Below are 71,074 nucleotides of genomic sequence, written 5' to 3' on the forward strand. Positions count from 1 at the left end.
AATCCAACAGAAACATGAACTGGAATGGAAAGAAGCTGAAATAGCCACTGGGTCCTTCTGCAGAGGTCCTGCAGAGTCCCACCTCATGCTCCATGCAAGCTGGCCCTGCTTGATTTCTCCGTTTGCAAAGCATATTGGTTTTGGAAGATCCCACTTCCCAGGCACCGTGGCTTCTGTCCATCCCTGCACAGGGTTGTCATCCAAAATATGCAAGAGCATCAGAGCAATAGCTACGGCACCTTCCCACTGCGTGCCACACTGAGAGAACCAGGACTTGAGCCCCAAAACCTGGTCTTAGTGTTTGAAGATGTCCAAGGAGGTACCAGAGGTGTTTCAGACACCAGTTTTGCTTCTGTTTCACACCATCTATGATTAAAACATATATAAACTATAAAACATAGTTATAAATTACACATCACCACACATCTGGATTTTCCAAACAATTGTTAATGAAGGGATATGAACCAGGAGAAAACACATTGAGGTGTAACACACTGAAATGCATAAAGGACCTCTGACAGTGGTCTTGCAATAGCGAAGCCTTGGAGAAGCTGCACCCCTCGAGCTCGCTGCTGTTTGTGGGCAGAGCTCTGGGATTAATTTCCAGCCTGTTGATTCTCTCTTCGTGCAAACACTGAAACCCAAGCCTCTAATTGTATTTTTACTGGAGAAACCCGCCACGGGACACACATGGTTTGCCTTCCAAGCGCCGCAATCAAAGTACACGCTGGAAACGAAGCCATGTCTAACACAAAGGCATATTTTGGTGCAAATCCCCTGTTTACAAACGCCGAGAGGAGATGTTTTTTCAGCAGTGCCCTGAAACCGCAGCACGTTTGTCCAATTTCTCTGCAGCAGAATAGTCTCTTAGCAATGAGGCAGCAAGCTGGGAGGAGGAAGAAACAAACCATAACACGTATGCAATTCCAATTCTACATAGAGGGTAAGTACTAGAGAAAAAGTTATGGCCAGACCTAGGTGCAGAAAGCAGATTTCTTTGCTCAGCCCTATGGATTCCTCCTAGGAGTAAGTCCCTTCCTCCGAGCTGCTCCCCCAGGCACTTTGCAGGACCATATAATGCAGTAATTTACTTCCTATGAAGTGATTGCACAGGGATGCACACGGAATGGCACTACTTATTGACACCAGATGATTAAAGTGATATTCCTAGAGAATTTACTTCCATGCACCGGGAGACACGAGCTCACACAAGGCACCTCACTGGTTCCTGCATTTTGCCCTGCACGGTTCTATGACTCCATCCTCTATAGGAAAAAATGCCTTAAAACAACCAGGCTTTTGTTCTCACCCAATGAAAACCAAAGGAGCATCCCTCATTCTGTACCTGCATGGAGGGCAGACCAGCAGAAATCTATTAGAAGCATTAAAAGCAAATTAAAAGCCATAGTCTTTACCCAGAAAAGGCCTCCAGGCTCGCTACAGCACTCATCGAAGGCTGCTGGCACCGCTGCTCATTTAGCTTATAGCTACTGAGTTTGAACGCTGCCATTTGTAAGGGGTTAGTGAAGGGGTTGTCAGCATTTCCACTGTAAACCTTTCATTTGGGGGATTTATTGCTTGGCTGTAAGGATTTGATCTAGCTGCAGCTTGGCAGGAAGGACCACATGCAGCAGCATACTTCCCTCACCCCAAACACAAACAGATCCCTAATGGAGCGGTACAGCCTCCTCCAGACTTCAGTCCTTGCGGATAAAAGGGGCAAAATCCTGACCAACGCCAGCCTAGAGTGAGTTCAGCCCATGGGGCTGGCAAGGAGGGCTTTCACATACAGAGGAGTGTGAAAATCAGCCACACCACATGTTTCTTAGTGCTCATGTTTTGGGTTTTAATTCTTCCAGTGTTAATTCTTCCAATGTACCTGTAACAGAACACACATTTAATGTAAAGCACAGCTTTAGGAAGGCCTCCCTTTCCTTGGGGGCTTTTCCTGAGCTGGAGTTCCTACGTATAGAAGCGGGTACCCATCTACTACACCCCAGGGTATAGCTGCACTCCTGATCCAGGCAGCATCTCCATCCCTGGGGCATGGTACAGCATCAGCTCTTCCCATGGGAAACCTCCATGAGCCCACAGGGGCCACGGTGACCAACTTAGAAAACAGACCTGGGGGAAGCTCACTTCATCTCATCTGCCTGTGAGGGGAAAAGGAGAAAAAGGATTAAGAAATATCTAATGTTATACAAGGTGAGCGGGAGCTGTGGTTAAGCCCAGGTACCACTGTGCTGTGCAAAATGTGTGATGCCCTGGGCATCACACAAGCACAAAGATGTTTCTCTCCAACAGATCCTTAAAATCTAAAGCCAATGGGGACAAAACGGAGCTGTGATGGGCTTCCCATGTCCAGTGCGGGGCAGCCGGTGGAAGCTTGGTGTGCACCCACCATTGGCAGCACCAGTGGTACCCAAGTGCATGGTGGGAGTGATGGTGCAACTCTTCCTGCACAGCCCGGGATGCGCCATCCCACCACGTCCACTTCCAGCCCCAGCCCCAGCCCCAGAGCCTTTCACTGTTTCCCAAGGGATGTGTTTGCATTGGGTGGATGCCACTTTCCCCCAAACGTGAGGACAGGAGGAGGGCAGCCAGCAGCCACTGCAACCACTGCCTGCACGGAGCACCGAGTACTGCACAGTGTGCAGGCAGGGAGACAGGAAAGCAGGCAGGGAGGAAAGCAGATAGAGCAAACAGGCAGAGGCACAGGAAGGGGGTCATGGCTGCAGACAGGCAGAGAGGGAGGCAGAGAGGGCAGGCAGCAGGCAGGGCGGCAGAGAAGCAGGCAGGCAGGGAAGGATGATGGCAAGGAAGGAGGCAGGCAAGGAGAGAAGGAGGCTGGCAGCGAAGCAGGCAGAGCAGAAGGCATGCAGGGAAGCACGGAAGGAAGGACACAAGGAAGAAGGGAAGCGCCGGGAAGCTGCAGTGACCTCGCTCCCGCAGCCCGTACCGCGGACACTCCGCAGCACCTCCCGCCCTGCCAACCGCAGACCCTCCGCTCCCCCGCTCCGCTCCCTCCCTCCGCTCCCGCGCGACTTCGCGCCAGACCCCGCGCAGGCTCCGCGGGCGCGCAGCTCCGCGCCGCCCCCTGCAGGAAGCGCAGCGCAGCGCAGCGGCCGAGGCGGGGTTGAGGGGGGGCAGAGACTCCAATCCCCAGTCGGCAGCGCGGCGGCCGTGGGCATCGCGCTTGCGCTGTGCGCAAACCTTCCCCCCCCCCCCCCCCGCTCCAAGTTTGGAGGTTCGAGCCGCCAGCCCCGGCCCATCATGTAGGTGCCGCGGAGGCTGCCCCACACCGCGCCGGGGGGGGGGGAAGCGAGCCCCCCGCGGGCCTCTGCTGCACGGCGTGCAAGCGCAGCGCAGCCCCCCCGACGTGCACCCCCCCTTTGCGCACCCCCGCTGCAGGGAGAGCTGCAGCAGCGAGGCAGGAGAACTCCAGGTGCACGAAGAGCGAGCGCGGTGCAGTTTGCATCTTTGTTTGCAAAACTAGCTCCAGAGGAGGGGCGAGGCAAAGTCTTTTGTGCTTCCCATCTATCCCCCCCCGCCCCCTGCAAAGCACAAGGGGGGGAAAAACATGTCTCAGCCCAGAGGTAAGGCTCCTGCTTCTCTTCCTTGCAGCTCTGCAGACGGCCGTGCATGCATTCGCGAGGTGCACGCATGCATGGATGCGTTTTGTGCTCGGGATGCAATTGCAATTTGAAGTTTGAGGCTTCTCCGTGGCTCCCCCCGTTGCATTTCCTGTTGGGCGCGGGTGCGCACACGCACTCACACACACACACACACACACACACACACACACAGACACAGTTCCTGCAGGCTGGGTTCTCCGTTCAGCTGCGCTTTGGCGTTAGTGGAATTCTTCAGCCGGGATCACCGAATCTCTTCCCCCCTCCCCGTCTGCCTCCTGCACCGGTCAGCAAGGAGATAAAAGGGTGTCGAGGAGTAAAATGGGGTTCTGGCCGTGCGTGCGGATTGCGGGCTCGTTTCATTGAGATGAAACTTTGAAACAAGTCCTGGGAGGAGATGAAAGGTGAAACTTGAGTGCGAGTTAGCGAGGAATTAAATATATACCTATGTTTCCATGGGAAAGTATTGTTCTTGTGCCAGGACTGAGATCATTTTCCACCGATCTCCCCCCCCAGCCCCCCCCCTTCAATATTTGGTAACTTTTGGTCGGAGGTTTGTAACACCAGATCGCTGAGAGCTGCTTTATTTAGCGTTTGGGGAGGGGACGGCAGTGATTTATTGTTGTTATTATTGCATTGATTGTTTTCTTTTGCCAGCGTGGTGGGCAAGGTTTGAGCTTTGCTTTTGAACTGATCCGGAGTGGTTCTGCCTTGTGTCCTGCAAGGAAGGGGTGATGGTGGTGGGAGGGAGGAGGTGGAGAGTTTAATATTGCAAAAATGCAGTGGGAATGCAATAGTCCCTGCAAGAGCCGGCCGGAGATGTTTTAAGGAGGAGTTGCTCCGGCCATTCATTGTGGAAATAGATGCCCATATGTCAGCAGATGCAGCTTTTGGAGCTTCTTTTAAATGGGTGGATTTGCTGTTGCAGCTTGGCTCTTGCATTCTGCAGCTCTCACACATATTGGGGAGCAGGGGGGGTGCAAGTCGGTGCATGGCAGAGCAGATCCCAAACTGGGACCGGGGCTGCTTCTTGCTGTTTTGTTTTTAAATCCCAAGCCATCTGTGGAGTCCGTGGCCTTCCTCCACAAGCCTTGCAGGGAAGCCATGGGAAGGAGGTGCTTTCACAGCTCTTGCCACACAGTTTTCCTTTGTAAGAAAAATGTAAAGTTGTTGTATAATTTATTCCTAATTTGGGTTTGCTGCAGTCATCTTTTCCAGCCAAGCAGAGAATTGTTAAAAGTTTCCAATAGAAAGAGCCAAAGAAGTTTGATAATTCAGAATTGAACCGAATGATGCCCGCTGCTGCTTGCGGGAGGGTCCCTGCATGACCCATAGTGGGGCAGGGGAGCAGCCACTTCCTGTGGGTCCCCAAAAGCCTCAGGGTGGGATGGCTGCAGCACATGGAGCCAGTGGTGGCAGGGACCTGAGCTGGTGGCCCTTCAGCCCACCCTGCCTCGGTGCCACTTATCCCCTGCGCTCGCTTTGTCCATCCTTCTTCATACCAGGAAAATGGGGAAAATGCAAGTAGCCAACCCACAAAACATGATCTCAATGAATGGCATCATTCTTGAATCCGTTTCCCGTCCATCCCGCGCTGTGCAATACGGGTGTCTAAGTCTGAATTCCTTGCACGGATAACTTTTCCAAGTTCAGCTGTTCAGGCGGAGGTTTTGCTCGGGAAGGGGTTTGCAGCAGAGGTATCGTTCTTCAGGATGAATTAAGGGAGGCATAATCTGCATTTCAGGATCAGCTTTCATGTGTTGCACAGGAGGTTCCTCGTCAGCTTTCTAAAATACTGCGTGGAGCTCCAGCCAGCTGCTGGGCTGCGGAGCCCTCTCCCTGCTTTGAATCCTTTCCAAAGTTGTGCTCAGAATTTGCCAGAGATTAATTCTTTTTTTCCTAATGCTGCTTGTCAGGGGAACCTGCAATCAGGAGGGTTATTGTCTGATAACACTTGCTCCCTGCAAGGAATCTCACCTAGGTTAGAGGGCAGAACTGCTCCTTGGACCCTACCTGTGCCATGCAGGAAGCGGAGGTGATGTGCTTTGCACACAACTGTAGCACGGGCTGCAGGAGATAAAACATTCCCTGGGGTTCGGAAGCAACAGCTTCATCCTGGCCCTTTCCATAGCAGATGCCTCCAGCATTGTGCTTGCAGGATGCAGTCATATTCCCTGCACCCTGATGGATTCCCCAAGACTTTGCAGTCAATAAAGTAGAAATTAAGTCACCAACCAGGTCCAAATCCTTGCATATCACTCATTTCTACCTTCCATCTCCTCTTTGAAGTTGCAAAATGGTATTTTTAGTTGGATGGAGCAATACACAGCAAATCAGATTTCCACAGCAGGTCCCTGCAGTCTGTTCCATCAAGTCCCTACTCCGGACAAGTGGGACTTGATGTTGATAGGAGCTCAGAAGAAGTTGAATCATTGCCCAAATAGGGCACATTTGGCTGTCATGACTAATAGGATATTATTCTGGAAGAGGAAAAAGAAATGCGGAAGTTCATATTAATTACAAGTTAAACAGAGTTTGAGGCTATAAATCTGAACTCTCGTGACAGCAGATATATTCAAGAGTCCTCCAAATTCATTGTAATGGGGGAATTATTCACTCACATCAGAGGAGTAACCTGCAAATATGCAGATTTCTCCATTGAAATAAGGGAAGGGGGAGCAGTTCCCATTAGAGCACTAATTCATAAACAGTGCATTGAAATGAGCTACATTTAACTCAATATTGCTGTCCATTGATCTCATTCCTAATATCTTACACTTTGTTGTTTCAAACACAGTTTTTTGTGCTCTAGCTGAGAAAGGGACACTGAGATTATGAGAACCATGTCCCACGTGGTGCTGACTGAACGTGTACCCTATGGACTTTGACCAAAGGCCCTGTGCCTATTCTAAATACTGCATTTTATGTGAAATGCTCTTTTTTTTTCCCAGCTAGAAGTCCCAGTGGAATCAGTGTAAAGCCCAAATGGTAGTTGGGGTTATTTTTGTTTAAATCCTTGGTAGGTGGCAGGTCTTTGCTGGTATAAAATTAACCCATGAGCAGCGTGAGGCTCTGTTGGTTGTGCAATGAGCAGTTTGCCTCGTCAGCACCACCTCAGCTTCTCACTATTAACTCACTCCCATGACATAGGCACTTGGCACGGGCCAGGCTTTGCCAGAGCAGGGTGAGCAAAGCTGTGGCATGGCCAGTGAGGTGCAAGCCTAGCAAAGCCTGGTCTAGCAGCAAACAGCCAGTTTCAGTTTGAGTTGCTGATTTACTTTCAATGTTTTAAGGTTATCATGTTGAATTACCATTTCACCCTTCTCTGCTTTATCACTTCCATGGTGGAGGTGCCTGTGTACTTGCTTTGGGTTAAGAGGGAGCAAATGGTTATAGAGAGGTTTAAAAGTCGCATGCAGTGCCACGCTGGAGGAATTAACCTTGAGTTAATCAACCAGCTAGTTGGGGTAGAAAGTGTTAGAAATGATGTCTGATATAAACCAAATCACTGCTGTGCACAGTGGGGACCAAAACACCCCATTGAGCCACTCCGGCTGCTGGCTTTGCTCCCTCTGCATTGCACTAAGGAGGCATTTGCTTGTCCTTCTATCCCAGGCAGTGATTCTGGGGGTGCAAAAACCAGGGTGCATTTGCAGGGTTCCTTGTCCCTATGTCTTGACTTGGCGATGTGCTGGTCAGTGCAGCAGCTCCCCGCTGCTAAGCTATGTGCTTGGTGTGGACAGGAAGACACAGGCATTGAAAAGCTCCAACTTTTATAAGTAATTATAAAGTAATTATATGCAGAAGTAATTATAGCAATAAAAGCAATAAGTTGCAGGGGAAAAGGAGCAAAGAGCTGTTTTCTTCTCCCAGCTGAAGAAAAGTTTAGGTTTCTGTTCAGGTTTCTCATTGCCACACTAAGTGTTGCTTATTTGCTACTTTAGCCACCCAAAAAAATGGAACTTCCTTTGGGGTGAATTCCCTCCTCTGACACATGCACAAGCTGCTAAGGTGAAGCAAATGATACTCAATTAAAACCACAGAAGTAATTTAAAGATGAGACACTTCATTCCTCCAAGAGCATTGGTATTAATGGAACATAATTACCTTCAAAGTCACATGGTGGATTTGCAAATCCTGTGTTCTGTGGTTGCAAGTATACAACGTGCTAAAAAGTTGCCTTTTTCCCCCCAAATAATACATGCATTTGATGTCACTTGTCCATTTTCTCTTGCTGAAAAGAGCCATAGCACCACATATAGAAACCTCATGGAAAAGGATTTAAAGACGTATCTGAAAAGAGCTCAAATCCATTTTTAAGTTGGAAAAAGAAGGAAAAGAGGAGAGCTTTAATAGCAGGGAGTGGGAACACACTTGCAGCCTTCCCTTATGACTGCACTTGGAGGACCGCAGGGTCTGTTACCCTGATCTTTGGGCATGGTCATGGTTCCCAGCCCTTTCCCATGGGGTTCCTTGCATTCACCCCATGAACTTGCATTTCTAATGCTTAGCCTGCATGCCTTCTGCTCCAAAGGCAAAGCTCTGCATCTCCAGGTCACAGCTTCCCAATGGCAGCTGGTGGCACAAGTAGTTCTGAGTCAGGGCAAGGGGTGAAACGTGGGTATCCCTGACTATGGTCACTCATGTTCTGGGTGATGATGGGTGCATTGTATGAGTTGGCAGCGTGGCCAGCAGCAGCATCATTATATAGTGTTGAGTCAGTCTCCAGTGGCCGGGTAAATTGCAGGACTGTTCTGTTCATTTTAGACCTGGACAGAGCTATAATTAAAATAATAAATAAATGCTTCATTACCTGTGGAGTTACTTAGCTCCTTTCCTTGGGGCCTGCCTGGGCATAGTTGAAGAGATTAGCATTATCAGCTAGAGCAATGTTAGCAGGAAAGCAGATCTAGGACCCTGGAGTGGTGCCACATTAGGTATTACGGTTTGTGATAGCAAAGCAGTGAAGGCCATTCAGTGCAATTTCTGTATCTACTCATTGTGCAAAAAGTTTGCCTTTGTCTTCAAATCCATTATATTCTGCATGTTGACAAGTGTCAATGCAAAAGTGAAAAGCAGTTTGGAGAGGGGAAGCCTGAGACTCTCACTTGTAGGGCTTTCTTTTGCCTCAAAGGCAAAATTAAAGCTGTCCTTCCTTTTAAGCTAGGAATTCCAAACACCCAGTTGATGTTTCAGAGGGTTCATCCCACCATGAAAGTCTCTGGGGTGCTAAAGCACCTGTGAAACATCTTTACATTGGAGATGCTGCAGACAGATGCTGAACATCCTTTACGGAAGCTCCAAACAGCCACTTGTGCATCTTGGTCTGCTGGTGCTAGCAAAGCCCGGCTGACCATCACTCTGGATTTGCATCCTATTGTCAAGCAGGAACCTGGATTTGTATGGGCATGGTAAAAGCATCCAGCTGCATTAGGAGGGTGCTTTGGGGTTGGAGCTACTGAGGCTACTGTCCCCTGGAGTTGCTGTAGGAGCAATGGCTGTGGCTTGTTTGGATAGAATTTCAGATTTGTAAGAAAGATTGCAGAGAGAAAGCATGTTTTTTCCCTTGTTTGAGCAGGAAAACCTCAGTGAGCAAAGCTGATCCAGTTTCTTGCAGTTGCTGTTTTGTTAGCCTACTTAGCTTGCAATTTTATAATCGAGGCTAGATTCTCCTATCCTGCACCCAAGCAGATCACAAATCATTGCAAGAACTGAAGCCCAAACAGCATCCACTTCTATTGCACTCAGATGAAACCAGTGGAGAGAAAAATAAACCCAGCAGAAGTTGCAGATGAGATGCCAAAGATAAGGCAGCAATAGAAAATAAGTACAGGAGTCAACACTTCACTGTGTCTGCAGTAAGAGGCCTCTAATGAAGGCTGAATCAGCAGAGACTTGGGAGCTGCTTTTGAAGGAGAATCTTTTTTCTAAACAAAAATATGTAATTGCACTCAGTGAAACAATGCTTATCAGTGCCAAATGGCCTCAGAGCATCATCTGGCTGCTGGGCTCTGGAAGTCCCAGGCAGCATGCTGTTGTGCTTGTTTTCATCCTGCAGCAGGGTCTGCTCCGCAAGTTCCTCATTCGTGTTTTCAGCAGGGCTTATATCACACTCAAGCAGCAAGTTATAATGTAAAAATTACAGCTTCACTCTATGTTCTCATTGCTCTTAATGTTTATTGCTGCTCCAGTAATTCAAGGTCAGATATAGAAAATGACTCAAAGTAGTCTGTTGTTCTGACACAGCTCTAAAGTAGTGGAAGTCCCCATCTGGCAAAGACAAACCTTCAGAGAGTACCAGCATCACAAAGAGAGAGGGAACATTCTAAGGGCAAGCCCAGCATTGATTATTGACTTTCTTTCCCTGGACTTGCTCCATTCTATGAGCTCTCATCAACTCCCAGCATCTCCAGTATCCTACATGCAGGAGCCCCAGTAAGAGCCCGCCGGACTTGCATGCTCATGCAAGTGCCTGCATGCAGGAGGTGAAGTGTTCACTTAACCAAGGCACAGGAGAGGAGAAGGTCCTTCTGGCCCCAGCTCTGTGTGGAGGGTTTGTGCAGCACCAGGTCCTTCTCCTGGAGCACTTCTCCAGCGCTGGCAACTGGCACCCATTTAGAGGCACACTTTCCAGCTTGGATTTCAACACAGCCCTTCTTTTCCTAAGGCTGCTTTAATTGCCTGTAATTAGGGTCTCCCGTGCTGCAAAAGCATGAAGAAATAAAACCAAGTTTGGCTTTGTATGACTGAAGTTGATTTCTTCTTTCAAACAGCTGATGCTGTGGCCTTTTAAAAAGGAAGTGGCAGCCTGTGATTGTAGCATTTATGATGCCACTGCCCAGGGATTAAAGCCCAGATATGTGACATTTATTATAGCTTCATTCAAGGAGTGGAACACCTGTAGCAGCTAAGTACATCTGCCCTTCTTCCAGGTAGATGAAGGGGAAGACAGGGATTTTACATGCTATCATCAAAATGCCAAAACCCCTTTGGGCAAAGCTACATCTTAAGTAGCTTTGTTTAAGCACTGAGCCTCAGCACTTAGCAAGAAACGCCTCAGCAGGCGTACAAGCCACAGCACAAGGCTTTTGGCAGCCCTGATGGGTCCCTGAGGGTGCAGTGGGTCACCCCAGCCCCTGCACAAGGAGACCAGGATCTGGCCAGCTGGGAGTCCATGCTGTTAATGAGGTGCAGACAGAGATCCAACCGGGATTTCCAAATGCCATGCAGGTTTTGGAGCTAGCAACGGGACAGGGAATCTGAAAGAGTTTTCATCCTAAGCTGAAACACCACTGAAGGTTTGGACATGGAGATGGAGCCTTAACCTGCAGCCCCCTCTTGCAAGTTGGCTTCTGCAGACAGAAAGATGCTGATGCTTAATGGAGAAGCTCACTCCCAAGCAGACCTCAGTACTTAACTGTACTAATTAAATGCTTTCAAAAACCACAAGATTGACCTTCGCTGCATGCCCACAGATTTTTCTCTCATTTAACAAGCAGAGGGTTGACAGAGTAGCCTATTAAAGGAGAAGAAAGGCAATGCTCTAGATACTGTTGTTTTTCAACCTGTTCCAAAGGGTTTTCTGCTTTTCAACTATAAGAGATGGGAACCACAATCCCCTGATAACCTACCAGGGGAAACCAGGCTGGAGACAAGGAGTGCTTGGCTCAAATGGACCACAAAGTGTGATAAAACAGTGAACAGACTTAAAACTGAGGTTTACTCAGATCTATGCAATAAACCATGATAGCCATTATATATACAGGTACTTACGTAACCAGAGAGTCATTCTGTGTGTCAGAGTTGTCCTTTGGGAGATACCCTCTAGAAGAAACACATAGGCTCCGACTTCCTTACCTTTCCCAAGGACACCAGTGATTTGCTCATTGCCACTAAAACTTGGAGCATCTTGATGGAGAACTTGAATTCCTGCCAAGGAATCAGTTTTACAGATTAAGTAAAAGAACAGATCAGTGCAGTGCACTGTGTGAAAGGACATCAGGAAACAGCCCCTGATGGAGCAGCATCTGAACTGGAGGGAGAGCCCAAAATAGTCCCTGGCAGCTGGGGAGGGCGACACAGACACGGCATTCAGAGATGGTTCATAGTAAGCTGGTGTTTGGAGACAAGAAAGGCTGAATTGGCTGCAGGCACCTTTTGGGCAGAGAGAAGGACCTTTGGGCTTGTGCATCCCCACGTTTCTATGGGGTGACAGTATGGTAACACGCTCTTGCTTGTAGCCACCTAAGCTATGCGGCACGGCAAGCTCCCACATAGCACGACTTGGGTTTCATTCATGCCATTAGGCAGCTTCCCTTATAGCTAAGCATGCGATTTATTTTTTCCCTTCTTTTTTTTCTTCCCCTCAAAAACATTTGGTACTTCCCCCGCAAGAATTCAGAAGCTTTATGTCTGATAAGAGGCTGGAACAGCTTCCTGCAATAGGAGAGCATTCCTCCTCTCGCTCTTCCTGCACAGACCTCAGAACAATGCCAGTGCTTCCAGCGTCAACACGCATTTACTTTACCTTGTGGCACAAGCATTTAAGGCTCATCCTGTGCAAGCATCTCCTGGCCAGCACCTCCTGCAAAGGGGGGAGGCTCATTTTCCAGGAGCTTGCTTTAAAAAGGCATTGCTGCAGCTGAAACACAAGGAGCAATCTGGGAGACTGAATCAGAGCCGATGCAGAGCAGCTGTAGCCAAGCAGGGCCCTCATTTGGATGAGTGGGGTCTGAAGAATCTTCTTCTTTCCCCTTCAAAGAGAAGCTAAATAGGGTTTTTATTTTGCTCTGATCTTGAAGCTACTTGTGCACGTGCTAAACTTGGAGCATAGGAGTCCTTTTGCAGGAGTCAGTGGGACTGAATGTGCTTGGGGTTTGAGCACACACACAAGAATTTACAAGGTTTGGGATGTATTTTGTCCTGGTTGCTAAGTAGGATGGACATTATGCATCTGCGTAGATGATTTATACCACCCTGCTTTCTCTTAGGTTCTTTTTATCCCATTTCTGCTTATCTGTTCTTGCAACTCAGAAAGCAGCACTGGATTTGTGAGCGTGTGTGTGTATATAACTGACACTACAGTCCTGAACCTCGCACAGGGAGTTCTATGGAGGCTTTGACAGAAAGGCTTATAAAGGGGGTTTTGTATTTACAGCTCCCAATTTAGAAGGCTGGGTGGAGAGGTGTAAGCTGATGGGGTTTGATCCATGTGGACATGTGTGGATAGAGAAAATATGCATCCAGTTGTGTCAGGGACACTTTGTTGGGGGGAAAAAGGTAAAATTTGTCTTCTGCCCCAGCACTGCACCATAATGCATTTATTCAACGTGTTTTCCAAACTGTGATAAAATTGCATGATAAAAACTAGGGAAAGGCTTGTTTCCTTCACATCCTCATTGCTTTATTATATGGCGTACAAGCGAGTGTATGCTCCTAGCAGGTGTCTGGAAGGAGAGCTGGAATTCATGCTCTCTGACCTGTGGCTGAAACCTATTTGAACTTGAAAGAGCTTCCTTTGGACCCCCATGAGCTGCTCAGCATCCTGCATGCAGGGCTTTGAGCTTTCTCTTAATGCAAAGATAGAACCTGAAGTGGTTGCAGGACCAAGGCTTGATGTTGGTGGTCGGACAGACTCGCTGCTGCTGTAGTCGTGATGCAGCAGCTCCAGCTGTTGCTGCTGGGGGTATCTTGGAGCTGCTGCTGCTGTTGTTGCTGACAGTGCAAACGGGAGGGTGGTTGTTCTCCTGGAGCCTCCTGTCCTGTTCCAGTGCTGGGGACCTGGGTTTGGCTTCTTTGCGATTGCGTTTGGCTTCTGGCTGTGAATAGGGTCCCTGTGTGTTTTTAAAGTAGGACCTACACGTTTTAGGTGAGGCATTGCCAGCAGAGGGAGCAGTAGTTAGTTCCTCCCATCTACGCTGCCCAGAACTGTCAAGATCCCATCTTTAATAATGTAGGCACAAAAATAAGCTCTTATATCAAAACATGAATAGCACAAGAGAGCTGTCTGACGGGGTAGCACAAAGGCAAATTGGGCAAAGTCTTGTCTGTGTTGAAAACTTGATCACAATATTTGGCTGAACCTTTACAAAAATGCCCCATGACAACGTGTTAAGCAAGGAAGAGATCTTCCCCTTCCATGCCGGTGCTGCGGTGTTCTTCTAATGCAGGCAGGGAATTAGAAGGGTGAAGGACGGAGCGTGAGCAGCATATCGCTGGGAAGAGATTAGGCGTTGATTTGAAATTCTTCCGAGTGTTATTTGCACCTCAGAAGAGGAAAGTGGTCCTAAAATTATCCTCAGTTCGACACTTTCAGTTGAAACAAACAGTTGCCAGCTGCCAAAGAACAGCACAACTTGGGGACTGAAGGGAAGCAATTCAGTCTGGAGGTGTCTCGTACAACTTTGACACTGTTTATTAAATCTTTTCGGCCCAGAGGTGCTGTTTTCCCCATAGGAGCACAGTGGATGCCAGACCACTGGCATTAATGTAGCCCTCAGAGTCCACATCCCTTCTGCAGAGGGTGAGGATATTTGCTAAAGAAATGGCTTGTGGCACATTCCTCTGTTCCCATTTGACTGTAAAAGTTATTGATACTCTATAACTGTGAAATGACCAAATCAATGGGCAGTTTTCTCTCTATGGAGCATAAATTGCTCATTTTGTTCTAAGGTGGCTTTATTCATGAGCAGAAAATTATAAACCCAAGCTTTATATGCAGTGCATCAGCACTTGTAGATGGCTGATAACAATGGAGTTTAAATGTCCAACATTTACAATATGCTGAACAAATTAAATCTGTGCTGGGTAAAATGAGCCTCCTGCGGCTGCCTGGAGCACCCGGTAACAGAAATGAGACCTAAGATTGCCCTGTGGTATTGATTAGATTTTATTCTGTCCTGCTGCGAGGGTGATGACACCAAGACACGCACCCGATATCATCCTGCTCAGCGAGCAAAAGCTTCTCTGCAGAGAAATGGAGCTGCAGTAGTAGCACATGGAGAGGAGCAGATTTGGAGCTAAGGACATGTAACTGTGCATGCCTTCGTGGGGATGGGTTTGCTGAGCTCCCCAAGGGATTGGGGGCTCCCCAGGGGAGTCCTTCCTGCTCCATCGCACCCTCTGATTTGGGAAAGTCCTGCTTTTCCCATGTTTAAGCCTCCTGTCTCATTGTGAATGAGCCTCAGCACTGGAAGCATTCACAAATCATGTAGACAAGGCCCTCAGTGATATGGTTTAGTGGTGGACTTGGCAGTGCTGGGGTAATGTTGGCCTTGATGATCTTAAAGGTCTTTTCCAACCTGGTTGATTCTATGATTCTATGAAGCTTTGCTAGTGGATGCTATGGGGCAGCATCTTGGGAGGGTGATGATGAGGGAGCACCACCAATTACAGAGGGACATCCATCAGTGCCTGTGTGCAGGTTGTCCCTTTTGGTGGGTATAGCTGAAGCCTGCAGCTATCGCACAGGCTAAGACAGCAGTCTGGGCACAGCCTTTTTATGCACAGGTTCCTGCTCAGACTAGCACTTGATACAGCCTTAATAGGAACCTGTGCTTGCAGTAAGCACGTGCTTAAGTGTCAGCACCATCAAGACATAAGCACCTTCATAGCTGGAGCCGCAGGCCTGAATCAGGCTTTTGAGTCTGCAGCGCAGCAGGAATCAGCATGCGGGTGGGAATGTCACCTTCCTTTTCCAAAGCAATTTGCATTTCTCCAGGCTGGCAGCACATCTGACAGCTCCGAGAGGCCCTGGCTCGGGATGCACTGTGCTGGAGCTGCCTCTCACCCGCTTTGCTGGGTGCATGGACCCATCACCCCCCGGCATGGGAACAGATGCAGAAGCTGATCTGGTTTATAAGGGGAAATGAAGCTCTGTGATGCTTCTTTAAAAGCACCTTGCAGGAACCTGCTGGGGGAAGATCCCAGTGCACTGACCACGTTAAACAAACCTGGGAAGCGAAATAGAAACTGGAGGGAGACGTTGAGCAAAAAGGCATCCACAGGGTGTCTGATGGAGAGGGGTTCTTATTGCCCTAAGAAAGCTCGGGTTTGAGGCTCTGCAGAGCAATGGCAAGAGAGGTGGATGCTCCTTCATTGTGTCATGTTTTCCAGGGCGCAGCGGGTTTGGGAAGTGTAGAAGTGTTTGTAGCTAGGCTGGTGGATTTAAGGCAAATCCTGCACACAGGGCCACTGCTTTTATGCTGGATAGAGGAGATTTGCTGCTGCCTGCTAGGTATTTGTATGGGAAGTTGGTCAGAGCCCTGGAGTGTGGTTACATATTGTGGTGTTTTGAAGTGGAATCTTGGTGGATAAGGAGAAGTAAAATGAAGCAAGTGGAGTACTGGAATGATGCCCAACAGCATCCCTGCTCACACGGGAGCTTCAGCCCCTCATCTGCGGGATGCATCACCCCATACATCATCCATGGGAGCACCCATCAGCATGGCACCCTTGGGAGACCTTTTGGGTGCTGCTGCTGCACTGAGGAGCAGAGCCCACTCTGTGCAGGGGGCAAAGCCAGGGCAGGGAGCACAAAGCTTGTCTGAAAGGCTTGGGTAAGCCTTGCATGCCACGATGCATGAACGTTGGGAAAGCACTTCATTCACCCTTCTGCCTGTGTCCGTCCTCCTGCCTGTCCATCCCCCTGCACAGGCAGTATCCCACCTCCTCTAGCACTACTGCAGGTGCTTTTTGGCGGGGAGGAAATAGAGATGAAGGTAGCGGCAATGGAAGCAGCCGAGTCCTCCAAATCCTCCTGCACAAAAGCCCTTTTGTTCCCCGGGTGAATTCCAAGAGCTTTTCTCCAGTTTTGGTTCCAGCAAACTCCCACTGCAAGCAGACAGCTTGGAAACAAAGCAGCGACTAAACGCAGAGTCCCGCCATGAAAACAATCCCCACGAGGGTTGGATTCAAACAGCAATTCCTGTGGATTTCCTAATTTGAGATAAGCACCAACGAAAACAGGCTCCGGGATGAGGAGGCAGCGGAGCCAGTGGACCTTGGCAGAGGGAAACTACAGCTTTGATTTATGATGTACTGGTGACTGGAGTGGCTGCCCCTGTGCTCGCCTGCCTGGAGCTCCACTGATGTGATTTCTCCTGATAACAAGGACAAGGGGAGAGCCTACGAGGCTCCAAATGTCCTCTGTTGCTCCGTGGGATCTCTGCCACCATCGCATCTTTCCCAGAGCAACGAGAGGATGCAGCAGCCTGAATGCTGAAGGTGCAGGAGCCCTATGAAGGATGCAGCTCGCTCATTAGCAGAAAGCAAAGTCCTTTTTGGCATCAGTTGGACATTAATAAGATTTCCCTGAGCCATTAGCTGCCTTTGGCTTTCACAGCCTCATGTTGGGCAGTGTGAGTGATTTGCAGGATTTGAGGGCATTGGAGACGGTGTGATGGGAGAAGAGGAAGTGGTTTTTCTCTGTGCTTGATGAAGATGGCTGAGCACACCCATGAAATTAAGTTGATGGATAGAAAACTAATTAAGCAAAGCAAGGTGAGAAGAGGGGAGAGGCTTTGGTCCCTGTAGGATTTCTGTCAGACTGTTGGAGATGGGGGCATGTGTTGGCAAGCTGTTGAATTCTGCATTTTGTGGTTTTATGCACATGCTTCCATAGGAGTCTCTGGAGGATCCACCATGTCCGGAGCATCAAGGCACAGCCTCAGTGTCTCCTTGCAGCTGAAGGATGTCATGGATGTCTCACAAGCATGGTGGGGACTGGTGGTGCTCTCCCATCCTTAGCTTGAGCCACCTCCATGGATTCAGGCTAATACTCTCAGGGAAATGGAATGGTTGGTGTGAATCTGAGCTGCCTTGTGTCCCCTGTGCAATGTGACAGTATTGTGCTAGGCAGAGGGGACACACACACAAACAAGGCTTGTGCAGCTTTAGAGTTGGGCTCAATGAGATCCTTATGGGTCCCTTCCTACTTGAGATATCCTGTGATTCTGTGGCCATGGACAGGATTGTTAGAGCTGAAACCACAGCATGCGCATCCTGGTGCCTGGTCCCTTCCCTCCCCTCTTTATCCCATGGTGGCCGGTCCCTTCCCTCTTCTCTTCATCCCATGGATCACAGTGTCCCTGGTGTTGCGGTTGGGGTGAATCAGCAGAGAACTGAACATATCCACTCTCAGCACAGGGAGGTGATCCCTAGAGAGGTGGGGTCAGCTCAGGACAGCCGAGCCCCAGCCTGGGTGGAATTCCCTGGCAGCGGATGCTCCGGCTCTGGTGCAACCAGTGCCTTTCCTGCCACGTGATGTTGCCATCGCTTGCACTGAGATGCTGGTGCTTGGGAGGAGCTGTGCCCTTTCCCCCAGGCCATCCAAGCAGCTGGATGCACACACCAGATGAGTTCAGCCAAAGTGTTGTAACAGGGCTTTTAATATTAAAGTCTCTTGTGCCCTGTGCTGCAAGCCAGGCAGAACTCTGTTATCTGCCATCTCCCACTTACATTAGCACCTAAAGCATGACAGATTTAGGGCTGGTTTGCATTGCATCTGTTTTCTGGAGAAAAGCTGGCTAATGCAAAGGCTGCCTCAACAGTGCAGGATGGTCACATCCTGCCTTGCCTGGTCACATCTGCAGATACCAGTGTTGTCCTGGCGCCAGCGCAACAGGAACATGACAGTGCCCCGGTGCTGTGCCTGCATTTCCCTTGCTCAGGCTGGGAGTGATGCTGTGTCTGGGCTGGGAAGGGACGTTATCAGGAAAGGCTGTTTGTTGTCACCTCCCTGTTTTCTCTGGACTGTTAGCAATCAGAAGGGAGCATGTGTCTGTGAGTGTGAAAACGGGCGCTGAAGACACCGTTTCCTCTCCTATGGCATTCCTGCAAGCAAGCACTGGAGTGGGGAGCTGGAAACACATCAAGGCAGAGCCCAGTTGGGAAGGAGAGTCCAAGGTCCTGGCAATGGAAAGTCCAAGCCAGTGGTGGGAGCCCATGAAACAGATCAGCGAGGTGACAGAAGAAGCAAAAGATCATCTTAAACCCTCACACCCTCTCCTGTGCACCCGTGTGGTATCAGCCCTGCATCAGACAGCCAGTCTGCGTCTCCAAACTGATGTCCACAAAACCCACTAGAAGCTTGCTTCAGCACATCATCCGTGGCATGGGGGTTGAAACTAGATGAGCTTTAAGGTCCCTACCAAGCCAAACCAGTCCGATTCTGTGATTACCACAGTGCTCCTTGCAAGCTGCTATGGACTTGGGCTGCAGAGGGGCTCAGTTTTGTTTAGTGGGGGGTTACAGGAGGATAAGGAATTGCTCCAAAGCTGTATCAGCTCCCTGCCCCTTTCCCAGCGTCCCTGTGTTCAGTGCCTGTCTTAGCACAGGATCTTGTGTCTAATCTCTATCAAAGTGTCTCTTCCGCTTCACTCTCAGAAGGTCTTAACTTTTCTAAAATGCAGAGATGCTCTCTTATCAGGGCGACAAACACACTCACATAACCAAAATGTGCACACAGATAAGAAGAAATTGCATCCCCCTGGTTTCTATGTTGACACGAATAAACACAGCAGCCTGCAGCCCTTCTGCAGGATGTGTTAAGAAGAAAATGGGCAGAGTAAGAGAGATTAGCCTGAACCAGGAAATTACCTTCAAAATTGAATTACTGAAATACAGAGCTTATTGAAAGGCAGATAAATAGGTTCTGATATTTGCACAGTTTGGTGACATTTCTGTATGCTTCTGCACTGCAGGATCCAGATATTACTCTGCTGGAGTCCCTATTGCAAAGCTTTTCTGCTTCACCTTCTTCTGTTCTTGTGCTGTTCAGAGCTTCCACCACCAAACTGTCTCCTGCTGGAGGCCGCTATTGAGGCAGGCACCAAGAACTGACCTTGTGATTTTACCTTGCAGTAAAGCTGAAGATCTTTGTCTGCATTGTGTTTGTGTCCCGGCAGAGCTGACCTACGTCAGGAAACACAACTGGATCTTGCAGCGCAGACAGCCCCTGGGACACAAATAACCCTGGTGTGATCCAAGCAGATGTTGCACAACCTCTGCCACACGGTTCATTGGGTGCACCTCTGTTGCTCCTTGCAAAAGCATTGCTCCTTTGGTTTGGGGCCTCTCCTGGGTTTATTACAGGTTGCAGGATTGAGTCAGAGGAGCAAGTTGGGCCCTGCGACAGAGAAACCCTGGGGCATGGCGCTGTCAGGGCAGGACAGTGAGTTACACTTCCAGTATTGCAATGTGGGTGCTGATGGTATTGGCAAGTAGTTTGGGACTGTCCAGGACATGGTCACTGGGTGAACTGTGCCTAGGTCATGATATGCCGTGCTCTTCTTATCTTCATGAGCCTTGGGAATTGAAACTGGAGATGAATGCAGCATCATCTGCTCATGTGTTGTGCTGGTGTTCCAGGGTTTCCTACTGTTGGTTTTCCAGATGGAAGTGCTGGGTTTTTCTGTCTCTGTATTTTCACTGCTTAGACTGAATTTGAGGAAAGAAAGTACCTGCCTCTGGGCTGTGGCTCTGAGGTCAGCTTCTCTTTGCCAAAACAAATTTGGTTGCATGTAGGGCAGCGTGTTGGCTGGTTAAGTCTTTGCGAGGTGTTCTTAGGAGCAGGTTCTCCCCACTCAGTGTGTCTCAACCATCAGTCGGAGCCAGAAAGGAGATAAATGGATAAGGAATAGGCTGGATGGTTGCACTCAAAGGGTTGTGGTCAATGGCTTGATGTCCAAGTGGAGATCAGTGATCAGTGCAGTGTTTCAGGTGTATCCTGATTGCGGTACACATTGGCAAAATCCATCACAGTCATAAAAGTGCTCTTTCCTTTCTCATTTCCTGCCCCAAAATGTGGTTCCTGGGGGGAATAAAAAGGAAAAATAGATAGTGCTTCAGTTCTTGAGACATAAAGGTGTGAGTTGCAGTGTGAACATGGGGCGCAGGGATGGGGCGGGCAGCAGTGAGGTGTGCTCAGACCTGGATGTACCGGTCACCACCAAATGAGCTGACAGCTCTGCAGCATCAAAGTGAGAGGAAGAAAGCCCCAGCCTGCAGCTCCCTTCTCCCGAGCAGCCCTGAAACGAGTTGTTAAGGAAACAGATTTCAAGTTTGCCGTTTCCAAGGAGTTATTACAAACAAGCACGAGAGCAGACACAGATAAAGGACGTGCAGGAACGTCCCTGTCCTGCGCAGAGTTCCTAATCGCAGCATCTCCATTTGCCTCCAGCTGATGCTCATGGCAGTGATGGAAGAGCAGCCAGTGGTGCTTGGCCACTCTTATTGACAGGGCTAAGGAGAAAGCAGTTGAATTATGTTTCAAAGAAGTAAATAAAGCACAATATCCACTTCATCTCTTCCCTTGGGCTTTGGTTGAAACTTAAGCAGGTTTGAAGAATCTCTTGCACATTAAGTTGTTTTTCTTGTGACTTAATTAGGGTTTGGAAAAGAGATTTTCAGGGCCACTTCCACATCACTGGTGCTTACATGAACACCTAGCTTTTGATTTTCTCTTGGGCTTGGCTAAAGGTCTGCATTTATGAACTGAATGGTGGGCACAGCTTAGCCACTCACACACCCTGTCCTTGGCACCTTGCTTTGAGCATCACACAACGTGGTTTTATGCAGCTTTACCAAAGGGTTACCAAGACCAGCAACCCAACCATGGAGGCAAAAGTGGTGAGAGAACTTCCCACCCCAGCCATCAAATCACTGTCACCAACAGCCTCCTTATTACCTGCAGATCTATCCCAAAGACATTTACATTGAAAAGGCATGATCTGATTCCATACTTTGACTGCCTGGATGGCAAAGCTCTAAGGCTTTCACACTGTTGAAGCCCATGGGAGGAAGGCAGTAGTGATGCAGGAGACACTGTGGTCATGGCTGTGGAGATGTCACAGCAACCCATGGGAGAGCAAGTGGGACCATCTCTGGAAAGTGGCCTCTGGGAAGATCCACTTGTACTACTGAAACCACCCGAAGTGTCTAGTTCATGAATTTACACCCATTTGTGTTTGTTCTCTTTGACTTGATTCCTGTTTCAGCTGGAGTGGAGGCCAGGCAGCATGGCTTCTCCCTCAGACCCTCTCATTTAAAATACACTTCGTTATCTACATGTATTTGAATTTTGATCACAACAGTTTGGCAGGGAACCCAGAGTGTCTTTGCTCAGTGACTGTTGTTTAGTCTAGAGGTGGTGAGTGTTTGACTGCAGGGACACCAGGAATGCACCCGGCCTTCCCGCTCCTCTTAGGCTTGGCTGGGGCATCCCCACTTGTGGGATTCCTTGGTGGAGATACCTCTGGGCAGAATTAAAGGCTTTTCACCTTGAGGACAAGCTGTTGCTGGGGCAGATGACTGAGAAACCAGGGACATGGGCAAGTCCTTCACCCGTCCTTGAACTCTCCTGTGTGTTAGGATGGGTTTGTATCCGCTCTAACCATTCTGTGCCTTAACCTTTAATAATTTGCAAGCATAAATAAGAAACCTGTGAGATGATCTTTAATACTTGATAAAAAAATACTTTTTTCCACCCTCTTTGGTCATCCTGTATAAAACCGATGTTAAATATGAACTTTCCACATCTTCTGTGGCAGGAGTAGCTCCACGTGGAGTTGAGTACAGTTGATAGGGGAAGAGCAGATCATTTGGCTTTCAAAACCTTTCAAGAAATGAGACAAAAAATCATTAGGAAAGACAGGAATAATAAACAAACCACTTTTATCTCTTACAAAAGTGGGAGAAAGAGGCATTTCGCGCCTGTGAAATAATATGCTAAAAAGCCTTATTTGAAAGAAAGTGTTGCTAGATGGCTACTGAACACAGCTTTAACAATAAATTGTGGTGAAGACAGAACTGGTTAATATCCTTTGAAGGAAATAGGAGCTTTTTGTGGCAAGGCACCATTTACTTTGGATTATATCATAAGAAGTTTTTGACTGCAGTGAAAAGTCTGGAGACTGAGGAATGGGATTTTCCTTCAGAAGTAAAAGTTTGTGTTACTGCATATGTGGGTAGTGAATTCTTCTGTCATCCCTTTCTTTGTTATTCTCCGTTATGCTTCCTTTTGCTGGGAAACTTTGAAGTTTCCCTTTTCAGTATTGATATTTAACACTGGCCTAATTGGAAGGGGCTACGCAACATTAATCTCTGCACGCTCTGTCAGTGCTGGTGGGAAGAGGTTAACAAGCCCATTGGAAGTTATACTTTTCTCCCCTCCCTCAGGAACTGGGTTTAAGACCTTCACAGGGAAGTGTTTAATGTGTTTTCATTAAGTCAGGTTTTCTTTCTCCCATTACAATTCTGCTTTCAGACCTCACTTCATTTTTAGCATTGACTTCCTCAGGCTGGTGTAGCCCATGCCCATGCAGAAGGTGTGCGGGGCAGGTTGTGGTGGTGGTGCAGGTAATTACTTGTGTTCCTGCTGTCCATCAGTGCCAAGAAAGCACAGAGGGTTTTTGAAGGTGACAACATCTCTAGCACCAATCAGTTCAGTATTTACCGTGGGTGATTACTTTGCTATTAGATAGCCTGGATGCTTTGCTGAATCAGAACTTGGGTCTGGAGATGTTAGGAATAAGCTCTTCCCTGTGAGGGTGCTGAGGCGCTGGCACAGGGTGCCCAGAGAAGCTGTGGCTGCCCCATCCCTGGCAGTGTTCAAGGCCAGGTTGGACACACGGGCTTGGAGCAACCTGCTCTAGTGGAAGGTGTCCCTGCCCATGGCAGGGGTTGGAGCTGGATGAGCTTTAGGGTGCCTACCATCCGAAACCAGTCTGTGATTCCGTTATTCTGCGATTCTGTGTCTCAGCATCACTCCAAACCAGTCTGTTTTTTCTCTCAGTTATTCCTAAGCCTTGACTTTTGAGTCAAGTGCTTGTGGAAGTCTCCGTATGGGAAATTACAGGGAGAGCTCTCAAATGAGTTTTAGCTTGAAGGCTCAGAGACCAGAAAGCCACCAGTGGTTGTTTACCCAGAAAACTCAAGACTTTTTCGATGCTGGGGAGCAGATGTACAATCCCATCTGTTGATCAACTAGGATAGCAAACCTTGTGCAGAAGGAGCCACGTTTAGACATGATGCTTTGTATGATGGGTCATTGGGGTTTTCCTTATTGCAAATCCCCAGGAGTTGCAGTGAACCCCACACAGTGATGCTCAGACCCCATGTGGTTTGTGCTTCAGGATTGAGTCTTGTGCTGTTATTTTGGTTTATGAGACACATCTTGAACGTGGATGCCTGGTGTGTGCCATGGGTTGCTTCTGTGCCTCAGCCTCCTTTGAGCTGGGGACTTCTTTATTTAAGCACCTATTTTTATCAGCTTTGCAATCTCCAAAAGCTCAGTTTCTTTGTCAGAAAGGGCTGAAATTGGCCGGTGGATTTACGCTTGCCATAAGGGACACACACGTGGTGATTTTCTTCAGGAAACAAGGCTAAAAATAATAATAATGATTCATAGAAACGCTGTGGAAAATACTGGTTTTCTGGTGGATGGAACAGGTAACATCCAATTTTGTATGTTATTAAGCTGCCTCCACATTCTGAGCTCCTGTACAGATGACTTTCTCTGCAAACTGCAATTTAACAGCGTCATCTTTCAAAGCCAGTGTCTGCTACGGTAAACTGGGGGATGTTATTTTGACAGCGAGGTGCTTGCTTGGCAGTTATTACTGAAGAGAACTGATCTTGGGGCTTCCAATTATGGGTTTTTCTTAGAGGAAAAAAAGGCCCTCTAAGCATCACTGTTTGCCTTTGGGGAAGAGCTCACTCAAGCATGTGTGACCTGGACCCATAGAGATAGGGCAAGGGGGGACCCCGGCTCCTGCACCCTGATGCAGAGCAGAGCTCCACGCTTCTAATTCTAAGGCAGTGCCATGTTCAGGATTGCGGATGCTTCCTGCAAGACACTTGCAGATGCCATCCCCAGAAGGTTTGGAGAGACCAAAACCAAGGGTTTTGCATGTTGTAACAAAAGGAGCTCCGAAACTTTGCCAGATCCAGTTGAGAGGCATGCAATTGCCTGATCGCATCCCAAGACTCTCATTAAATAACCTTGTGGTGAGCCAGTGCAGAGGTGACCGCGTTCCCCCGCTGTGCCATGGGCTAATCCCACAGGAGCTGCTGGTGCGAGTCCCAGCCGTGGCAATTCCCGTTTGCAATCCCTTCTCCTGGTGCCGTCGTTAGATCCGTGTTTTATCCTTGCTGCTGTTGTTGCTTTCTTCTTTCTTGAAAAGAAAACCCCAAAGAGCGTTAAACTGTGTCTGTGTCTTGGCAACTGGAACACACGAACAGATTGTGCTTCCAAAAAATGGCAGAGTTTCAAAATATTGTATTCTGTGAAGAAGAGACAAGGAAAATAAACTCCCCAAAGTGCAGATTCTGTTTCGCCAGAAGGCGGAAGGCTTTTAATATTTATTTGGGTTTGGTGTTTTGCTACCTAGCTCTTCTGCTGACACCGCTTGTGAACCATGGGAACATTAAATGCTTGTGCAACCTGCTCTGGTTCACGTTCAAATTAGATTCGTTTCCAGTAGGTTTGTTTTCACCTTCCCATTGCTGCCTGAGAGCAGGTTCCTGAGGTTCAGGTACAGCACATGGGACCGTGCAAGCAAATCCATGAAGGAAAGAAAGGCTAAAGGAAACGACAGAGGGAATTTGTGCATGTTGCTTTTCTGATTTTGGTTGCTGTGTGAATGTTGTTGCAGCAGTGTGGATGGACGGTTGGTGTGTAGAAGTATGCCAAGAGGCATCTGATGAGTGTTAATAGAAAGAGTTCAGGTCTGGAGTTAAAGAGGCAGATCCTGCTCCCATGGGCAAGTCAGTGAATCTCTGTGTCTTGATTTCCATGTGCAAAATCAGGATGGAGCTACTGCTCTTCCTGTGCCTGTGGTTGTCTTGTTTGCTTGAACTGCGAGAGAATGCAGGCGGGTTGTTAGAGGCAGAGATGTCGCTGAGATGGCAGTCTTAGAAATGCCAGAGAAACAGGGTTTTTGTCTGCCTGCACTGCAAGACCTGTGTTTTTGAGATTCCTTTTTTAGCTAAAACATGACAACTTTAAGAACACCAGTACCCATTTAGCATCCTGTCAGATCCGATGTACACTGGCACAGCTTGGGCAAGAAGCGGTATCTGGAGCATGTAGCACAGCAGAGCTTGCTTCTCTGTTGTGCCTTCTAGTGACCTTTGTAGTACAACTGAGAAAACTAGAAGAAAAAGGTCAAAGAACAGCTCTGCTAACTAGAAATGCCTCCACTTTTTCCGAGAGTGTTTTTTACTTCCTTCCTTTACTTCACAGCTTTTACCTCTTGGGAAAACCGAGACCTGTTCTTCATGCTTCCGGGTGACCTTCCTTCTTTTATTTTGCCTTTTTGTGTTAGACTGGAAGCTCCTTGGAGCAGAGAATTGGCTTTTTTCCCCCCCCCCTTTCCTAAATTTGCAGTTCTGTTGATTTCTGATCCCAACAGTGAGTGTGCACCGTGGCTTGCAATAATGCTTTTCCCACGGGGTATCAGCTGGGTTGGTGCAGCCTGTCTCATCCTGGAAAGACTCTGCCAAAAGATCCTGTCTTTTGGAGCAGACAAGTTAAAAAGAAAAGATGAAGAAAAGAAAAGATTGTCAATCTGAATTGACTAATTGTTTTGAAAAGGTCATTTTCAGTTCTGGGTGCCTGCGCTTTGAACTAGCATCCCTCTGGCACTGGGGTGCACAGACATCTATTGACATGAGTTTGTGTAAGAGGAAAAACAAACTCAAACATATATAGGTAAAGTTTGAGAGTGTTGGGAATAGAGGGTAAAACTGATGCTTAAAAGAAAGACTGTAATTGATATAAGTTGTTAGGTTAAAAATGTTGTTTAATGCCTAAATTAGATGCTTGTGCCTTTTTTGGGGACCAGGGATTTTATTACACAGCCAAACAGCCAGATGTTTACCTTGGGGTTTTGGTGACATGACTTATGTTTTCAGATGATTTTACCCATGAATTCAAAACCCCATGCTGAAATGTGGCTGTATATGTTTAGTCATAAAAAGGTTCTTGTATTTCTCTAGTCTGCCTGGCTCTTGTGTCTGCTGGCTTGGACCCCCTTTACAGGAGAGCCTGCATTTGAACTCCTTCAGAGCTTGAGCTTCATCCAGCTCAGAGAAGCTTGGCTGGTCAGTGTGAACAGAAACAAATGGCTTTGAAGCCTGCAAACTTAATTCTGCTTTAGTTTTTGCTGGGTTTGCACAACTTTAATGACCAAGAGGTGAAACATCCATTTAAACAGAATCAGAATCTGATTCTGGACTTTCAACTTTAGAAAGATTTTTACTCCTGCCAGGGTTCGCAGTTCTGTATCTGGAATGATTTAAAATCTAAGGAACATTTGAAGGGATCCTACGTGGGTAGGGCTGACGGAGGAGAAATACCTTTCACTTTGCATTTTCACATGGCCTGCCTTTGCCAGAGCTCTTGCCTGCTTTCTGTACCAAGTTGGCAGCCAGACCTTGCAGGTCTAAATGAAGCGTTACTGAACAAAGGCACTTTATGTTTTGAACTCTGTGCCCTGAGACAACACCACCAGCCTGGCCGGGCATTTATGTTAAATAAGGTCAACAAATATAGACAAGCTGTGTTTTGCACATTAAACCAAAACAACATAACAACAACAACAACAGAAAAGCGCCTTTCTTTAATTCTGCCTCTTTCTTCTTTCGCAGGCAAGAAGAGGAACCCTGGGCTGAAAATTCCTAAAGAAGCATTTGAGCAACCACAGACAAGTTCCACGTAAGTCTGCAAACACTAAGGCAGAATGAAAAGAAAACCACGAGCCCCAGCTGCCTTCCAGCCTTTGCTGTTCCTGCACTGCTAGGGCTTGGGCTTGCAGGTCTGGGATAATGGGGGCCCTTATGGACAACGGGGACCCTTATGGATCACAGGGACCCTTCACAAGGAACAGGGGCGAAATGCCTGGGTTAATATTGGCATCATTAGGGAGGATAATGTCTTAACAGTCCTTGTATTTCTCTTATTGCCCCAGGTGTAACCATGGGGTCTCAGCCTATCACTCTAACCCATCACTGCCCATGGTACATCTCTCATTTGCCCAGGAAAAAGAAGAACCAGAATGGGCACTCAGTTTTAACTGATGTGGCACTTTGGCCACCCAGTTTGAGTAATGTGCATTTGGTCAGGGTATAAAAATGCATCCCCTTCCCTACATACTGAGGCTTGCAAAAGAAATCCCTGTGTTTTTAAGGCAATTTGTGCAACTCCCGCCTGCTTGGCTCTCCTTGCTTCCTTGAGGACTGACTTTTATTAGCCTATTAACCCATGCTGTGTGACTTGGGTAATCATTTACAGGGGGTTTAGACCTTTATGCCCATTTAATCCATTTTTCGTACAGGCTGGCAGAGGTTTGGTGCTTGCACCTGGCTTGCCTTTCGCAATGAATCTCTCTGGGTTCCTGCATGGGGAAGTTGGATGTGAGAAAAGCCAACTCCAGCAGCTTCCTTCCTGACCCCTTTTTGGGGTGTCTTTGTGGATGTTGGCTGTACTTGATGATCCTGCAGAGCTAAGAGACTGGTTAGGCTGCTCAGGGCTGCAAGGGCTGCTGCCTGAAGGTGTGAGGAGATGGCTTGGGGGGCCATAGGGGTTGTATTTACCCGTTGACGGAAACTAGATCTTTGTAAGTAACATTTCACATCCTTTCCCTTTTCTCCTTTGCAGGCCACCCAGAGATCTAGACTCCAAAGCCTGTATCTCTATTGGTGAGGAGGTAAGACTAGGAGTTGTAGTGAGAAGAAGACCTCCGGGGACAGATGACCATCCTGGGCTGGCTGCTCTGGTGCTGGCTGCTTGTGGGGTTGCTTAACTTCAGCCCCACAGAAAAGGGCAGATTAATAAACACCAGCTATTAAAAGCTTGAAATAGAAGGCAGTTGCTGGATGAATAAAAGCTGAGAAGAGTGACCTACTGGTTGTCACTGCTCTGATGAACATGTCCCCAAAAATCCTCCCTTTGCATCCCATGACACCTTGGTCCCCTTCATGTTTTCCACCTTGGAAATTCCTTCCTTACCTCATTATTCTAGCTAATCCCCCTAAAATAACAATCATAAAATGAGGGGATTGCCAACAGCAGATTTTACTCTCCTTTGCAGTGCCTTTGCTGATTTGAAGCTGTCATCCAAAGTATTTCCCTTCGCTAATACTGAAGGCAATCTCATCAGGAGTCTAACTCAGGGTAGATCTTCCTATCCTGGAAGCAAATCCTTCTGACAGCATGGAAACCAGTCCACCTGATGGTCTGAAAAAATAGCAGGGAAAAAACAAAACAGCTATTTAGGTGGGAGAAAACAGCACAGCAGCATTCATAAAAGCATTTTAAAGCTGGGCAATAAATTTATTAGGTGTAAAAGATAGGCCTTGGTGTCAGCGAGTTAATGCATGAAGTGAAATGCTAATCCAATAGTGTTTTATAATGTCGATCTTCAGATGCTTTTCTTTCATTTTGGATTTTGTATTTTCCCTGGCATGGAGCAGGGGCTGGAAGGTGGAGAGAGTGTGAGATGCCTCTGGAGCAAAATGGTGCAGCATTGGGGCAGGGAAAACGCCTGCTGCTAGAGCAAGCGCCTGCTCCAAGAAAATCATTTCTCCCCTGCAGTCCTAGGGATGAGGAAAGGCTCAGGCACTCCAGAAAGGCTCCATGCGTGGAGGCAGAAAGCCCATGTTGGGTGGTGCAAAGAGAAAGGCACTTGTAAAACTCAGAGCTCTTTTTTACAGGACAGGTATATGGTTGTCTCAGAGGGACTGGCATGCCTTGGTTTGCATTTCCCTAAATGTCCAGCCGAGTTCCTTTAGGATGTGCTCCAGCAGCCTTTCCACGCTCCCCCCTGATCCCTAGGGAAAGCCACTTTCCCTCCTCTCCCTTTGCTGCTAAATTGAAGAGTGGCCTTGAGAGAATCAAAGTGCTTCTTTGGAGAGGATCTTGTTGAACAGTGGGAGCAGTGTCAGGCAGGCAGAGATGCTTAAATCCCTCCTGTTACACAAAAGTATGAGCCAGGGCTCCTTTTGCAGGCGATGGAGCTGTGAGGGAATGACACACAGTAATGCAGTGTGTGGCTCTGCACGCTGTGGCATCCCCAACCAGCACAGTTGAGGCTGCAGGGTTTATTTCTGCTGTGCCGGCAGAAAGCAATGTGGGATTTGCACCGTGAATCGGTTCATTATAACCCGCTTCTTTCTGTAGGATGATTGACTGATGTGGTTGTGCGTTGGGCAAACAGAATGGTTGGTTTTAGTAGCAAAGGCACTTCTTAAACATCCAAAAATAATAAGAAGCAAAAAATAGAGCTGCTGCACAATATCACGGCAGAAGGGAGAAGGGCAGGTTAGGATGCGGGGCTGCAAACAAAGTCACCCTCTGTGTAAGGCCAGGAGAATGAGATCTCGAATGCTAGACAAAATAAATCATCCATGGTTTAAAAATGGGGCACACTCAGCTGGTATGTGGCCTATTTATGGGTCTGGAGAAATAAGCTTTTACAGGCCTTAAAAAACATAGAGGTATTTCCATGATTGTTTGTGGGAAGAGGAGGATAGAAGGAAAAAGCCTGAAGGTGATTCCAAGGGAAGAAGCTGATGTGGTGTTTTCTGTCCAAGCCCTTCAACGATGGGGAAGCTGAAAGTGCTGCAGCTGAAGGGGGGGGGGTGGATACTTGGATACTGGGAGGAGCATCCCATTGAAGGGATGGTCCTTCCTGCGCCCACCCTGCCCAGGATGCTCCTTGACACAGGCTCCCTGCTTGTGTCATTAGGAAGCACATCCTCATCAGAACTCTGCTAATTACCACACTGTAGTTAATCCTCCCAACAGCCTCCGAGGACCATGATTTTGTTTCTAGCCTCATGAACACTGATAGGGAGGGGGGTGCACAGAGGGGAATTTATTTGCCAAGCAGGGTTAGATTTTAGGGGTGTTTCGCTCCTTGCTCAGTGCGTATGCACAGCAGCCACTTTTGCACTGATGTTTTATTCCCCCACAGAACTTTGAGGTGAAAGCTGATGACCTGGAGCCAATCTCCGAGCTGGGACGAGGTGCGTACGGGGTGGTGGAGAAGATGCGGCACATGCCTAGCGGGCAGATCATGGCAGTGAAGGTAGAGTGAGCCTCCGAGGTGCTTTCTGTCTGTGTTACCATGTGTGGATGCTCTCGTTCATGCACATGTCTAATCTCTCTTGTTCTGATGCATGTCTTTACTGAGATTTACTGCTTTCCATATGAAATCCTCTTTCTGCACAGGGGCAAAGAGTGACCAGGTGGGTTTGGGCCATTTAACCACGAGAAGGGGTGTGTTTTAACAGCGTGATGCTCAACGTGTTTCCACCATTGCAGTGCATACACCTATGTCTACAATATTCCTGGTTTCACTAGGATTTTACAAGCTATTTGCCATCATTTTGTAAATATGCATATTTTCTAATGTAGATGTACCCTCAGATTCAGGGGCACTGTGCACTAATTGTAATGGTAAAGAAGAGTGTACTGCATGTTTAATTGCATAAGATAATTTTCTTTCCCTGGGAGACAGGGAAATGCCCATTTTCCAAAGCTATGGGGTCTGGGTGCAGGGCTGGAGCCCTCTCTCATGCAGTAGACATCACAAAACTCTGCTGATGTAAATAGATGTCCACAGCAGCTCCAAAAGTCACAGGTTTCACCAGCCTAGCATTTGTTTTCCTTCACACTTCTCTCCCAAGCCACAGTGACTTTTGTCTGTTGCAGAAAGAGTGGTGTTAGCAGGGAAGAGAAAAATCACCTGCAGTTTGGGCTGAGAGGTGTGAAAAAAGGGTAACACACAGAGGTGTGATAAAAGGGAAAGGGGTGATGTTAAGTCGCTGTCAAGGCACAGCACAGGTATGGCTGGGGTACGGAGGTGCTGACAGCCAACACTAAATGTTTTGTCTTCCAGCGGATCCGAGCCACAGTGAACAGCCAGGAGCAGAAGAGGTTATTGATGGATCTGGATATCTCCATGAGGACAGTAGATTGCCCCTTCACTGTCACCTTTTACGGGGCACTTTTCCGAGAGGTATGGCATCCTGGATACCAGCTGTGCTGCCCCTGGGAGACTGGAGCCTCTCCCAGGCTCTGAATTCCCATGCCCAGACTCCCTCCATGTGCCAGGGGTTTAATCTCCATCTAGATGTGGAGACTTGGTACAATATGGATTTGTGCAATCCCAGCCTAAGGATCTGTCACATACAGTTACTTCTTGGTGAGCAAAGAGGGATGTGGTCCCATGTGAGGGACCACAAAGGCAGCCAAGCCCTAGTGCCAGGAATGGATGAGGTCCCAGCGCCGAGATGCTGGGGCTTGGTAGTGAGTTTGAGTGATGGGGATGGCTGGTGCTGAGGACACCAACTCACAGCCTGGTCCATTAGTGTTAATATTGTCCTGACTTGCAATGTGAAAGCCACATGGAGGAAAAATGTGGAAAGCTCTGGAAAGCAAGATGTCTTCAAGAGCTTTAAGCATATCTCTGCAGAGCTGCACTTTTGCTGGCTGAGCATTTGCAGTGACTTGAGCATAGAGGAGCTTCAGTCCTGTTAACTTTCTGGGCTCCTAAATCACTTCATTACTTCTAAATGGTAGTGAAGGTGGACAGCATTTAATTCCAGCTGGAGGGGAGGGAAAGAGAAAGCCCGGTAGAGTTTTGCTGAGTGAGTATTAAAAGACAGGGAAGAGGCAAACAGGCCAGCAAAGGGCAAGTGCCAAAGAAGACCTTTGTGCCTGAAAGGAAAGGAAAGGTTGCTTCATTCCAGTAGGCAGCTATTTGCTTTCTTTATCCTCCAGGGAGATGTGTGGATTTGCATGGAGCTGATGGATACCTCACTGGACAAATTCTACAAACATGTCATTGACAAAGGCCTGACGATTCCTGAGGACATCTTAGGGAAAATAGCTGTCTCTGTGAGTATTAGTTATTAGTATTAGCTGTGGGATTAGTATCTCTGTGAGGAGGAAGGGAAAGGGTGTTTATCTTCTAAGCCAAGTCCTATATGACCCAAGCTCCCTGCTGTATTTTCACCAGGAAGAGCATGGTCCACAGGCCAAGCCCATGTGGACGTTTCCAGCTGCTTTCCAGTATCTGGTCTGTGGTGATGGTTTTTAGAAGCCATAAGTAACCCAAAACGTGCCTATAGACATAATTGAGAGATGGCACAGCATTAGATGTGGGAGGGCCCTGCAGCTCCTTTGCCTTTTCATTAGGGTCCTGGGAGATCCCTGGGTACCCACCGTCACCTTGGGCTGCTGTGATGGTGCAGGACTTGTGGGAGATGTAATTCCTTCCCTCCAAGCAGGTCTGGTGAGGATGGGGTGGGTGAAGCCAGATAGCATTTCCTCCTCCTCGTGGTGCTGCCAGCTGTGATTCACTCTAGATTTGTTGTTTCAGATCGTAAAAGCACTAGAACATCTACACAGTAAGCTCTCCGTGATCCACAGAGGTAAGTGCCAAGCACACAGCCATGACCATGCTGTTGTCTGTCTGCTCTGTGCGACGTGCTCTCAGCCTTGCAGGGGCTGGTTTGTGACTAGGCACAGGGTTCCCAAAATACCTGAGATAAAATGAGCCTTAGACAGCAAATATATTCCCCAGCACCTCATGAGTAGCAAAACCTACTCGAGGGAAGTATCTGCTGTGTTTGCTCTTTAAAATCTGCACGCTTGTCCCAGTGTTTCCCCAACACTGGGCTTTGGATCAGGTTTGTGAAGGCTTCTCCCCTGGCTTGATGGCTCCCTGTTGGCATGCAGTGCGAGGCATCTCCATGTCAGTGTGATGCCTCATGCAGTGATCTAACTATCCTCATCCCCTTCCATGAGCTTCCCTAAGCACTGATGGGGCAGAATAGCGTGATGCTTAAGTAACCTTAAGTGAAGTCATAAGTACTCTCCTTAAACATTTTCACCTCTAGAGCATCTCAAAGATGCCATGAACACTCTTAGAAAGAAACCAATTTGCAGTGTTGCTGCTTGATACCTTTAGTTTGAAAGGGTCATTTTCAATGTCATGAGGAGGAAAAAGCCCTCTCTGGAGTGTGTGACCGCTGGAGAGAGGAGCATCTGAAGGAACAGAGTTCAGCTTTATCCTGCAGCCACCTACTGTACATTCTGCATGTGGCTGGGGGTTGAGTTTCTGCCTTCTGTGTCATCGAAAGTAGGTGGGAAATGCTGCTCGGTTTCTGCATTTCTGTTTACTTGTTTGATTTCCACTGAAAATTATCTTATTTCAGCATAGGAACAGATGGGTGAGGATCTCAGCAACCTGAAGCTTTTGATTGCAAAATGCTGATTAGAGAGCAGATGTTAATGAACTGTAAATCATCCAGTTCTAATAGGCAGGTCTCAAAAGCAGCTTCAGATGGTGTTTCAGCTCTGCTATTTAATAGTTTATTACACGTAGACAGAGGACCTTCTTGCAGAAGAGACCTCTTATTCCTGGGTGGCAAAAGGGGAAGGATTGCTGCCTTTTGAGGATCAGTGCTGGGATAAGAGAAGACTGTGCTACCTGCACTGTGCTGAGATTTCATCTACTATTAGCCTCATAAGGAGTGACTGCCTGCTGTGCAGGAGAGCACCTCCATGCTCTCATGGATATCACTTACAGCTTCTTCCTAAGCCTTAATTTCCCTTTCTGATGGTGATTTTAACTGCCTTCATGAGCATGATGCAAGTGTGAACGCACCAAGGATTATAAGGCCCTGATGGGAAGCGGATAAATCTGGCAGTAATAAATAGATGAGACACTGGCCTGATTTCCATAAGGTGTGGAGCACCCACACGCCTGCTGCTGTTCACATTGCCTTCAAGCTTGGTATCCTTAAAATTAGAGGCCGTTTCTGAAATCTTGATCCTTGTCTTATTTTACTGCTCCCTCCTTCCCCTGCAACCCCTGCTCCTGTTCACCCTTTCCTGCCCATTCCTCATCCTTTCCCTATGGGTTTTTGTTTTCACTGGCATGAGACCACAACCACCTGGGGACTTGCCAGAGGTCCAGACATCCTCTTAAGAGATGCCCTCAGCCCTGATGAGTTATTCCCCTGCGAGCACTCCCATGTCCATGGGATATGCAGTGGGATACAGTGCAGTGGAATACGATGGTTACATGCAAGGATACCTCCTGCTCCCCCAAATCAGGGAGAGGAGTCTGCAAGTGAAGGGACACTTGCAGAACATATGACAGGCCATGGGGCTGTCACCTGAACTTGCAGTATCCGCAGCCAGCGGGTTCCTGGCATGCACAGAGCACAGGGCTTTGCTGGGACACCTTTGGTGCCCTCTGCTGCTAGGAAGCTCTTTGGCTTTTTTTGGCTTGGCACAGCCACCCATGCGTGACAGTGACTGTGGTATGTGTTCCTTCTTGCAGATGTAAAGCCCTCTAACGTGTTGATCAATACGCAGGGGCAGGTGAAAATGTGCGATTTTGGCATTAGCGGTTACCTCGTTGACTCGGTTGCTAAAACCATGGATGCAGGATGCAAACCCTACATGGCTGTAAGTTGAGCTGCGTGTGAGGGCTGAGGAACATGAGCCTGGGCATCGGGTCATCCGAAAGGGGGAAGGATGAGCCTCTGGCATGTGTCCTGGGGACTTGTTTTGGAAGATGTATCTCTGAAGTTACTCGTAAAGGGGCAGAGAGGAGAGACGGATCTCCTGGGTCAGATCATATCTCCTGGGCACAGCTTCTTGCTGCCTTATCATCTCCCTGTGACCTTGGGGAAGGCTCTGTAATTACTCTGTGCTGCATTTTTGCTGTTTGCCCTGTGGGGACAATAGTACTTTCCATCAGGGAGGAAAAACAGTCCCCAGGGATTGGGTCCCTCAGACTCCTTCTGGGACCTGCTAATCAGAGTTCAGCCTCTGTGGAGCACTTGCACAGGGTGAAAACAGGGAAGGAGAACTGGGGCTTGTCACCCCCTGTGTGCCAGATGTGCCAGCTCAGCTCCACCGCCCCAATCCCTGGTGCAGGTACCATCTGCTTCTGGCGACCCAAGGATGCGGGACCAGATCTGGTCCCATCACAGCCAAGAGAGCAAGCTGATGGCATGGGCTGAATGGTCCTGGCCTGCCATCCTCAGAAACCCATCTGAGGTCAGTGAGCCCTGGGTGAGGACATTGCACTGATGCCATTCCTGTTCCTCAACCACCTTTGTCTCTATTCACAGCCTGAAAGAATTAACCCAGAGCTGAACCAGAAGGGGTACAGCGTCAAATCTGATATCTGGAGCCTGGGGATCACAATGGTAGGATGACATGGGGGCTCGCAGTGATGCCAGGAGGGTTCAGTGTTGCTTGTGGGTTCATTTTCCTCCCCAGAGCTCCCCTGGCACTGGTGGGCACTGGTTCCCTGGGAAGGTGGTGGGGTGGAAATGGGAATCAAGCTTTGTACAGGGTTGGAAGGGAGGAGGATGGAGCAGCTTTGTCAACTCCTTGCTGTCTTCGGGCGCATTGGTGGGGTGCCAGTGGTGGGGACAGCCCTGATGTGGTGGCGATGGGCTGCCGGGAGATGGCAGCATGGGCTAAGGCGAAGGCGCCTGTCGTCTAGGAGCAGGTTGGCTTTCAAAGCGCGGAAAAACACTCCCAACACTTTGCAATTAGCAAAGTCCCCCTCAGAAGAGGAGGGATGGGTGGCGTCTCCCACACAGCGTTTAGGGGGAATCCATCTCCTTCCAAAGTCATTTTAAAGCACAGTTATCCTTTGAGATGTGTTGTTTTTAACTTCAAACGTTTCCCAAGTCTAACACCAGAGTATTGAATATGGAGACTACCGGATCTCCTCCATCCTCCAGGTTAAACAAGATGTTGTGGCCAAGTGGCGTGAGGAAACGCCATGTATTTGTGCCTCAAATAACACACCCAGGATGGGCACATGGGGAACATGTGGGGAAGGAGGGTGAGATGTGGGGTGTCCGCTGAGGGGCTGAGGCTTGGGCTCTGTCTCTCCAGATCGAGCTGGCCATCTTGCGCTTTCCCTACGACTCCTGGGGGACGCCATTCCAGCAGCTCAAGCAGGTGGTGGAGGAGCCATCGCCGCAGCTCCCGGCGGAGAAGTTCTCAGCGGAGTTCGTCGATTTTACCTCGCAATGGTAAAGTACTCCCTCGGCATCACCCAGCCTGGCCCTGTGCTCCTCCGCCATGCTGTGGGGAGGATGAGGAGGGCAGTGCCACCTCCTGCATCACTGTCCCCACAGGCATCTCTTTAGGATACAACTCAAGCTTTTGATCAGAACATGCCACCTGGGTGAAATGACCTTCATGTCCTCACTGAGCCATGAGGGGTTGGTGCTGTGCCTTTGCCAGAGCACTGGGGATGGTGGTAGCGGACACGTTCCCTGCTTGAGGTGGTGAGGGACAGGCCTGGGGGGGATACACAGGAGGAAGGTGTTTAGGAGACTTACACAACCCGATTGCCATCAACAGCATGGGGTGTCTGTGGCCGGGCTGGCAGCATGGGCAATGCAGGCATGGAGGTCTGATAGACCCCTCACATCCCATGGCTGGGCTGGCAGCATGGGCAATGCAGGCATGGAGGTCTGATAGACCCCTCACATCCCATGGCTGGCACGAGGAGAGGAGCAGGACACAGAATGGCTTCATCTTCCTGCTCCCATGGGATATACAGCCCTGAGGGCAGAGTTAGCCCTATGGTGGCCCCCGTCAGCAGCTACTGGGGCTGTCCGGCTGCTGTGCTGCTTTCCATGGGACTCAGAGCTGGAAGCAGCGGGAGAGTTTGGCTGCGGTGTAGGAAAAGGGCTGGAGCAGATGCGTGCTGTCTGGAGGTTGCGAGAGCTGCATGAAAGCACAGGCTCTCCCAGCACCCGAGGAGACTCGCAGCTGCCCTCGTCGTATGGTTCAACAGAGAGCTGGCAGCGGCCCCGTGGCTCCTGACTGCTTCTCCCTCCAGCTTCCCTGGAAACCGCCTGGGAGGCGCTTCTATTTTCCAGGCGCTGCAGTGCCATCCGCGGTTTGCCAAGTTGGCAGGTGGATGGTGGGTTTGCCTGGTGGCCAAGAGAGGACGGCACATCCACAAATACAGACATGTGAGACTGTTCCCGAGCTGCCAGCATCAGGGCCCACAGCCCGGCCGGCTCTGCTGTGACCCAGGAAGGGGATTATCAGCCACTCCTGCCCCAGGACTTTAAGTACCGACATGCGGATTCCTTGGAGTCTTGTTCTAACATGTTTTCGAGGTCCCTGTGACCAGCTACATGCCGAGCTGCATTGGGGAATACCTGCCTGTGCCCACACTGCTCTATGTCTATCCAAGGTGGGAGCCTGGAAAAACCCTCTCACGAAATGCCCACTGTTTTTACTTTGCAAGGCCCACGCTGTGATTTTGGACCAGCTGCCTTTCTCCCATGCTGCTGGCTCACTACTTGTTATTGCAAAGCTGCCTGTTTGTGCCAGGCAGGCTGTTGTTCCCCACTGAATTTGTTTTTGCAAGCACAGCGTCTTGCAGCTATAGCTGTGGGCTGATTTAGGACTAGGATATCATGATGGTTGCAGTGAGAAGAATGACCCTGCTGAGCTGCACTCATGTCTTGAAAGCTTTGGGGAGCACCTGGTGGTTCCTGTCTTTGCAAATCCCATCCTCCAGCATCACTGAAGATCCCTCTGCGCCAGTGGAGTGGCATGGACTTGGAAAGTGCATTTTGGCTGCAGATTGCACTAGTTTTGTGTCATTGGAGTCTGAGAATTTCTTCTGATGCTGATCAAGGTCACAGCAACTCAGTGTATCGTGGTTGGCCTGGCTGAAGTCTGTCTCAAACTCAGGAGGTCACAGAGTGAATCACAGCCGCTGGGGCAGTGAAAGTCTGATTACCTGTAGCCACTTCAGGGAAGTTCCCCGGATGGCTGAATCAGGATCAGATCCAAATATGGCTCTTCATTCCTGAAGATTTACATTGATTTCCGTAACTTGTCACCAGATTTCCTGGTATTAGTAACGTGGAAACAAGGTTTTTTGCTTGTAGAGGGTCTAAATTAAGAGGATTATACCCGAATCCTGCTTCTGGACACACCTAACCTTCAAATTCACCTTAGCATCTCGGCTTGGGCCGCTTTTGAGCTCAGAGGATGTGACACATCCCGTACCTTCAGCTCGGCGCTATTGGCACGTATCGTTACTAGGTTCCTCTGTTCATTCACAACATGACACTAAACACGAGCCCGCTACACACAGCAAGCAGGAAATATCTATTCAGTGTGTGTCCTCTGCTTCCTCTGGGCTCCAGCAAATCCCAGCAGAGGAGCGACTTATCATCGCCGAGGTTCTCACTTTTGTTTTGCTCAGTGTGACACCTTTTCCCCGCCACCGACGTGTACGTGTGTGAAGATCTTTTCAAGTTGCTCCAAGTGTCTTTCCCCTAAATACACTGACAGGAAGTGAGTAGAGATTACGTCCTGTCTTTTAAAAGCTATTTTCTGCTGGAGGGAAACCAAAATAACTTCCAGCTACAACCCTCCAGAGCCATCTGTTGTAGGAGAGGAGAAAAAAAGGATGTCCCATGTAACCGTCCCCGCTGATAACAGCACGGTGATAAACAAATAGTTGTACACGTGCTTCGGAGCCACTCGGTCACCGCTCCCAATCAGAGGTTGGAGGCTGTATCATGCCCTTAGTTGCTGGCCTACTGGCTAGCACCCAAAAACCCCAATTGCACCTGGCCCCCAGCAACAGGCAGTGCCTTAACTGCTACATACGGTGTCCCTGGACCTCTTCTTTGACCTTGAGCTCACTGCACTTGCGTGTATCATACGGGCCTGTGTGCAAGCTGCGTTGGCTGTAGGTGTCCTCAAGCCCTATGCTGTTCGCTCAACGTATAGATGAGTAGTTGACCTTACTCTGCAGGGACCTGAAACCTTGCCTTTGTCGTGGTATAATATTATGGCTGTGCTTCAATTGCATACAGAGTGTAACTACTAATTTTTTTCTTCTTTTTCTCATTAAAGCTTGAAGAAGAATTCCAAAGAGCGGCCAACATACCCAGAGCTTATGGTGAGTGTGCCTGCATTAAGCAGTGTGTTGGTTCAGAGCTGAGATGGGTTACAATGAGATGCTGAAGACAGGGTTTCCAGTAGTGACTGGTGATTTGGGATGCTTAGCATCTCTTTTCTCATAACAGATGAGAGAATCATGGCGCTTCAGGGGCTTGGGAGAGTGACTGCAAATCAGAGACGCTCTTTGAAATCTCGTTCAGGAACTATTCCAGTCAGATCAAGGGAGAAAAATAGGTAAAAGCAGTGAACAAATGTGCTAAGGGACAAGAATGAGGGTGTGCAGAATCAGTTAGTGAGGATAAAATCATCTGTGTGATGGCTTCAGACACCCAAGTGAAATGCATGCAGCATGGATGCTCCACATGGGCTGCAGCAGCTGAGTGGCCTGCTAGGCTTCCCTGTCATGGTGCCTTGGAGAGGAGACTTTTTGGACAGAGTAATTCCTGGATGTTAGGGACAGAGACGAGTCTGTGACTAATAATTCCGGTTATTGAATTTCATCTGCTGCTTAGAGACTGTTTGCTGTATGTCTAGGACAGAGGAATAACTAAGGAAGAAGATGCTGATAAAGGCTTACGACCGGGGGAAATGTAAAGGCAGTGCAGGGCGTTGAGGTCAGATGCACTTAACTGCTGATGAACTCCCAGCCGTGCAGACACTGGTGTACACTCAGCCAGAGCTCTGGGCTGGAGCTGGCAAGAACAGGGTCTGTGGTGAGATTGTTCTGCTAGGGCTCCAAGATTTCATGGCCTCTTTCTCTCCCAACTTTCTGGTATTAATCCTGGTGCTCCTAATTGCCAGCAAAAAGCAGGACAGCTTAGGAAGTCAGTGTTTCACTCCCTAAGCATCTAGTCCCTTTTTAATCCTGATACACAGCTTGCTTATCCTGATACCCTACCTGATACACAGCTTGCTAAAGGCAGGAAGGTGCCTAACTTTGTGATTTCTGAAGATACTGACCCAGATGCTTGCCTGTCCTTACCTGCCTGCCCCATCCAGTGCCACTGGCAAGATGTTCTGTGTTTAAGGGTGGAAGCTGCTGCAGAATTCCCTCAAGCATTGGTGTCTCCTGCCCCATAACTCATAGGACATGCATTATGCCATCCAAGGGGTCAGCCTTATTGCTACCTCTCTGCTCTGAGGTGTTGGGCCCTGCATGGTGTGAAGGTGCCAGGATTTAAGATGCTCTGTAGCTGCAAGACACACTGGAAATCCATGTGCTTTCTGAACGTGGTTGTAAGCAATGAATAATTCCTGTGGCATTTCTTACTGGGCCCTGTAATGCAATTAGACTATATATAGATCTGATTTACACACAGTTTGCCCAAATACTGGTTTCGAACAAAGGGAGGCCCGAGGTTTATGGCTCTTTTTTTTTTTTTTGCCTTTTTTTTATTATTATTGAATAAATACATATATATTTTAAGCAAATTTCTGACGTTTGCCAAATGGCCTTTTATCAAGAAGGTTCACCGGAGCAGCTCTGTCTGTTGCAGCATTAATACCCGTTGGCAAGCGAGTGCATTTCTATTGAATTAGGTTCTTGGATCACCTCTCCAGAGTATCTCAATGCTGTGGTATTTTATGGCTGACATGAATGTTGTGAGGTCCTGTGGTTGAGGGTTGCTGTTTTGTTGGGGTTTTTTTTCTCCCTCCTCTCTCTCTTACGGCATTAAGTTGCGGTACTGGATTGGACTTGTCATTTAGACCAAGACTGCTCCCTTGCTTTCCTGTGGAATTGAGGTTTCTCATGGAAAATATGACTCTGTGCTATCTTGAGCATCAGGAAAACTGATATGGATGCTTAAATTCATTTTAAAACCCACTTCCCCAGGTGAAGTAGAGCATGAAACTACTGCAGGACCGGTGGTCTGCACATTGTATGGAGCACATCGACCTGGCACAGGGTGTTCGGTGCTATGACCAGGCTCAGTCGTAGCAAAGGGGTTGGGTTCACTGAGAGACAGGGCTGGAGGCCACCACTAACACCCATGTCATGCTTGCGGGTGCTTCCAGGCTGCGGTAGCTCTGCCTTGGGTGCGATTTAGCTGGGATGTGAAAGCAGCGGCATCACGCTGGGATAATAACACAGCAGGCCATTTGGGCCATCTCTACGAGAGTCATTCAGGACACTTCAATTCCCGTGACTGTCTGACCCAGGGAGACCTTAAATTACGTCTGGATCCTTGCCTCAACCCATGTCAGCTCTGTTTCCCACATAATTGTGCTTACTCTTCCTTGCTGGTGTGTCTTTGGGTCACTTCCCAGCTACTCAGAGCTGCCTCTTGTTATTCACTGGATAACTTTCCACTCAAGCCCACCTTGGAAAATATCTTTTCTTTGTTCTTCTCCCTCCACTTGGCCACTGCCGTAGATGATTATTGAAATAGCCAATGCTGAGGGACTAAGGTGAGGTGCAGCTTTGAAAAACCTGAAAATCCCTATTTGTCCAATCTGGAATGAAGTGAGAGGGTGAGAAATCAAACCAAACTCCCCCAGCCTGTGTATGGGAAGCACAACAGCATGTTGCACAGATTTGAGGTCACCTCTGAGCCCCACAGGGTCCTGGCTGCCTTTTGGATCTCTCTGACACCCTCCATACAAATAAATACAATCAACTGCCAGGACAGTGGGTATCAAACAGTGTTTTGGAGATCTCAGGTGGAAGTTGGCTGATCTCAGTTGATGTGTTGCAGCCCCTGGTAGCAAACTGTATGGCTGGTGCTAGCGAAGAGGGGTTTTGCTGTTGCTGTCAAGGGGCATTTGGTTGTGTTTTTTTATTCCTTACACATATTTTTCCATTTGTGCTGAAATGTAGACAGGATTTTCTGGCAGGATGTCTTCCCATGTTGGTCACGATTAAGTAGTTAAACATACAACTGCGGATGGCTTTCCAGCCGGGATGGCTTTCCTCTCCGTGGTGGTTAGGGGTATAGTAGCCATCTCCTGCTGCGAGCATGAGCAATTGCAGGGAAGAAATGAGACTCAAAAGTCACCAGAGGGTAAATACACAGATCAAGCAGGAAGCTGAGGGAAAACCGACTGCAGTCAGCCTTACTTGCAAGGTTTTCCTTGCTCCTGATGGAGCTGGCATGCGATGGGGTGGGTAACCACCGGCGCAGGAGGAGCACATCTCCTCCTGGGGTACCACAGAGCTGTGAGCCAGCATGTGCTGAAGGGCACGATGTGCTAGAAATGAAGGCAGTGATTTTTAATACTGTCTCTTCCTTTGAGAGCAGCCCAGCCAGGCTCAGGGCTTAGAGGGAATCCATGGGGGCAGCACAGATCTGCAGCCTTCATGAAGTGCCGCCTCGAGCTTGCCTAAGCTGCAAAACACGGAAAGCCCAATATTACGATGCTAGTGACAAAATCTTTTTCCCTGTCTAGAAGATTGCCTGAAAAGGTTTTTAGTTTGGTCCTCGGTGTCATGAATAATAATCGTTTCTATTTTTCCCCTCTCTTTTCTTTCCCAGCAACATCCTTTCTTCACCCTGCACGAATCCAAAGAGACAGACGTCGCCTCTTTTGTCAAACTCATCCTGGGAGACTGAGAACTGGACTTGTACATGAATTGCCCTTCTGTGGACTGGTGGGTGCAGGGGAGGGGCGCGTGGCAGGACTTGTCATGGAAGCACCAACAGAAAGCCACCGTGTTTCGCTGTGTTTTGTTTTTATGCTGAGAAACCCCCCGCCTCGCCGAAGTTTTTAAAAGGGTTCTTTGGTATCCATAGTGACATAGAACGAGCTGGGTAGTGAAATGAATTTTAATAAGGTTGGAAACCTTAAAACAAAAAACAAAACAACAACAACAAAAAAAACATGTTAAAGAGTGATTTACATATTTAATGACAGTCAAAGTCCCTCTTCCTAACTTCCTCCTCGTCCCCCTCTCCCTTCCCTCTGAACCAGAATTTGCTTTGTCATGGTAATAGGTGCTATGGTAGTCATGAAGTTGTATGTAGATTTATATTTTGTCCCTTCCATTATTTTAATATTTATGTTAAGTGCTTGATGGAATAGATTTCTGTTTTATATGAGGATGAATGCGTGGTGACGATGATGATGCTAAATGAGGCCACAGCAAGCGATAGTTGTAGGGCTTTGCTGGTGAAAAGGTGTCAAAGGAAAGGAGAAAGAAGAGAAGAAGTGTCTGTGTTGTGGAAAATATTTAATGTGCATCATAAAAAGAGATTATAAACAAGGATCTCAGCTCAGCTACCCGAGCTGTGAGGCAGCATCACTGTAAGGGAGGGAGGCCCCATCATCCCGTGAGGTTGCCTCTTCCCAGTGCATCCTGGCCATCCTGCGGTGCACTGTCAGCCTCCTGCAAGGGGAAAGCCCCTGCCCTGCATCCCACCGACTTATTCCACTTTATTAGGCAGGTTATGAGGTGAGGACATTGCTGGGATAGTGTCTGGGACAAAAATCCCAGAGGAAACTAGATTGTTGGATGAGTTGCACAGAGGTGAGGAGGGGGCTGCAGTGATTGGTCCCCACCTGCAAGCCCAGGAGCACTGCAGTGCCCTTGGGCTGGGGATAAGCTGCTTTGAGCCTAGAAGGGAGTTCGTCTCTCCTTCTCCCGATGAGAAGGGATAACAGCATGCACAGCATGACACCTGTGAAAAATGAGGTATCTCAGCACGAGTTTCCAGGGCTCTCACACTGCATCGGCAGCAATCCCTCTGTGCTTGCCCACAGGCTTTGCGAGTGCTAGCGAGCTGCCCTGGAGCCTGTGCTGGCCCGTGGCTTGGGCTGTGTCCAGCTCTGGTTGGGATGCTGAAGGCAGCCAGGAGCTCCAGCATGCGCTGCAGGTGTCCTCCATAGAGCTGTAGCCTGGAAACCATGGAGGGAAACCACAGCCCACCCTACCAGGAGCTCACTGCTGTTGGCCAGGTCTTGCTAGCACGGGCAGGAGCATGGGGACTGTTGGGGTGGGAGGGGGTGCTTTTAGGTGACTGCTTTTGGGTAACACGGTCACTGTCAAGAGAAAGGGGGGACCATGCACAAGGTGTTGCTGAGTCTGGAGCAAGGCCACTGGCTCCAGATTAACACTGGTTTGACTGAGCCAAACCTGCATAGCTGCCTCACTCAGCCATGAGGACCTTTCCCTTTGCCCATGGCTCCTTCCCTCAGCCCACGAAGGACAGTGCCTGTGCGTGTGGCTGCACTGGAGCATCCACGTGTGCCTCATGCCCCGTCACATGCTTCTCTTCCCCATCCATCGCTTTGGCACTCTCTCAGAGTCAAATCCCAACTCGAAGCATGCCTTGCTCTGCAATATCTACATTGTGCAGGATTCAGTTCAGCCTGGGATCCAGCCCTTTCTCTCCCAGTTTAGTGGCTCCAGTCTCTGTTGGTGCAGGTTAGGCTTCTGGAATAGTCTGAGCATCTGTTTCAGAAGCCTTGGAAGGGCTGAAGGGGAGGGCAGTATTTAGAGCAGGGCTTCCTGAACGATGGTACCTCTTGTGCTAGGGACATATCGACCACTTTGAAGAGGTGCACACAGACACCATGGCCAGGGCTGGCAGTGCCCACAGGGGTGGCTGTGAACCCTAGAATAGTCCAGCTCTGCCCTGGGGCTGGCATTGAAGGATATATGGGAACATTGCTCATGGGGATTTCTTGATCCTCATGCCCTTCAGCTGCAGAGCAGGGTGGCTTGAGGAGGAATGCAGGAGTCAGGGTGCAGGGGTTTCCTTGCTGTGAATTGCTCACGGGTCATGCAGGCTTTGGGGAAGAGGTCCCCCTTCCTCAGCTGTGTGCCACGAGCCTGCCCGGCCCACAGTAATGATAAGCTCCATATTCCACTTTGTGTTGAGGGGAACCTTTCAGGTCACATTTGTGGTGGGTGAAACCCAAGGATGTTTTACTTCGCAGTGTAATTTTCAGAGGCCTCGCATGGCTCATAATCTGCCCTCTCATATTCCATGGTGTGTGTGCGTGTGCTTTCTCTCTCTCGCTTTCTCAGAGAGCTGTTTTGATTGATTGTCCTCAGCTGCAGCTAAAAGTCCAGCCAGGCAGTTTATGGAGTTGGTTCCAGCATCAGTTCTCGCTTTGAAAAACATGACATTTAAAACCACCCTTTGGTTTTCCTACATATGGATCTGATGCTTTTGTTAAAGATTGTTTTTGCCGCTTTCCTCCGGGAATATAAGTCTCATTTGGACACCGCATCTCCTTGACCTCAGAGCACCTTTATTTCAGTGCCATTGTAATTGACAGGTTGAATTTATGAGATACTGTCAAAGTTCAGTATTAATAGTAGACATTAATGTCACCAGCGTTTTCCAATAGAAAATTAATGTCAGTGTTGTCTGCAGCTATGTAACCCTCTAAAATGACTCCTACATGCCTCAACACTACATGCTGAATGCTTTCTTTTATGCTTTTTGCTCTTGCAGTGCTTGGGCCATCTAATCCCTTTGTTTTAATGACATTACAATAGGGCATGCAACAAATCACTTCTCTTCCCTCCTGATTCTCCATGACTTTGTTCCTTTAAAAGTCATTTGTGTCAGCCCAGAGTAAACGTGAATCTGTATGACCAGTGTGAATGAAAACAGTGATCACCTCTGCTGAAGATAGTTATGGCAGGAGAGAAATGCAGAGGTTGTCTGTCTGTCCCTGCATCCTGCATGGCACATGTGGACACAAAGCTTGTCCTGTCCCAGGGTATTCTTAGAGAGAAGCCTGTGTTGGTGGCCTCGGCACAGGGACGAGAGCCAGAGACCCTGTGTGCTTAAAAGCTCTGAAAACATGCTGGGTTACAAGATGAAACTCAGACTCTCTTCTCTTTCATTTGATTGTAACCTCTGTCAAGATGAAAAGCCTTTGGCCAGTGCTCAGAACTTTGCTTGGCTGTAACATGAGCGCAGGGTTGCCTAGGACAGGCATGTTCCTGAGACATTAAACCTTTCCCAACAACCATGCGCCCTGAACAGCCCAGGTGTTGAGGCTTAAAGCTGTTCTTCAGAAACCTCTTTTGTTTTCAGACACCATGGGACCGTGTCTTAGATTGTCCTGAACTGGGATGTTTAATCTGCAGAAGAAGCAGGTCTCATGCCATAAACCTGAAACAAACCAAAACCGCACCAGGGAGCAGAGAGGAGAGAAAAGCTGCTCAGAGCTCAGCACTGAGCTGTGCCCTGGACCACCTGCATGTGTGAATTCCAGCACAGTGAGCCATTTGCAAGGCAGGGAGGACTTCTATGCTCTGCCCCAGGCAGTGGTTATCAGCTGTGCATGAGGATGCACAGTCCATCCCAGTGGCAGGCAGTGCGGGACCACCAGGACATGATGTTCATCCTTTCTTCCTCCACCATACAGCTCTTGATGTTCCTGCAACCTCCTGATGCTTGAGGCCCTGCCATTCCTAGAGCTCGTGAGGTATCACTGGCAGGAAGGCTGTTTTCTCAGTCCCCAAGAGCCCAGTGGTCTCTTAAACCTGAAAAAGGAGTTGGAGAGCATTTGCCAGTTACTGGTTTTAAATGCCAGGTTCGTGCTGCTGCAGTGGGTGAAATGCCCATCTTTCCTGGGTGTTCTCCAGGTGTACAGAACTTTACAGAGGTATCTATGTACTGTATTTCCTGACTTTTGTCAGGTTTACTGGCAAGGATGGAGGCATTTCTGACTTGGTAAAGAGGTGGGAACACCATTTCTGGAGGCATCTGGCCTCCCCTGTGTGATGGAGGAGGCAGTTGATGGGTCACTACTTGGAAAAGGCACACCTTAGCTGGGATTTCTCCATGCTTGCTGCAAGCTAAGGGTGTACCTGCACATTTCCCTTCTTTCCTAGACGTTTTGGAAGAGGAAATCCTGGTTGGTCAACACAGCATTGCTTTAGTGGCTGGTCTGATGTAGTTCAGACAAGGTTCCCAGCAGCTCCCTTGTTTAATAGACCTCTTCTTTATTAAAAACAAACCCCAAACTCCTCTCTCAGAAAAGCCAGCCAAGATGCTCTTTTTCTTTCTCTCTCTTCCATCTTGTTCCTCTTAGAGGATCTCTGGGAGCCCGTCTTGGTGCTTTCACTCTTTCGCATGCCAAAGATTGCTACATTCCTCTTAGTTACACTCCCGCCAAACCAGATCTTATAGTCTTGCCTCAAAAATCATCCACTTCCCTGCTCCTTGGGGTTCCTTTTGTTGCTGTTGCTTTTTCATTGAATTTCCTCATGTTTATTGACATGTCTATTGTTGAGCTTCCTGGACACATGCAGCTCTCTTTTTCGGATACAGAGAAAGACAAATAGTTGCCTTCACTGGTCTGCCCCTGCTGTTGGGGAAATACTGTTAGTGATATGATTCCTACAGATGGGGATGGGTCTCATTTAGAACTAGGGTCATGGAGGGTGTAAACTGGCATTGCTCCATTGGCTTGGCTGGAATAAAGCCAGTTTTGTCCAGCTGAGAATCTGTCCTTAATGTCTAAACAGTTATTACACACTAATAAAGATTAATGATTGTAAATCCCCACGGATTATACATAAAATGGCAAGTTTTACTCATTAATCTTTATTGCCATATTATAGCTGTTTATGTTAGAGGAGTCGTCTCTCTCTGTTCTGAGCATGCACTTAGGAGCTGGGGGCTGAGCGTGGGGGAGATGAAGGGTGGACAAAGAGACCAGATGTCCACGTGTTTTACAGCCTGTGTCCTCCCCCCAGGTTGGTTGTTTCCATGAAAGCCGTTAACCTGCAGCAAAGGATGTCTCACAGAGCTTTGTCTGCTTCGCTGGCCTCTGCCTGTGCTATAAAATCCAGATTGTTCCTGGTGAGAAGGGATCAGATCTCCTAATTAATATTTCAGCTCAGCCTTTACTGGAGCAGATGGATAATATGGAATTTGACGTGCACTCTGGCAGGCCAGAGCTCTGCAGTGCAGTGAGATTTGCTCTCTTGGACTGTGGCTTTGGAAGAGATACTTTCTGTGCAGTAGGGAGCTGTGTTGCAGGTTGAAAGGATGCTGCTCCTTCACATAACCCCACACCATGAAAGCAGTTGAATTTGTTAATAAGAGGGTCAGAAAAAGCTCAGTTGAATCTCAGCTTTTATGTGTTTGTCCACCACAGCTAGGAGCTGGTGGTGCCAGGGGTCTGGACACAAAGATTCATATGCTGTATAAATGAAGAGGAATCTGAAGAGAGCATAGTAAACTGCAAGGGTGGTTTTAATGGCATAAGGACAAAATGACCCCTCTGACAGGCAGCTGGTGTTAATCCATTCTGCCAAGGGAAGGCCTGGAGTTGGTGGGGAAGGCTGGAGCAGAAAGAGAGGGCAGAAGAGACAGCCAGACTCGATCAAGTGAGAGCAGCCGGTCTCCCCTTTCTCTTGCCATGTACTCCTTCAGACCCAGATCTGTAGATGATGGCTTTGCTCACAAGTCCCAGATTGCCACTTCATCCCCACTTCCAGCAAGAGAAACACAATCTAAACCTCAAAAGAAACCCACAAGGACAAGCTACAAGCGAGCTGATACGCATTGCCTGCTGCGTGGCTTGTGCATTGCTGCTTCCCCTGCTGAGCTCGTCAGTGGGAGTCAGAGGTCTGACTTAAACGATGAGGAAAGCATGGGAAAGGCCTCTGTAGCTGCAAAAGAAGAGGGTAAACATTTTAAGGTGGTCTCTAACTAGCCTAATGGTGGAAATACCTAATTTACAGGCTACAGGGATAAATTAATTCTTCAGGGGTCTATCCAGCCAGCAGTGCTGTTCCACTGGGAGCAATTCTGGCTGCGTGACATTTATTACATGGCCTCCTTTAGTGCACCCCTGGGTTGCTAGAAAGCTCTTCGCCTCCATCGACACCTTACGTCTCAGTCACCTTTATGTTCTGTGTTTTACTGTCTGGATTTTACTAGCAGCCTTTCTTCTAGGCGGTTGGTCAGAGTGAAGGCAAAGGAAAGGGGCCTCCAGCCAGCTCTGCAGAGCGTTTTGGGGGAGGAAGGAGCTGCTTGTCTGTTATCCAGTGCCTGCTTAATGGGAAGCCGCAGCCAGGGACGAGCTGTCCTGCAGGTATCCAGCTCAAGCAAGAGCTTCTCCTTTAGTGCTTCATTTCTTTGCATTAAAAGTCCCTTTCTGGAAGTGGAGCAGCTCTGGATTTGCGGCAGGCTCACTCTTGCAGGCAATGAGGCTGCAAGGACAGGCTGCGCTATCTTCCTCGAAAGGCTCTTAGTTTTCTCTATGACGGGGCAAAAGTCCAGCGGCTGTGAGGTGCTGCGAGGATAAGCTGGGAAAAGCTTGGAAGCGTCTTAAACGCTCTGGAAATAGGGATGGAAATCGCAAAAGATCAGACGTCTTTCGGCAATTTCCAAAGCTCTTACAGGTTTAGCCAGACCTGAAAACCCTTCCTAGACATTTATTTCAGGGTATTTTGATCTATGACTTTGCTTTTGGGCCTAGCTAAATCCAGGAAACTCGGAATAGTGTAATTTTTAAATAAAGAGGGAAAACACACCCCAAGTATTACTAGACCGATGAGGAAAGTTCCTGTTTGGTTTCTCTTACAGGAATAATTCAGGCCAGCTCAGGGTTTATCCTAATTTAGTCTGGTTTTGCCCCAGATAATTATTCTTTTGTAGAAAATAAAGAGATCAGATCATGGTCTTTCCAGAACGCTGTGACCCGTCACGCAAGGGCACACACCAAACTGTGCCAGGAGGCGGATGGAGATAAGTGCTACAGTAAGAGGCAGCCAGCATCTGATGGCTGGAGAGAGCAGTCTGGCAGCAAGCATGCCCAGGGCCTCCAAAAACATAGGTAGAGGCAGTTCCCTCAGGGTTTGTGTGATGGAGATATCAGGGTCTGCCACGTCTTGGTTCTTTTTCCCCTCTAGTAAAGAGCATTCAGGCGTCTCAGAGTGTCCTGGAACAATATCTGAAAGCCTTTGGTATTCCTCAGCTCAGACGTATGGATTCTTTCAGGATGGATACTGTGAAAAGTCAGGAAAAGCCAGGTGTCCTTGATTTACACAGCCAGAGTGAAGAGACGCAGATTAAGTGCCTCATAAGAGCCAAAAGGGTGTGTTTAAAGATGAATTACAGTTGCCGTCATAGCTGTGAAGTCAGGATCTAATTCTCACATATACAGGTGCAGCTGCAGAGTTCTCCATCCACATTTAGCCCAGATTTAGTTCTAAGTCTGGCATGAATATCTAATATGGGCCTAAATATCTAATATGGGCCTAAATATCTAACATGGGCCATGCCATTTGGTGGCCTTCTGGCTCTTCAGGCAGAAAAAAGACTGGTTCAGATCACGGTATCACCAAAACCAGGGTTTGGCTCCAAACATTTCCTATATAATCTATGTATGAAGTGAATTTCCAGAGTTTTGCCACTGTTTTGTTTCCTCCATGTGAAGTGAGTGGCACAGTTGTCACCATGCCAGTGGGGCTGCTGGAAATAGTCACAACATACGAAATAGTTGGAATTTCCCATTGATTTTTTAATAGCAATACATTGGGAGTAAGCGGCTCAATGTAGTTTCATGCAAACTGGAAATGCGTTGGAGTAAAACTTGTCGTTTCTCGTGGAAAGAAAACAACTGTCTAAAAATGTCAGAAATCTTCAATTTCAGGAATTGCTGTTTTATTGGCAAAGATCCATGTTTAGCATCAAAATAGATGAAGTTTCTGGAGCTTCTCTCTTAAGGTGTGAAATCTGGTTTTTCTTGAGATGCTGGTGAATTTGTAACAGGGGTGTTTCTACATACTGTCAGCTAGAAATAGTGGAAAAGATATGGGTACAATGGAAAAGGAACCACTTCCCAATGGTCTGCTGGTGTTGAAGACGACACAGGCAAAGCACCTGTGTCTTTTGAATATGTTAGAAAGGTTTTCCAACCTGCTGTAATACAAGTCCTTAATTTACTTTATTTTTAGGACTTTTTTACAGTAACATCATTTGTTTTATAACTGTGAAAGTCTCTGTTTTTCCTTATATGTGGAAGGCTGATTATTCTTTCTCCTGTTCCAGCTACTTATTATAGATCCATTTCTGGTACTCTCCAAGGTGTGCCGAAGGTATCTCCCAGCCTGCCCTTGAGCCATATGGTATCACTGTACTGTCTCCTAAAAGCTGGGATGGCGAATGGCAGTAGATGGATAATTCTTACTTTAAATTATATTTATAGCAATTTAGATGGGTTTTTTTAGTGACCTGATTTGCTCTAGAATTAGGGATGAGGAATCCTTTTAAAAATTGTGGTTTTCAGTTTTTCTTTTAAGCATCTTGGAGGCTTCTGAATGACCCTCCTCACCCTTGTTTTTAATTGGAAAAGCACCAGTTGGGTTGTAATTGTTCCTTCAAGAGGGAACTTGCGTCAGGGTTCAGTTTAGGTGGTGAAAATGCTCTGTGTCACACCACCATTAACCAAAAGTGCACTGGAATGCTGAGAGAACGATAATTTTCCACCTGAAAAATTAAATCTGGGTTATGATGAACTTGGTTTGTCCAAGTCTCATGCCAGGCTTTTCTGTATGGAGTTTGCATGGAGCTTTCCTTTATCCCTTGAGCCAGTGAGACTCGGGGTGCCAGGGTTGCTTTGAAGCAGGGCTGAGGGCCAACTGGGCACCCTCTGACCACGTCTGCTCTGGGTACGGAGGATATGAGTCCTACAGAAATGATGGAGCAACTCATGAATAGCTTCTTCTCGCTCTGTAAGAGTTATTGAGGTGAAATCCTGTAAGCGTGACCTGTGTGAGACAAGCAGGATTGGGGCTCAAAACCATCAGCTTTTTGTGCTTTTTCTCCTCTTTGCAAAGGTGCCTTGCTGCTCTGCTGCTTCAAAAGCCACCCCAGCCTTTCTGGTAAAGAATCAGAGAGTTATAAGATCATTTAGGTTGGAAAAGACCCTTAAGATCATCGAGTCCAACCATTCACCCAGCACTGCCAAGCCCACCACTAAACCATGTCCCTAAGTGCCACATCTACACGTCTTTTAAACACCCCCAGGGATGGTGACTCAACCACTTTCCTGGGCAGCCTGGATGCTGTGGCGCATCTGTTTTCAGACAGCTTGCATTGGTTTTCTGGTTTGTTTTTTCTTCCCCCTATGTATAAGAAATGTTGGGTAGCAGAATGTGGAATTCATTAGAAGTTCATAAACCAGGGACCTCAGAAGGATGTGGGTATAAATGCTTTTCAGGCATCTGAGGTGAACTTTAAATGGAGCTTTGGCCCTCATTTGCTTTCTGCTTTTCAAAAACCATTTATGAGAAAGTGGAGCTGTCAAAGCCATGCATGAACTTTGCCTTCTTGCAAATAACTTGTCTCAAAGTAAATTGTCAAAATGCACAAGAAACTTGTCTCAAAGTAAATCCAGTAGCTCTACAAAGCTGGAAACGTATGTGCATTAGTGTGTATGTATGTGTGTGTGTGTGTGCATGTGTTGTGCATGGGTGAGTGCAGGGAGTCTACCATTTTGGAGATGTAAAAAACACAATGCAAGTGTTTTTATAAGGAAAAGGCAATGTAAAATATTTATTTCTTGGCAAAAGGACATCAGACCACATCTCCCATCCTTCTTTTAATTGCTTCGTGTTTGTTTTTGTTGTCTTAAGTCTTTGCTGGCCTGTTTCCTCTGTTGCTACTTAGCAGTCCGTAACCTCACACAACCCCTCTGGCAGTGAGGGAGCACATGGCACTGGGGAGCTCACCGGGAAGAGCACTGGTGTTCATATCATCCACAGGAGGAACTGAAAAGGGAGCATTAGAAGAAAAGGCAGCACAATGCAATATCAGCATTTTTTTTTTTTTTTGGTTTTTAGCCTTGTGGAGGCAACTCTGTCCTCATGAGAATCAAAACTGCCCACAGCCTAAAGCAAGACCCCAAATCGTAGCTTTGATAGATTGATCCAGAGATAGTGAGCTTTGAGAAAGGCTCTCCCTGCCTTGGCTGGTTCATGTGAACCTGTACTAGTGGTATATTAGAAGAAATGAGGTGCTGTCATCTTTGTGAGATAGCACCCAGGTTCTTGTCAGTTCTGGTTAAGGTCCCCTTGGGCTTTGCCCAGGGTTCTAGCAGTGCAAAGCCAGTGGTGAGGAGGCAAAGCTTCCCAGTGCTGCCATGAACATCGCTCCAAGCTCCTATTCCTGTCTGCAGCCGGGTGGAATTCCATTAGTCAGATGTTGCAAAGCTCACAGGGTCCTCCCTGCGCTCCAGAGTACTTCGGTGGTCTCCAACTGCCCGCCCATATGGCTTCACATCCGCCCCATCTGAACCCTTCTCTTAACCTGTGTTGTCTTCATTCATCTCAGAGCCGTTCCTCATACCATGAAGATGATAAATAGTAGGAGACTGACAGTAGGACCATGTGTGTGATGTTTATTTAATGTTGTGTTAATGAGATGCTTTTAGTACCCATGTTGTACTGGGTTAAGGATATTGGTGGAACAATGGAACTGGTATTCTTTAACCCCGACTGCCCCAGGTCCTTCCCCTCCACCCTCTTCATTTGAATAAGAAAAACTAGATTGGGAGAGCATATTTAACTTGAAAAAAAGCCCCAAACCTTGTTGATGGAATAAGTTAATCTTCTTTACTACGCTTCAGTTTTATTTCTCAGGATATGCAAAGGTTTATCACTGCTGCTGAGAGAAGGGGACAGTACACCTTTTGGAAACTTCAACCACTGTAACCGTTTTCCAGATGTGCGTGTGCGTGTGTGTGTGTGTGTGTGTTTAAACTCAGCACTGTGTGTGCGTGTGTTCTGCTGGATATTGTGTGCATCTATGAAACGCTTCAAACAACTGCCTGGAAGTCAAAACCAACCACCTCTTTCCAGTCATATGTTTGCCGTGACTTTTCATAACCACACTTGAACTAGTGGTCTTGGATTAAATATTCAAAGAGCAGGGCATCTTTATAGCAATGGTATGTCAGTCAAATTAAGGAAAATGTACACAAAAATAAATAAATGAAATTTAAAAGTAACGTGCTCTCAGCCTACGTGTGTGTAACTAGTGGAAATACAACCGGTTGTTGGGGACATGCTTTGTGCTGCTTTTGCTGGTCATATGGAAGGTTTTTAAGGCTCGTCTTACTCGTAACAGCTTATCGTACGTTGGTGAAAGCTCAGGAATACTCAAGCTGCTCCACAGAAATAATTGTCAGTCTTTGTGCCGTTGGTTTTTCTTCCTGCGCTTCGGCTGGTGGGAGCAGACACAGCCACATCCCATCCAGCCCACATCAAAGCACCAGCCCTGGCTCCTGCCGTGGCTCTGGCAGGGTGTAGGGCGACCAGAGCCGATGGCTTCCTTCCCCCCTCCCCAAAAAGCAGCGTTCCAGCATGGATGTGGGGCTGTAAGTGGACACAGGGTCCATGCTTAGCATCACCAGGGGGTGCGGGTCTTGGGGTTGCACTGACACCAAATGGAAACCCAGTGGGTCACTCAGCACCTTGCACTGATGTGGCCAAAGCGAGCCAGTGGGGTTTGTGCAGCCATCGGCCCCTGAGCTCTCAGGCTGGAAAACAGATGTGGTGCTTCTCTCTGTCTTTCCCCAGGTCCTGGATCCAATCCTGGATTCCACTGCCAGCCCCATCACTATTATCTGCAATTAAGCCTTGCATTTCTTCAAAGGTTAACTATTAGGTTGTGCATTTGTCATGATGCAAAGCCAATTTTCACCCTTAATTTATTAGGCTAAGCCAGATAGAATTCTGCTGGAGTAAAGCATGCCTGGTTGGGGTCATACTGAAACATGAATCGCTGTTTCCCTCTTTCTCATGTAAATAAAATTATGCTTCCATTTACTTTAGAATTGCTGAAAACAATATATCAGCTCCCTCTGCTGAAAAGCAATAGTTGCAGAGCTGAGGCACTAAGGGATGGACTAAATGAAAATAGCCCGCTTAATATAATAACCTGTAAAGGCAGAGGAAAGGAATTGATGTTTATGGCACACAAGAAGTGCAGTGGCCGGGGCTGAAGGCTTTCAGATTACAGGGGAATGTTACCCGGCGTCAGTGATGGGAATGCTGGTGATACGGAGATTGCCGTAAAAATGTCTATAGAGAAGAGTTGCAAGAGACACATCACCATTTCTGGGAATCCTAAGCAAAACAGCTGCCCAAGTTTTATCTGCTCTATGGGGTGCCTGTGTGAGTGCATGTGTGTTCTGTTTGAAAGCAAGGAATTAAGAGCCATGCTTTCATTTTATCAAATCAAATTACCCTTGTATGTTCAGAATGCTTATGCATCGGTAATTTTTATATTAGAGCTTTATCTCCCTGTAATCAATTCCAAATACAAACCTATTTTTATCACTGAAACGCAGCAGTAATTTATAAGATGTAGACAGAACGCACATGAGATGCCAAAAGCAATTCTGTGGAGCCTCTTTTGTTGTCATCTCCAATGCGCCAGTTCCTGCCTTCAGCCTCCCATCAGTTTTAAAAGCCCCCAAGTTTAACAATAAAATAAAGAGGGGTAAGAGAACTGAAGCAGTTGCCAACCCCCAGAATAGTCAGGAGATACGTGTGCACCTCTGGAGTAGAGTTTGATTGAACACGGCACAGTAATGTAAACTGTGCTGAGCTTTGTAATGTAATTACTTGGTGAAATGGCAGAGCTTGTTCCCTCTGTCTCCCTGCCTGCTATATAGTGTTTCATATATGTGCAGAAAATGAAATAGCAAAATAATGGCCTGCCTTGTCACAGCTAACATCACACTGCAGTGAGGAAGAGTGGAAGCTGAGGTCCTCCCAGCCGAACAGGAACTCCAGCCCTGCACAAGACAATGTTTAAGCATGTCCAGCCTAAAGCATATCTTTTGTGTGGTCCTTCTTCAGGTTACTTTCCTGCACTGGAGGTGACTTGTAGGGCCAATGTTGGGCTGGCAATGGGTTCTCAGAAGTTGCAGGCACCCGTCTGAATCCACCCTGAACCACCAGCAAAGGTAACACTTCCTCTAAGGGAAATGCAGGTTAAGCTGGAACAAAGTCCCAGATACCTTTTAACAGCAGCAGTCTCATGGAATGGAGTTAAAAGAAGGAGAAGAGCCGTTTTGCAGAAACTGAAGCATTTGTGAGGCAGGAACTCCTGCCTTTTGGCCTTGCACCCATGCAAGACAAGGTGATTTCCTTGGCGTTTCTGTACTAATAATAGTGATAAATTTGCTACTAGAGGCTTTTTGAAACCCTCAAAGCTAGAAAGAGGTGGCTGCCGAAATGCCTTTTCCTGGTGGTTGTGCCCCTGTGAACACACACATGATTTTGTGGATTATTTTCTCTTCATATGGCACAAGAGCAATCCTCTGGCATAACGAGTAGCACTCAAAGAGCAATATCCCTGCCCTTGTGGAAAGTACTTCATCCACTGAATGTGTCCTTGTTTTCTGTATTGGTGGTGCTTGCTGAAATTGGAAAGAAATAATAAGGAGAAATCAAATGCTAAGGGATTTGCAGTCGTTAGAGATTATACAATGGGAGAGAGACGTCTTTCACAACTCTTCTTGCTAAAGATAGCCTTGAATATCTAGAACCCAACTTTGATTTGTGACATTTACTGGGGCACACTTTGGCCTCACAAATGGCATTTTCCTCATACCTCTCCATGGTGACACATATCCACAACTATGGCCCAAGGATCTGAGGAAACCACAGGATTTTCCTTCAGGTCACAGTATATGAAAATGTTCATGTATATGAAAATGTTCATATACAGCTCTTGCTCCTCAGGTTGGCTCCACTGTTGTGTGATTCCCTTGTGGCTGCTACAAGGCACATGAAACTTAGCAATTAGGTTTGATAAGATGGGCATGGATAAGAGTATCTGAGGTGACATACACTCTTCCTTGTCATGAGCTGCTCTGTATCATGAAAAACACTATCATAGTTAGCCCAGTCCCAGCAGCGCAGTGCTTCCCTCCTTGGTCTTCTCTTTCCTCCTCTCATTTAGGATCCGTGCTGTGTGTGCAGCAATATTTGCTTCCAAAATGCAAATATGCCTAATGAAGCACTCCAAAATCCCCATCCCAATTTCCATGCCAGCCCAGCAAGCTCTCTGTGCCCCTCAGGAGCACCTGCAATAGCAGCAGCCATGTATATATTCATGGCTATGGCTTTTCAAACTGCCTCTTTGATCTTGCCAATGCAGACATCACTTCTGCTCTCTCAAATCACCCTGGTGTTTCCTGGTACAAAGCGACGTATTAGCATTCCAATACCCTTTTGGTTACAGTTCTGGCTCTCCGGTGGAGGAAGTGCATGGCATGATGCTGAAAACAATATATTGCGAAGAATACATTGCATCTAGGGGGTGATGTAGTTTACCAATGTTAAAAATACAGCTATTTAATTCTGTTTCATTTGCTTGCCAATTCCTACTAATGTTATGAGAGGAATAGCCAAATTGGAAGTGGTTTCAGTCCTAAAAAAGCATCCCATTTTAATACCCAATTATTGGTTTTAACGTATTCACGTTAATAGGTCTCTTTCAATATGCTTCTATTAACTACAGATATTGAAATGAAATGAAAGACCATTACAGAATGCTAACAAATTAGTAATGGCAAATATTAGTAAGACACCTCTTGTTTGCCTTCCACTTTCACATAATGTGCTTTTGGGAAATTATAATAATGATAATGATAATAATAATAATAATAATAATAAAATCCCTCTTGAAGGAATCATTACTAAAGCATTTTGCATGCAGATTACTTCAGGCTTCAGCATTGCAACTCTTGGCTAGGTTAGGAGATGAAGGCCAAGATTTGTTGATTGAGATCAGATGGCTGGTGGCGAGAAGGAATCTAGATGACTTAACTGGAGGGATTAAACTCAAGTCTTTTGGCTTCCATTTGGCTGTTTTATAAACTCCGCTGCTGGGCCAGCTTAGCTGGGCTGCGTTCCCCTCGTCGCATGTGTGATGTTAGCGGGGTGGTTTGTAGTATCAGCCAGTCCATCACTATTAGCAGCCCAGACGTTTTGGGTGAGAAAGGAAAAGACAGTGTAAGTGAAAGCTAAAATTAGTTCCCGCAGTGCCCGTCCATGCACCTCCAGCTCGGTGGCTGACCTCCTGCCGGCTCCGGGAAGCAGCAGGAATGCTCTCTATCCTGGCCAGCACCTGGGGTTCTTGGTGGTTGATAGCATGCGGATGCTGTTGGGCAGAGCCGGCATTCCCAAGAGCTCCAGCCTTGTTTCCCTGCCCTGCCCAGGGAGAGGCAGGACTCTGTGGTACCCAGCACATGGCTGATGTCCCTTGGCAGCACCACAGCTGACACTGATGCAGGGTGACAAAGAGGAGGGTTGTGTTATCGGCCATCCGCCTTTGAAGCCTCACCCATCAGCCGTACCCCACGGGAGCAGATCAAGCTCGCTTTCTTCTTTCTTTCAGAGCCCTAACCTTTAATTTTACAACACTGATTGAAACCAAGAGTGGAAATAAACAGTCAGAGCTACTCTGTTTTCCTTCCCCTCCCTTCCATTATCTTCTTTCTTTTCCATCCATCCTCATTTCACATGCCTCTCAGATTGCGTCCCCCTGGTTTTCCAGTTATTTATTGACCCAGACCTAATTCCTTATTTCCAGAAATGTGTCATGAATCCTGCCTTTGAACCATTTGCTTTTTGCTTTCCAGGCTCACCTCTTTGACCACGTTTTCCTGTAAGAGATAAGGATATAGGGTTTGTGGAGTAATCGCAGCAGGATGCCTGGGTTTCATTCATAGATCTGTTGCCACTGGCTCATTATGGAAAATTAGGAGAGTTATTTCACCTTTCAGTGCCTCACCTCAGTGTCACCATCTGTAAAACAAGGCTAATAATTGTTATCTCTTCCTTGCAGGAGAACTGGGGAGCTTCACTAATGACCATCTGCTAAATGTTCTCAGAGCCTCACATGAACATTTCTACTGAAGTGCAAATTATTATTAGAAACCAGGGATTGTTACTGGATTGATATCAAATCATTGTCGACAGCTTCTCTGCAGGGAAAACTTAGGCGCAGCCAACAAGAACAAGCTGCATGTTTTGAAGTTGTGCAGTTGATTATATTGGCTTTCATCTTCTGGTAAGAGGATCCTCTGCCATCTGAACTCTCTGATCTCTGGGAACACAATTCATCCAATCAATCTGGAGGAAAATAAACCTCCTCAGACAAAAAAATAAAGTATCCACCTGAGATCATACGAAGATGGAAGATGTCAATTAATTCCCAGCCCCCCAGTCCTTAACTCTTGTGATCCCAGTGTTTTCCTGGCCCGCCAGGCAATGCTTAGGAGCAGGATATAACGCATCCATTACACACAGCCTCAGTATTGCAAAGAGCCTCGTGGGCCTGCCCGGGTGAAATACTAATTGAAAACATGCAAATATTTTACAGTGAAATTGGTGCCACTGAAGGCTTCTATGGACTGTCTGAGGGATACGTGTGTGATCTCGTGGCAGCATATGGACGCTGGGACTGATTTCAGCTGTGGCTCCTTCTCCCAGGTCCCAGTTTAACCCCAGCCGGCAATTGAGCCCCACAGTGGGATGGAGGAGAGAATTGGATGGGTAAAAGTGAGATAACTCATGGGTTGAGATAAAGACAATTTAATAGGGAAAGCAAAAGCCTTGCACATGAGCAAAGGAAAACAAGGAGTTCATTCGCCACTTCCCATTGACAAGCAGGTGTTCAGCCATCCCAGGTAAGCAAGGCTCCATCACACCTAACAGAGGGAAGACAAACATCATCACTCTGCACATCCCTCCTTCTTCTTCCCCAACTTTATATGCTGAGTACGACATCATATGGTGTGGGATATCCCTTGGGTCTGTTGGGGTCAGCTGTCCTGGCTGTGTTCCCACACAGCTCCTTGTGTACCCTCAGCCTCTTTGCTGGTGGGATGAGAGCAGGAAGGCCTTGACTCTGTGTAAGCGCTGCTCAGCAGTAACTAAAACATCCCTGTGTTATCAGCACTGCTTCCAGCACAAATACAAAACACAGCCCCATACCAGCTACTGTGAAAAAAATTAACTCTATCCCAGTCAAACTCAGCACACCAGCATAAGCCAGCCCGGGAGGAAGGACATCTCCGTACCTCTCCTCTAGTGTGTTTTCTCCCTACATCAGCCTCAAGCTGCTCACCCAGTGCTGACAGCGGGTGGATTTAGTTGCAAACTGAATCTGGAGCCCATGTTTAGCATCACATAAACACACAGAAACCATCATTGGGTCATCACTGGTGTGTGCCCCAAGTGCCCAAGGCCCGAATGAGCTCCACTGATGGCTTTACAGGGAACTACAGCCTTAAGCGAGCACGGCCTCCCATCCTTTTAGTGCATGGGCTCATCTTTTATGTTTTCCCTGAGCTAGAAATAGAGAGAGAGGATTGCTGGAGGCTACAAACCATTACTGAGTATTCAGTAGCAACACTGTCAATAGAGACAAACAAGAGGAGATCGGGCTGGAGATGGGGATAATTATAAGGACCAAGTTGTGAGGACCAGAGAGCTCAGGGCCTATTGTGACACTTAAAACTGATAACATATAACTGGTGAGGCTTAGCCCTCCCATACTATTATGTGCCGTTATGGTCACTGTCTTAGTTTGCTGGGTTTAAGTGTAAGAAATGTGTTTTAATGATGCTGTTACTCTCCAACAACATCACTAGTGCTGCACTCACGAAACCCTTTCCAAAGCAATGCTGTCAGGGCTTACAGGGAGGAAAAGGAATGTAAATACCCCTGGTGCAACCATCTCCAGTGCGCTGGGGACTCTGGAAACAGCATTTGGTTCTCTGGTGCAGTTCAGACCCTATTAAAAATGGGGGGAAAAATAGCCCAGTAATTTTTTAATTAAAAAAGGATACTGACATCTTGTATTAAAATTTGAAAAAGCAATCCTCTACATTTAAAAATATACCTATAAAATAATATGTGCCTTCGGGCTATTTCCTCTAATATGTAGCTTTGGTCGCATGGCTCTCATTAAGCCACCAGAAAAGGTTGTAAAGTGGCATTTATAAGCTCAACATAGGAAATTTCTGTGTTTTTTATTCTGGATTTATAATCCCCGTCCAGGATTTGCTGAAAGAGATGAAACTTTATTGGAGGTTTTGGGAATGGAAGGATTTCTGAGGAAAAACAGTCGTCTTTTGGTAGAAATCCCCATCTGTTCAAGTTTTGACATTTTCTTCAGGCAAATATGATATTTTTTGCCTACAAATATTAAAGAAAAAGAATTCTGGCTGAGAGCTCAGTCACTAATACTGAAAAATGCTATGAAATATGAATGGTTTGAGATAAAACTGCTTAAAACTCACAGCTCTCTGCCCGTCTCTGCAGAGCTGCCATGAATCCCTGCGTGCCTTTAGCACTGAAGGCAAGGAAGTTTTGCTCTGAAAATGGACATTTAGAGCAGGGAAGATATTAACCACATCTTTTTAACACTGAGACTTGAATAAGACAAGAGAAGTTAATAATTCATAGTGCCCGAGCATGTAATCAGATGGAAACTTCCCTCTTTCATCCAAGCTCACATCTCTGCACAAAGCTCTAAAATTGGAAAGGAAGTGGATGAATTAACTTATACAATGATGAGACAAAGGCTGATGCTACTTATTCCTGAATAATCTAGGGGTATGAAAGCACACAGCAGGGTCAACACCAGCCTGCAAGTCTGGTTTTAGCAGCTCTTTTACGAGCAGGCTGCAGGTGGCAATACATTTATGTTGGTGTCTCAGAGCTTCAGAACTCCCGGCAATGCTGTGCCGGGATCAGAGCAGAGGATGTTGCTCTCGAAGAAGAAATACACCAGGAGGGAAATATGATAAGGATAATTGCAGGGAAGGGGTTAGAAAGAGATCAAACAGGTTTCCTTCCAGTGGGAACGGCTCGTGTCTAAAGGCAGCTGCTGTGGTTTTACTGCTTCGTCCTCTCAGGCCGTGCCCATGCCACATGGGATATGCCAGGACCAAGGCGGAGAAGCCATCTGGAAGTGGAGCAGCATCCCCTGAGATGGGCAGAGCTCTGGGGCACGGCAGGGAATATCTCATAAGCAGAAAGGATGAAATGAGGCATCTTTAATTCTCCTTCCCTGTTGTTATGTTGTCCTCCTGGGAGCAAGAATGCAGACTTGCAGCTCTCCCTCCTTCTGTAAGGAAGATTAACTAGAGTAAAACTCAGAGTAATTAAGTTATGATTTATAGCATCCCTAAGTGCATTATAGTGCCCTTACAGTGTCCATCTAGCAATACCCCTTCTCTAGGTGCTATAGCAGGGTTATACTCAGAACTAAAGGTGTCTTTAAGGGTTTTTTTTGTGCTGAGGTTTTGCTAATCAGCCGTGGTGCAGTGTGTTTAATCCCAGGAGATGGAGGGTCACTCAGGGAAGCAGAATAGCCTGGGAACACAGGAAGGGGGAAACATCATCCCTCTCCACAGGGAGAAATGCATCTGTAAATGGAGCAGCTTTGCCAGGAGAGCAGGGAAAGCACCACTGAGGGCTCTGATTATTGTGCAGAAGCTCAGGTTGTAGCAGAGATGTGTCTTGCCTAAACCCTATGGGGTCTATCTCAAGGTTGTGCAAGGTTTGAGTTCCACCAGTTCTTCAACATCATTCCTGCTGCTGGAGAGGAGAGTGGTGCTTTCTGCCCTTTTGTAATGGCTCTGAATCTTTAATCTCTATTAAGTGCCTCCTCTGGAAAATGGCCCTTATTTGCTATGCTGTGGGAACAGGACTATTATTAAATGGTCACAGAGAATAATTGCTCTAAAACAATACTGCAGAGTACTCGATGTGCTCTTGCTCGGTTAGTTTAATAACAGGTTGATCAGCCCTGAATGATACCACTATTAATTCACTGAATGGAGCACACACGAGAGCCAACCCAAAAAGGCACTTTCCAACAGGAAAGTATGCCCTGATTTACTGAAAAAGCATTGGAATTTTGATCAAACTATCCTTGATAGAACAGCCTGTTGACACTTCATGTGAATCAAGCTGCTACACCAAACCTGTGCCTGTGGGATGCCATTGCACATATAAATATCCATGTGTGCATGCAGTGCATGTCACCAGCACGGTGAGCAGCATCCTCATGGCAGCCAATGCATAACCAAGAAGATGCTGCAGCCTCACCTTGCTTTTCCCACCTCATCTTGCTCTTTTATTTCAGCTTCCATTGCCCTTGAGTGATGCTCTCCCTCGGGTCCCCAACTCTGCTTGGCTCCTTGCTCTGCTATTGCCCCCTGCAAAGCCATCAAGCCACCTCCTGTAGGTGCATTCATGGCAGGTGATGGGGACAGCTTAACCCCTCCAGCTAAAGGCAGAGCTGCCTTGAGCCCTCCTGAGCACAGAAACCTGCTCATTAGCACAGAGGTTTTAATGAGGGGCTGGGATATGGGCAGGCCACACAAACAGCTTCCAGCCTTTATTTGGGAGTTCCAAACTGCAGGTCAGTGAGGTGATGGCTGAGGAACTGGCTACAGATGGTCCACAATCTTCTTGAAATGTATTTCTATTTGTGCTGATACTGGGAGGATGAAGGGGGATGGATTGAGGGGTGAAGCTGGACCTGCTGCCCACATGGGTGCTGCCTCTTTGCTCCCATCCCAGCGAGCAGGTCTCTAAGCCCTCGAGCAGGGCAAAAGGGCAAATTCAGCAATACCTTTGGCTTATCAGTGACAGAACAAATTGATACCAGACTTTTAAGAGGGTGGGGAAACGTCTCTCCATAAAAAGAGTCTAAATTTACCATAGTGTTAACAATTCTGTAAGACTTTTTGGCAACTCCTAATGGAAATTTCAGGAGCAGATGGAAATATTTGGAAACGTATAGAACACATGAGCCTGCAACATCCATTTTTATTTTCTCATTGGGAGTGTGGAGTGGTTTCATGTTGCCTTTAAATTTCTTTTTTTCCCCCCTTCTTTCTCTCTTCTGGATACTAAGAAAAGCAAGAGGGGAAGCAGGCGATGATGGATATAGGCAGGAGGGGGTGGTTTTTTGGTACTGCTCACTTGATTCCCCTGTGTGGTCTGTGATGGGTTTCAGAGCAAACAGCACCAGTGCAATGTTACTTGGCCCCAGGAATTGGGAGGGCACCTGCTACCCTGGCTCTGTGAGGTCCAATGAGCCAGTTAACCTTTTCCAATGTAAATGGAGGTGGATAGCCTGGATCTACCTCCCAGGCAGCACATGAGGTTTAGTTAATGAGTGTAAAAAGGCCTCACGGATTCGTTGATAAAAGATAATGTCAAAGTATGCAGATTGGTTTGTACTACCCTGATGGGCAATGCCCAAGGTCAGGGAGAGGAAAATCCAGGGAGAACATTGAAAAGGTGAAATCCACAGAGAACACTGAAAATGCAAATCAAACATTTCCATTCCCCATTGCCCATAAAGCAAGAAAAGCTTTTGCTTTTTAGGTGCTATAACCCATCCTAGATCATGAAATTCAGTGCAATAGGACAGGAATCAATAACAGTAACAGACCCTCTTATATACAAAAACTGGGAAAAAAGTAATAGCTCTCAGTTACCAAGTTTCTGGACTGCTGCTGATCAGTAATGATCAGGAATGAAGGAATATGCCATAATTTTCCATCTCCCTCATGTCTTTGCAGAGTGATGGCCAATGCACTGGTTTCATTGCTGGTCTGCTCTGGTAGATCAGCTACTACAGTGGGGAACTCATTTGGAAACTGAGGCATTTCCCAAGGTGTTTACATTGTCCCGCTTCCACCGGATCTCAGCAGCTCTTGGAATATCCGTACCTAAAGCCTTTAATTAGAAGAAAGACTTCTGGGGCTGGTGGTCACAGCATTTATTGTGCTTGGAAGAGGACTGGTCTATTCTAGCAACAGCAAAACTAACCCAGAGCCAGCAGCAGTTCCGACAGTTATCACATCCATGGCTGGATGCGCTTCATGATAGAGCAGGCTTTGGAAAACGAGAGCACATTTCCCTCGAAGTCCAGGGAAAAGAGCCTGGGTGATGACAGAGGGACTTCTCTCGCAAGCACTTGAGCAGCTAATGGAGAAAAACGAGTCGCAAATCCCTCACTGTTGTCAGTAGCACGTTCAGCTTCCTCCAGCTCATGAAGAATCAGAACATGGGATGATTTAGAAACTGCTGCCTTCTCTGATGGGTGCTGTTGTCATCCCCTGAAAGCAAATGCCCTGCAGTGACAAGGAGCAGCTTCACGGCATCGTGCAAGTAATTCAGTTGGCTCCACTGCCCTTGGCCTCTTGCCTCCCCCTTTAATGCAGATGAATGATCCAGGGGCAGCACTCAGCTCCTTCCCTCTCTGCTTTCGCTGCACAAACTCTTTTTCCATAGTGGGATTAGTGCGAGGGAATTGGGTTAAATTTTCTTGTAGGTTGGCCGCGATACAGAACCACATCTGCCCAGACCTGCAGAAGTCATTCAGGTCCTAAATCCTCTCACTTATATCACTTCCTAGTGCTTTCTATGGCAAAGAGATATTGGCTGGAGAACCCGGCAGACCCATGCCCATGCCCCGTGCTGCAAAGCTCCCACCATCCTTGCTGCCACTGGTGTCACTGGTTTGGTCACAGCACCTTCACCTCTGCACAGAGGCAGCAGGTGCTGAGCCCCAGCATCTTCAGGTTGTATCTTCTCCCTGGAAATACTCCCCTTAGTACCTTGTGAAACTCAAAGAAAGTGTTTGGAGTGAATAACTGTGGGCTCTTCCTTCTTAATTGCAATATGATCCTATAAGTGACATGGAATCTGTTATGATAATTCCTTTTTTTATTGACTAGTAGTAAATACTTGTATTATAATCCCTCTGACCCTCATAATTATGCATAACACACTTGCAACTGCTTCAAGGCAGGTTTAAACCACGTGCTTACACAACTTTATTAGATGCTGTGAACTTCTATTCATTCCAAATCAGAAGAAAAAACAAACAGAAAAAACCCCAAACTGTTTCACTCAAAACAATCATCAAATAGAAAAACTGAACAACTGAAATGGAAAATCTTCTATGAGTTGAGAATAATATGCCCATGAAACCCATTAATTATAAACATTAAAACCATTTCTATTTTGTTTGCAAATTACTTTTTATCTCTGAAACACTTCAAGTGAAACCACCGGCAGGTAAATGTGAAACCAACCCAAATTTATTATATTTACAAGTGCAAAGCACTGTGGTAGAGCATCAGTAATAAAAAGCAGTTGGGTTTTTAAAAGTTAATCATTTTTAGTCAGCTGAGGAAGGAATGTTACTCATAATTCAGACAAATGTCTTTGTCTATATGTGTGATTCATGCGCTGACAATGACTCCTCTCTTCTAGTTGTCCTTCCTCTGAGCTACTTCACCTTTTTCTCTATACTTTCTTGTGCAGTGTGTTATCAGCCAAGATCAGTCACATTTGACACAGTGAATATCAAGTGAGGGTTGTGTATGAGCGTGGCTGGCTGATCGTCCCTTTTTTTGGTCATCATGGAGAGTATACTGGTGTAAAAAGACATCTCTGAGTTAAGAGGGACCCCCATAAGCTGAGCTGAAGGGGACACAGAAGAGGGAGTGATGCCCAAATGGAAGCTTAACCCCTTTCAGACACTAGAGGGAAATTTCAGACCAGCTTCTGATTACTGATGCTTTGCTGCTGTCTCATATTAAAATCCATTCTTAGAGCTGCAGCCTGTTTCATCGAGTCTCTCCAATGCAACTGTAGTTCTTCAGCCTTTTACCATCTCCATTTTGGTCTTCTCCTATCAACATAAATAGACCTACATTTCCTCTTTCATGCCTTATTGAACATATTTCAGCCCAAAAGCCGGAATGGCAATTTTTAAGGCTTTTTAAGTTTGATTTTTTTTCCTTGCTGCTCCCCAGCCTGCCCCATGGCAGAGGGGACAAGTTGTGTTGGAAATAAAGCAAATGAAGAAACAAACCACAAGTTCCCCCCTTCCATGAAAGTGTGGAAAACTCCAACCTGCTGAGGGATGGATGCAGCCAGTTAAACACCCTCCAGGTAAGATGGTAAAATAAGCCTCCCCAAGCTGGGCAAAACAATGCTGGGTGCTGAGTGTTTGACAAAAAACTGGCTAGAGTTACACCAAATTGTTTCCTCGTCATCAGTCAAAATTACCCTTTCCTTCCTCCTCTCCTCTGCCTCCTGAAATACAAGAAGATGAAAATGAAAAGGGTGGGGGGGACAAGAGGAGGAAATCGGGACAGCTTAAAAAGTACGATGGTTTCTCCTCGGATAAGCAATGATGATCCTGCTCTCTCCCCAAGACTGCAATGCCTATTAATGCCTGTTAATCCTGCATGAGGTTCTTTGGGAAGTGCTGGGGGCTAAAACCTTGCTAAAACTGTACTGGACCCTTCCAGGAGCCCTTTCTGCAGGAGATCCCAGAGCAATTCAAATAAAGCTAATCGTGGCTTTTGATTTGGCAGAACAGAACAGCCCGTTGACATTCCTACCAAAATCCAGTGGGATTAGATTCCCCAGATTCCCTTTTTCTTTAAGAAAGCACCAAAAGCAGCAAGAGCAGCAACATCTTGCATTTAGAGCATCTGCACTGGGTTCAGGAGATGCTCTTTCAGACACCCCATCCTTCGTCTGTGGTCCCTCCCAGCCTAGGTCAGTGCTCTCTGTACCTATTTGCAGTGCTGGCTTTCCTCAGCAGCAATTTCTCTCCCCCTCATTGCCCAGTGTCAAACTCCAGGAGCACAAATTTCCTTTTAAAGCTCTTTTACATCTTTTTCTTTTCCTGGAGGCTTGAAAGTTTATGAACACACATTGTAGGTGCCGTTTAAAGGCTCTCCATGTCCCCAGCATGTGCTGGGCTGACAGGAGGAGCACCCCAGAGCACTTCAAGTGGGTTTTCTATTGCCCAGAATAATTCAAAGTGGCACGAAGGAATTCTTCAAGGCATCACAGGCAATCATGTCTAACCAGGCACACAGTGGTGATGGCATGGAGATCCAGCCAGCAGAACAAACCCCATCTAGTCAGCGTTTTGGCTGTGACTTATTGAAAATGACAGCAGTTAAAACACTGTCTGGCAAGGCTGGTAACTGAGACGGAGCAGCTTGAATGGATATGATCCTACAGGAGGCTGGAAAAATAAAGGTGCTCCAGGTTTTGCAACCCTGGCAGGGGGTGAAAGTCTGAACCATGGAGAAGGGGATTGCAGCAGGACACACTTGCTTCCATCACTTACTCTAGGAAAACATGCAGAGCTGTTTAAAAATATCCTGTTTAATTATCCTGTATAATATAAGCTTTTTAAAGCATGCACTGGGCAGTAAAATGTTTACATCACTGAGCCTATTGCACTGAGTGACCAGAACCTGGCTTTTGTTACTTGGATGCAATTCCAGCACTCCCTGGAGCTGCCCTATCACACCAGGTCTGACCCTCCTATGCAGAGGCGGCCCAAATGGCATGTTCTATGAAACCTTGGAGCTGACCAGGAACTGGCATAGAAACGAATAGCTGTTATCCATCTCTATGGAAGCAAATTCATGGCTGCCAGCAGGTTGCGAGCAGGAATTACTGTCCTGGCTGAAAGCAAAATGAGCTTCCCCAGCAGTGGGTTTTGAAGGACTTTTCCAGGATGCTCCCATGCTCTGGGCAGGGCCGTGTATCCCAATGGACAGGCATGTACTGGTTGCTCACGGCTCTGGGGAGGGCAGCGATCGGCTCCATAAGCAGAACTCACCCAGTGACTCACCAGGACCTCAAAGCCAGATTTCCTCAGCTGTTACCCATTAGCACTTTGACTTCAAGGCAGCTTTACCCCCATCACTGACCTGGCCCCAGCAGCCCCTTTGGTTTGTTGTTTGCAGATAAAAATTCCCCTAAATTTCTTGGCCTGTTCAATAAACGCCCTTTATTGACTGATTTATCCATGTTTACTCAGGGGACGGACAGGATCCGCTCCAGTTGCAGGCAAGAGGCAAGAGGGGATTTTCCTTCCCTTACTCCAGTGGATGTCTGAGGACTTCTCTCACAAACCCCAATTGATATAAAATAAATTCAGCTTCGCCTTCTCTCCCTCATACAATGGACTCTAGAGAGGGATGATCATGGCTGGTGCTAATTCATATAAAGATCTGCATGAATAACCATGGAAAATATTTGGCATTGCTCAGCCCCAGATATAACACGATTAAATATGTCTCGCAATTATGCTTAGTCTAAAATTATAGGCCCTTTAAATACCTTGCGTACTGCTCACAGCTGGTATAGCTAAATTTAGGGGTTTCATCCACTGTGAACAGCGGGATCACGCACTATTGTTGGAGGGGACACGATGGGGACGCTCAGGTCAACCTGCAGCAGCAACTGATGCCATTTGCTTCTCCTTTGGGAACATCTACAGCCATTCACATGCACAAATGCTGTGCGGGTGTTGCACACCTATCCAGTACCGCATGGAGATGGGATCACAGCTCTTTCATGCTCTCTTTGCCCATACCACCAACCCCAGCCATGGCTCTGCCCCTGCCCTGCAGCCTCAGAGAAGGAAATTGCTCTTTCAGCTTCTTATTTCCCAGTTGGGCTTTATTTTTCTTTCCACCACCTCTTGACCCTGGACGTGGAAATAAGGGCTGGCACCCACAGAGCTGAGAAAGTTCTCAGCATCTTCTTTCCTTCCTGCAGACATCAAAAGGGAATTGTGGGCTCGATCACATTTTACATCACGGCTGGTTTTAATACTTTAAGCCATAGAGGACATAAATCTTCTTCCTCTTTCCTTCGTTGTTTGGGTGTCGATTCTTTCCTGTGTTCTGAATTTTCTCAGGAGAAAATGTAAGAGAGTATATAAGCAGATTTTTACCTTGGTGATTCCTGTCATGGCCATTAGCTGGATACTGTACTGACAGGGTTTGGAAAGGACTAGAGCAGGGTGCAGAAGGGAGAGCAGGAGCCAGCAAACAGACCTGGTTTAGTAAACCCATGGATGCGCTGCTGTGGTGGGAAGATGCCTCCATCGGTTTGCTAATGCTGGTAACAGCGATGCCGACTTTTCAGCATCGCCAGGCAGGAAGAGAAGCAGAACTGGACTCCCAATATCATCCCCTTCTTGGACATCCCTGGGATGAATTGGGGAAGCCCCAATAAAGCTGGGGTTCAAGCCAAGAAGGTGATATTGTTAATTATACTCCAAGGGAGAGAAGCTCTGATGCCAGGCACCCCATTCCCACAGAGACTTACAGCTTCTTGGTTTGGCTGTGGTACTTCTTCCCATATCCTCTGGGTGATGGAGCAGAAACAACCCCCTTGTATCTTCTTAGGTGAGAATTATTTGGGCCAAGGGTTGTTTTACTCCATGTTTAAAGTGCCTGAAATCTTCAGCCTCTGCATGGGCTGGGGGCTCCTTTCCCAAAGGCTCATGACCCTGCCTAACCCAGGTCCCTCATTCAGAGCTTCCTTCACATCTCTGATGGATACTGAAGGACCCAGAGGGAGATAAGAAGGTGAGAAAGAGGGGAAGTCCAAAGAGCAGGAGGGAGCAGGGCCAGATCTGCAGTG

The 71,074-nt window shown here is 47.4% G+C and overlaps 1 protein-coding gene across 4 annotated transcripts; it reads left to right on the plus strand.

The window, feature by feature from the left end:
* Positions 1-3,246: 3,246 nt before the first annotated feature.
* Positions 3,247-59,751, plus strand: MAP2K6 (mitogen-activated protein kinase kinase 6). Of its 4 annotated transcripts, none has more exons than XM_030506398.1 (13): positions 3,247-3,596; positions 27,282-27,348; positions 28,291-28,339; positions 30,608-30,721; positions 31,535-31,654; positions 32,419-32,535; positions 33,020-33,071; positions 34,991-35,118; positions 35,790-35,867; positions 36,571-36,710; positions 39,577-39,622; positions 43,098-43,213; positions 59,409-59,751. In XM_030506398.1, the coding sequence occupies exons 1-12, from the start codon at positions 3,581-3,583 to the stop codon at positions 43,173-43,175; spliced, it is 1,005 nt and encodes a 334-aa protein (XP_030362258.1). In that variant the 5' UTR covers positions 3,247-3,580; the 3' UTR covers positions 43,176-43,213; positions 59,409-59,751. The 4 variants fall into 4 exon arrangements, with proteins under 4 accessions (XP_030362258.1, XP_030362259.1, XP_030362257.1 ...); XM_030506397.1 differs by lacking the exon at positions 3,247-3,596 and adding an exon at positions 19,738-19,803; XM_030506399.1 differs by lacking the exons at positions 3,247-3,596; positions 59,409-59,751 and adding an exon at positions 3,809-4,036 and having other exon boundaries at positions 43,098-43,661.
* The last annotated feature ends 11,323 nt before the right edge of the window (positions 59,752-71,074 follow it).

The sequence above is a fragment of the Strigops habroptila genome, chromosome 14, assembly GCF_004027225.2.
Source record: "Strigops habroptila isolate Jane chromosome 14, bStrHab1.2.pri, whole genome shotgun sequence".
Classification (NCBI taxonomy): Eukaryota; Metazoa; Chordata; class Aves; order Psittaciformes; family Psittacidae; genus Strigops; species Strigops habroptila.

Coding starts and splice junctions, on each gene's coding strand:
- MAP2K6 (XM_030506397.1), top strand. CDS start 19,782: ATGGCGCTGTCAGGGCAGGACA. Junction 19,804..27,281: donor GGCGCTGTCAGGGCAGGACA/GTGAGTTACACT, acceptor CTTCTTTCGCAG/GCAAGAAGAGGAACCCTGGG. Junction 35,119..35,789: donor GATGCAAACCCTACATGGCT/GTAAGTTGAGCT, acceptor CTCTATTCACAG/CCTGAAAGAATTAACCCAGA.